Consider the following 60,049-nt stretch of genomic DNA (forward strand, 5'->3'; position numbering starts at 1 on the left):
CTTGTGTCCGTGAGCGGTCCTTGCAGGGTCCGCGGCCCGGCCAATGCTTTCGGTGGCCCTTTCTGGAGAGACTGTCAGTCAGATCATCAGACCCTCTCTCCCTCACCCTACCTGATCCGATGACGATGCGATGGCTGGGCTGGCTCGTGGCTCCTTCTTTGTAGATACGGCGGCGCTGTCCACTCCACTGGAATCTGGAGTCACTAGTCCTGATGGACTTGTGGCGGGTACTCTGGTGGCGGGTACTCCTGATGAACTGGTGGCTGGTACTCTGGTGGCGGGTACTCTGGTGAAGGGTACTCCTGATAGACTGGTGGTGGGTACTCCTGATGGACAGGTACTCTGGTGGGGTGGCGGGTACTCTGGTGAGGTGGCGGGTACTATGGTGGAAGGTACTCTGGTGAGGTGGCGGGTACTCTGGTGAGGTGGCGGGTACTCTGGTGACAGGTACTCCTGATGGACTGGTGGCGGGTACTCCTGATGGACAGGTACTCTGGTGAGGTGGCGTGTACTCTGGTCAGGTGGCGTGTACTCTGGTGGCAGGTACTCCTGATGGACAGGTACTCCTGATGGACTGGTGGCGGGTGCTCCTGAAGGACTGGTGGCGGGTACTCTGGTGAGGTGTCGGGTACTCTGGTGAGGTGGCGGGTACTCTGGTGGCAGGTACTCCTGATGGACTGGTGGATGGTACTCCTGATGGACAGGTACTCTGGTGAGGTGGCGTGTACTCTGGTGAGGTGCCGTGGGGTACTCTGGTGAGGTGTCGGGTACTCTGGTGAGGTGGCGGGTACTCTGGTGAGGTGGCGGGTACTCTGGTGGCGTGGCGGGTACTCTGGTGGCGTGGCGGGAACTCCTGATGACAGGTACTCTTTATTTAGAGGGGGCAATCTGGGCACAGTGGTACTTATGTAGTGTTTTACAGATGTGTAACTCACTGTTGCTGATCTCCTCCTCACACTGGATCTGTGTGTGAAGAGGAGAACAGCAATAGTAAGTTTAAATATTGTACCTGCTGGGTGTCTATAGTATGCCTGTGAAAACGTCTTTGAGAACCCGGGTCTTGCCCGAGGGAACATGAGCATTTCAGGAGTCCTGAAAAAAAACGACAGTTTTTAAAACTTTTTTTCCATTGATACATGTTCCCTGGGGCAAGACCCGGGTTCTCAAAGACGTTTTACGGCAATAACTTGCATATTAGGCTTTAAAATGAGCACTTTTGAATTCGAACGTTTGAGTCCCATAGACGTCAATGGGGTTCTAAATGTTCACGCGAACATTCGGTCCGTTTGGGGGGTGTTTCGGCTCATCCCTACTTACAAGTTTGACTATATAATAAAAGTGTGGCACTGTAGATCGGGGACCCCCAAAAGGGGCATCTCCAATGGGAGCTGAGGTGGTGTAAGTGCAACTAGTCAACCCTGGGGGGCTGCGCTGATAAACAATCAGCACAAACCCCCCTGTCAGGAGAGCACCTGATCAGCTCCGATCAACGGCTCTTCCTGTTTACATCGTGATCAGCCGTGATTGGACATGGCTGATCACATGGTAAAGAGTCCTGTCAGAGACTCTTTACCGAGATTGGTGTAGCGGTGTGTCAGACTGAAACACCGCACCACCAATCGTCATGATGAGTACCCCCACGGGCGCGCAGCGGCTGTTATACTGCTGGACGTCATATGACGCCAAAACAGGATAACTGAACCACCGCCCGGCCGTCATTCTGCTATAGGCAGGAAGTGGTTAAAGTCCCCTTTGTACTTAGTATTGGGGGGCACTTTTCCTTCTCTATGGTTACTTATTTTGGGATGGTGGTGACAATTTGGTCCTTTTGGGTGAATCTAGTGTAAATTTTCAGAAGAAAGACATGCTTCTCATTGGTTAGCCCAGTCTTTTGATCTTGCTGACCAATAATGGATACTCACTCCAGGGTGGAATATTTTTGTGTACAGACCACTAGACATGTGAAGTACTCAAAAATGTGTTTATTTTCATTTGTTTTTTTGGGGGGGGGGTTTATCGGATCATTCGTTATGATCGGCATTCGTTACTTCGGATAATTCGTAACTTCAGATAAATTCGTATTCGTTATGTTCACTAACAGTTACTTTAGATAAATTTGAAACAGAATTTCAATAACCTATAAATTAATAATTTATAATAATAAATAATCAATAGAAACAATAAAACCTATAATAATAGTTAATAATTTAATTACAGTATAATAGAAAATACGAAAAATGAAATAATCCGAATGTAATCAATTCGTTAAACTAGGTTGAATCGTTTTTTGTTCTTTCAGATTTTCGTTCTTTTGGAATTTCGTTATTTCGGATTTTTGTTCTTTTGTGTTTTCGTTATTTCTGAAAATATGTTTTCGTATGCATTCATTAAAAAAGTCTTTCTTTCATTCGGATGCTTCCGAATGAATGAATATGCAGAATTTCGTCCAAAAACAAATTTGTAAAAAAAAAAAAAATTGCACATGTCTACAGACCACTACAATGGCAGTGCAGGGCATTACGACCTCTATCCACAGTGAGGTCTGGAGGGGTGGGCAGGATATTTGGAGTCAGTTCTCCATTTCATTTTTCATGAAAAAAAGTAAACTTACCCTTTAAGGCCCCTTTCACACTTGTACGACTTCAAAGTGGTGCCGCGATTTCGTGGCCATGATTTTCCCGCGATTTCGGACCAGTACTACTTTGCCACAACTTTATCATTAACCAATGAAAACATACATGGTGTGAGGTAATTCCTTTTCCTGCCATAGTTGTTTCCAGTTCCTGTTTGCTTCCTGGTTGTTGTGGTGTGTTGTGACAGAAAATGTTGCTACTCAATATATTGTCACAGCAGTAGCAGTGCATGAGGAAGAAGAGGAGGAGAAGGACAAGGACATCTCTTTTTTTGGGGCTGTTTGGAGCACATTGTTCCTGAGGGAATAACCAGGAAGTGAATGTGTGCTAGAAAAATGTGCTTGGGAGGGGCTACTATGTTAAAAGGATTGGGTGGGACAAGGGTCAAAAAGCTGCTTGTGCTTACAGCTTGTGCTTACAAAGTCATACTGAAATCATACTGAAATTGTGTCTATATTATTAAGGTACGATAGGTTATGATACTTGAGGGTTTAACATTGAGGTCTATGGACATCAACTCGCATGGAAGTAGGACCAAAGTAGTGCAGGGACTACATTGAAGTCGGCACGACTTAAAGTCGTGCCAATATGAATGAAAGTCATTGAAAATCATGGAGAATGGCTTGTCATGCGATTTTGCAGTCCAAAAGTGTTACTCTATAGAAGCCACGGTTTCCACTGATGATAATTTTTCTGTGCTGAGGGGGGAGGGGGCGAGCAGGCAAGTCAGGACACTCTCTACTTTGCAGATAGAGAAAGGAGCTGGGTTAGTGGGCGTCCTGACACTCCTGCTCGCCCCCTCAAGAGGCTTTCTCCACACCAGGAATAAAGCCTTGCATTACTGTGTGGAGTTACAGACAGAAGAACAGGAAGTGAGGATTTCTCAGAAGAAATAAGGACATTTAAAAGCAAAATGGAAGGATGAGGTAAGTGAAGGAGGACTGCACTAAGGCCTCGTACACACGACCGAGGAACTCGGCCGGCGAAACACAACGTTTTCCTCGTCGAGTTCTTGTTAGGCTTGTCGAGGAACTCGACGAACCAATTTTCTCCATTCCCGTCGAGGAAAAAGAGAACATGCTCTCTTTTTGGCTCGTCGAGTTCCTCGACAGTTTCCTCGCTGAAAAATGTACACACGACCGGTTTCTTTGGCAAAAAAAATCTCCCACCAAGTTTCTTGATGGATTCTACCGAGGAAACCGGTCGTGTGTACGAGGCCTCAGGTAAAGGAAGCTATTTAGGGAATTTTTTTTTTACCTTTACAACCCCTTTAAGTCTATTTAGGCAAATTGTATTGCAGAGATTATATTGCACTAAATTATTTCTTGACCAGATATACACTTTACCAATCATATATATCTGTGGGAATAACATGATTTGGACCAGATAAAGTCCTCAACACAAGATCTGCTTTTTAAGCACCCCCTTCCTTGTTAAAAGACAGCACAGGCATTAAAAACAAACTCCAGTGGGGGGGGGGGGGGGGAATATTGTCATCTTTCTATGGCTTCCATGGTGCAGGGGGCTATGTTTCCTTCTACCAGTATATTTTGTTTGTGAGCTATAGATATATATGGATTTTATATTTCAGAAATCTTTTCCTCTCTCTATGGTTGCACACTTGGTCCCCCCTTATAATCCAGACTCCATCTAGAAACTAGAAATCTATTGCTTGCGTGATTAAAGACGTATTGTAGGCATGCATTTTCAGTGCGTTATTATATATTCTTCTGTAATTAAATGTTTAATATTTTTTTTTATTTATTCATGTATATTTATTCAATTATTTTTTTACAATTTTTTTCTTAAATATTGTGAAGTGTCATTTTCTTATGCTTGTTGTTTCTTTTGTAGTTTTTTAGCTTTATGAAAGCTCCCGAGGAAGCTCTTCTGAGTGAAACATGTAGAGTGAGAAGTGGTTGCACATGTTATTCAGATGATATGTCTTTATGAACATATATTGTATTTTAACCACTTAACCCCTGGACCATTTTGCTGGTCAATGACCAGGCCACATTTTGTGATTCGGCACTGCGTCTCTTTAATTGAATATAGCGCGGTCGTGCGACGTGGCTCCAAAAAACAAAATTGCCGTCCTTTTTTCTCCACAAATAGAGCTTTCTTTTGATGGCATTTGATCACCTCTGCGGTTTTTATTTATTGCGCTATAATCAAAAATAGAGTGACAATTTTGAAAAAAAAAAGAATATTTTTTACTTTTTGCTATAATAAATATCCCCAAAAATATATATAAAAAAACTATTTTTTTCCTCAGTTTAGGCCGATACGTATTCTTCTACATATTTTTGCGTTTATTGATTGGTTTGTGCAAAAGTTAAAGTATCTACAAAATACAAAATAGGGGATAGTTTTATGGCATTTTTATTAATATTTTTTTTTACTAGTAATGACGGCGATCTGCGATTTTTTTCGGTACTGCGCCATTATGGCGGACACTTCGGACACTTTTGACATATTTTTGGGATCATTGGCATTTTTATAGCGATCAATGCTATACAAATGCATTGGATTACTATAAAAATGCCACTGGCAGTGAAGGGGTTAACACTAGGGGGCGGGGAAGGGGTTAATTATGTTCCCTGGGTGTGTTCTAACTGAAGGGGGGGTGGGACTGACTAGGGGAAATGACAGATTGCTGGTCATACATTGTATGAGCATACGATCATTTTTTTTTCTCCCTCCCGTTTCTCGCTCTGTAACGAGCGATCGCAAGTGCCCGGCGGTGACCGCGCCCGCTGGGCACGCGCATCTGCACCAGGGCACGCGCGCGCCCCTAGTGGCTGAAATGCAAAATCACGTTATATTACGTGATTTCGCGCAGCCGAACCGACCTGCCGCCGTAAAACTGCAACTGGTTAAAAGAAACATATCTTAAATAAAATGTATATTTTTCTAATAACTTTGATATTCTACTATTGTTGGCACCTTTAAAGCTCTGCTTGTTCATTCCAAATTTCTTTAACCACATAGCGACCGCCACGCGCACTTTTACGTCGACACAATGGCACAGGCAGGCAAATGGGCGTACCGGTACGTCCCCTTAAATTTGACGCCCAGCTTGCCTCATGAGTGCGTTTGCGGGTCCCGGGAACTCGGTGTTCCCGGTCGACCCGCAATTGCGGTCGGCAAAGGCAGAAAAGGGGGAAACAAGGCATTCTCCCTGTTCTGTCTAGTGACAGTGATTTGACACTGGTAGCTCCTCCACCTAACAGTTAGAATCACTCCCTATGACACACGTAACCCCTTCAGTGCCACCTAGTGGTTAACCCCTTTACTGCCAGTGTAATTTTCACAGTAATCAGTGCATTTTTAGAGCACTGATCGCTGTAAAAATTGTCCCAAAAATGTGTCAAACGTGTCCGATGTGTCCGCCATAATGTCGCAGTCACGATAAAAATTGCAGATCGCTGCCATAACTAGTAAAAAAAAATAATAATAAAAATGCCATAAAACTATCTCCTATTTTGTAGACACTATGGAGTAGAATCATGTAGAATGGCGTATGTTTGTGCGGGCGTAACGTATCCTATTTACGTTACGCCTCCGCAACTTTTACAGGCAAGTGCCGTATTCTCAAAAAAAAAGTTGCGGCGGCGTAGCGTAAATAGGCCGGCGTAAGCCCGCCTAATTCAAATTGTGAAGAGGTGGTTGTGTGTTATGTAAATTAACCCTGACCCGACGTGATTAACGTTTTTCACGAACGGCGCATGCGCCGTCCATGGAATTTCCCAGTGTGCATTGCTCCAAAGTACGCCGCGAGGACGTCATTGGTTTCGACGTGAACGTAAATGACGCCCACTTACGCAAACGACGTAAATTTTTCAAATTTCGTCGTGGGAACGACGGCCACACTTAACATTGGTACGCCGCATATACGCCTCATATAGCAAGGGTAACTTTACGCTGGGAAAAGCCTAACGTAAACGGCGTAACTGTACTGCATCGGCCGGGCGTACGTTCGTAAATTCGCGTATCTAGCTGGTTTACATATTATAGGCATAAATCAGCGTACACGCCCCTAGCGGCCAGTGTAAATATTCAGTTAAGATCCGACGGCGTAAGAGACTTACGCCGGTCTGATCTAATAGAAATCTATGCGTAACTGATTCTATAAATCAGGCGCATAGATACGACCGGCCAGACTCAGAGATACGACGGCGTATCTGGAGATACGCCGTCATATCTCCTTTGTAAATCTACCCCTATAACTTTTGCGCAAACCAATCAATATACGCTTATTGCAATTTTTTTTTATCAAAAATATGTAGAAGAATACGTATTGGTCTAAACTGAGGGAACATTTTTGAAAAATTGGGGAACTTTTATTATAGCAAAAAGTACAAAATATTGTTTGTTTTTTTTTCAAAATTGTCGCTCTATTTTTGTTTATAGCGCAAAAAATAAAAACCGCAGAGGTGATCAAATACCACCAAAATAAATCTTTATTTGTGTGGAAAAAAAGACGTCAATTTTTGTTTGGGAGCCACGTCGCACGACCGCGCAATTGTCAGTGCCGAAACGCATAAAGTGACCTGGTCTTTGGCCAGCCAAATGGTCCGGGGCGTAAGTGGTTAATAACTTACCTTTTTTTTTTTTGATCTCTCATTACCCTACCCCAGTCTAAATATGAATGAGACATATTATAGTGTCGTTTTCTGTAGAGGAATGAGACTCCGGAGACAATTTGGTTGCAGAGTAAAGTATTGTTTTATTGAAGCTCATAGCTCAGGACAGAGTCCAGGTATAATATCTTGGCGGTTACAAGAAGGTGCATTTCTCTAGCGGTTGCAAACATATAGCAAAAATTTTCCTGCATAAAAGATCAATTCATCAACTTAAAGTGTACCAGCAGCCAAATAAAATTTCGGAACCTACCATTAGGATAATAGGAACCTTTCGATGTTTGTGGATTAGTGTGCTCTGAGATTCTCAGTGCCGAATTACATGGAGGTCCCTAGGCAGTCGAAACCTTAGGGCCCTCCTCACAGGTTTCTGGTGTTTTCTCCTGTGCGCCCTCTAGTGGGATAACATTGAATTAAGTAGTGCGCACGTCAGCCTCTAGGTTTGCCCTTTTCCACCTTTTCAACATGGAGGAACCCTTGAAATAACTTTCCAGTCTCAGGGAACCCCTGGTAAAAGTTACTATAGCTACTAATGATACATAATGTGATGGTCAGTGGGAATTGGGAAGAATTTGGAAGAATTACCCCCCCCCCCCGTATAGATAGCTAAAATAACAATGGTGTCAGTGGGAACTAATCTGGGAGGTAGAAATTGCTCTGGAGGAACCCCTAGCAACCTCTGGAGGAACCCCTAGCAACCTCTGGAGGAACCCTGGCTGAAAGGTAGGTTGCGCCACAAATTTTGTAGAAAGAAAATGAGCTTTTAAGAGACAAACTGCAATGTGAACCTGATGTCTATGGTGTATGTACTTTAAGTTGTTATTCAAGTTGATTTGTTTGTTTCTATCTGTGATAAACAATTTAAGAAAGCTTCATTGTAATTTTCTTTCAAGATCAAATCAATAATACTTTGATCTGTTGTCGAGAGGCCCTTAAACGGCGTGGGGCCCATAGGCTGGAGCCTACTTGGCCTATTTGGTAATCCGGCTCTGCTCCTGGAGAGACTAGGTGAAAATTGGCACTACATGTAGACACACTATTGGAGCCTAATATCACTTTCAAATGTTGACAAAGTTTTACAAACTGTAGGTTTGCTTTAAAGTGGTTGTAACCCCTTCCATATACCCAGTGAAGTGACTGGCCTCAGGTGACACACAGAGAGATAAACAAATCCTCCTACATAAGTTGTATCTGTCTATCTGCAGTGTTCTCTTCTCTACACCTATACAAAGTGCTGAATTTAGAAAGCTTGTCTCAGAGTTCAGAAAAAAGGGGGCGGGGAGCTGAAATTACAATCTACAGAGCTCAGTAGGGAGAGCTATGAGAGCTGATTGGATGGAAGAGACACACCCCCCCCCCCCTTCCACACAGCACACAGGGACGGAGATGAGGTTGTCAAATAGCTGGGGCTCCCTCCCCTGTCACCTTTGTTCTCTTGGTGTCAGGAAAACTTGTCAAAAGGGATTCATGCTGATAGCAGAGGAAGGAAGCGGCAGACAAAAGTGACACTAAAGCCCTGTACACACGATCGGTTTGTCCGATGAAAACAGACCGATGGACTGTTTTCATCATACAAGCCAATCGTGTGTGGGGCCTATCGTTTTTTTTTCCATCGGTGCAAAAAAATAGAACATGTTTTACATTTTTCCTATGGATAAAAAAAACGATAGAAAAATCCGATCGTCTGTGTGGAACTCCATCGGAGAAAAATCCACGCATGCTCAGAATCAAGTCGACACATTCTCTGAAGCACTGAACTTCATTTTTTCTTAGCACGTCGTACGTGTTTTACGTCACCGCGTTGGACACGGTTGGATTTTTGACTGATGGTGTGTAGGCAAGACTGATGAAAGTCAGCTTCATCGGATATCCGACGAAAAAAATCCATCGGATTAGATTCCATCAGATATCCGGTCATGTGTACAGGGCTTTAGTGCTCTTAATTGAGACAAGTACACACTATAGAGGGAAATACTTTGTTCATTTTGTATGTCTGAGGTTTACAAGCACTTTAAGGCAGATTAGTAAAGCGTAATAAATGTCCAGCTTGCTGGTTCTGCCGCCCCGCTTGCATTGGTTACTCATTGCTCAACCTGTTGTCTTCTAAGGAATTGCCCAGTGTACCTGGGACTAGAAACCCATGAGCGGGCTACCTACCCTCACAAACATTAGGCCACATAGAGGACTGGGACTTCAAAGACATGGTATCACATGGCCTCAGCACTACTACATTGGTGGTGGGATGTTGCTCCGCAATGCAACCTGCAGCAGACAGAAAACAAGAAGGCGAGAGGAGGCGGTGATCTCCAGCATGCTGGGCAGGATCAATGTAAAGCATATAACTAAATAACTAGACAGCTTTGTTAACTCTGCAATCCATCAAACGTTCTCCTTTTGGGTGCAGGTAAGCTTGGCATCGTCACCAACCTCACATCCGGGCAAATCTTTAAGGTTAATCTTGCATATATTTTCATCGGCACAACCTTGAAATGCATATAATTTATTTGCGTCATCTGCAACAAAGGGAAAAAAAAAGCTAAAAATAAGAAATGTTGTGAAAGGTTTTCACTTTTTACACATATTCCATTAAAAAAATTGTCAGTACTGTATTTTCCGGCGTATAAGACGACCTTTTGGGCTTAAAAACTTGCCTCAAAACCCAGGGGTCGTCTTATACGCCGGTACCAGACCTCGGGCATCCAATTTTCAAAAGCCGGGCCTCCCCCTTGTGGTGTTCCGTGATAGGTGGAACACTTGGTTTCCCAGCAGAGCCTCTGTTCGGTGTTCCGCCTATCACGGATGTCTTCTCATCCTCGGCTTCCGACGAGAGGACCTTCTGTGATAGGCGGAACACAGGCGCCTATCACGAAACAGCATGAGGAGGAGGCGCGGCTTTTGAATAATGGACGCCCGCAGTACAGGACTAAAGGTATGGCACAATGAGGCATTTTGACGGCACAGTGAGGCATGGGGTGGCACAGTGAGGCATGGGATGGCACAGTGAGTCATGGGATGGCACAGTGAGGCATGTGGTGGCACAGTGAGGCATGTGGTGGCACAGTGAGGCATGTGGTGGCACAGTGAGGCATGGGGTGGCAAAGTGAGGCATGGGATGTCACAATGAGGCATGTTGATGGCACAGTGAGGCATGTTGATGGCACAGTGAGGTGTGTAATGGGCACAGTGAGGCATATTGATGTCACAGTGAGGCATGTTGATGGCACAGTGAGGCATGTGATGGGCACAGTGAGGCATGTCATGGGCACAGTGAGGCATGTAATGGGCACAGTGAGATTTGAAAAAGCTGAATAAAGCATGTTCCTGTCAGCGTTTTTTTCCTGTCAGCGGTTGTTCTGCCTACCCCTCAGCTTCCAGACAGACTAGTAGGAAGGGGTCGTCTTATACGGCGAGTATAACACAAAACCAACATTTTTGCTGGAAAGATAGGGGTTCGTCTTATACGCCCAGTCGCCTTATACGCCGGCAAATACAGTAATTTTCCTAGGGCTGTTGTGTACTGGATACAACCTTGTGTTCCAACCATTAGTATTTTTAAACAATTATACTGTATAGCACTACTGTGTTTAGTCACGTTGTACAGAGATCACTACGTTCGTGTTTGTTGGACGACAATTGTGTGGCTTTTGTATGCAAGACAAGTTCCTGGCCAACGCCCTTCGGACAAAAGTCAGATGCTTTGTCTGCGGAAAATCCGATTGTGTGTACCAGCCTTAGTCCGTAGGGTTCAATATTGAGTTGGCCCACCTTTTGCAGCTATAACAGCTTCAACTCTTCTGGGAAGGCCGTCCACAAGGTTTAGGAGTGTGTCTATGGGAATGTTTGGCCATTCTTCCAGAAGCACCTTTGTGAGGTCAGGCACTGATGTTGGACGGGAAGGCCTGGCTCGCAATCTCCACTCTAATTCATCCCAAAGGTGTTCTATCAGGCTGAGGTCAGGCCAGTCAAGTTCTTCCACCTCAAACTCACTCAATTATGTCTATTTAGGCCTTGCTTTGTGTACTGGTGCGCAGTCATGTTAAAACAGGAAGCGACCGTCCCCAAACTGTTCCCAAGTAGTTGGGAGCATCAAAGTGTCCAGAATGTCTTGGTATGTAGACGCCTTAAGAGTTCCCTTCACTAGAACTAAGGGGCCAAGCCCAAGCCCTGAAAAACAACCTCACACCATAATGATTTGGACCAGTGCACAAAGCAAGGACCATAAAGACATGGATGAGCGAGTTTGGGGTAGAGGAACTTGACTGGCCTGACCTCAACACTTTTGGGATGAATTTGGCTTAATTTCCATGGACGTTTTTACAGCCACTTTTTTTTTTGCTTTTTTTACAGCTTAAAAACGCCTGTCCATGTTTTTGTTTTTTTTTGGAGCTGGAGCTCAAAAACGCTGTTGCAACGTTTTTGGGTGTTTTTGAACGTTTTTGAGCCTTTTTAACGTCTGACGTTTTTACAGCTCTAAGGCTGGAGATTCAGAACGCACTGGTCCTGGTTTTTTTTTGCAGCTTAAAAATGGCTCAGCCATCTACAGCTCAAAAACTTCATGGTGGGCATGAGGCCAAAGACTAACATGGAGAGCTGTTTTTAAGCTGCAAAAAAAGCTCAGAAAAGTGGCTGTAAAAACGTCCAAAAACGTCCATGGAAATGAAGCCTTAGGCTTCATTTCCATGGACATTTTTTACAGCCACTTTTTTAGCCTTTTTTACAGCTTAAAAACTCCTTTTTTGAGCGCGTTTTTTGAGCGTTTTTGTTTTTGTCCCAATTCGCACAAAATTAATGTACAGTACCTGTTGCCGAGAATATGTTTCCAGCACGACAGTATCGCGCTGATTCTCGGCGACAGGGTGCCGACATCTCGCACTCGCTGGAATAGACAAAGCACATTCCAGCGAGCGCGTCATAGAAGCGATGGGAGATCCGACTTGGATTCCCGCCAATTCTAGCTGCGGCGTTTGATATGAATCCTGAGAGGGAGAACTCCCACGCCAAATTTTAACTAAAAAACCAACATGGGTTCCCCCCCCCCAGGAGCATACCAGGCCCTTAGGTCTGGTATGGGTTGTAAGGAGACCCCCCTACGCCAAAAAAAAACGACGTGGGGGTCCCCCCACAATCCATACCAGACCCGTATCCAAAGCACGCTACCCGGCCGGCCAGGAAAGGAGTGGGGACGAGCGAGCGCCCCCCCCCCCTCCTGAGACGTACCAGACCACATGCCCTCAACATGGGGGGGTTGGGTGCTCTGGGGCAGGGGGGCGCACTTTGGGGCCCCCCCACCCCAGAGCACCCTGTGCCCATGTTGATAAGGACAGTGGAGATAATAAGAACCGGGGCCGAGATGACAGCGGAGAAGATGGGAGAAGACCCCCGGTGAGCGGAAGAAGACCCCCGGAGAGCGGAGAAGACCCCCGGAGAGCGGAGAAGACCCCCGGAGAGCGGAAGAAGAAGGCCCCCCCTGCTAAAAGAGCTAAAGAAGACAGGAGGCCCCCCCGGAGCTGACTAATAAATTACTTTAAAAACCCTTTGTTGTGTGTTTTTTTTTTCTTTTACACTTTGCCTCCAGGTGAATGGGTAGGGGTACGGTGTACCCCAAATTCATTCACCTAGGGTGGGGGGCCGGTATCTGGGGGCCCCCTTATTAAAGCGGTCTCCCAGATTCTGATAGGCCCCCGCCCGCAGACCCCGACAACCAACGACTAGGGTTGTCGGGAAGAGGCCCTGTCCTTATCAACATGGGGACAGGGTGCTCTTGGGTGGGGGGGCCCCGCAGTGCGTCCCCCTGCCCCAGAGCACCCAACCCCCCATATTGAGGGCATGCGGCCTGGTACGGCGTAGGGGGGTCTCCTTACAACCCATACCAGACCTAAGGGCCTGGTATGCTCCTGGGGGGGGAACCCATGTCGGTTTTTTGTTTAAAATTTGGCGTGGGAGTTCTCCCTCTCAGGATTCATACCAAACGCTGCAGCTAGAATTGGCGGGAATCCAAGTCGGATCACCCGTGGCTTCTATGACGGCATTGTCTCCATCGCGGCAAGCCAGCTCGGCACTGGCTCCCACGATGGGGCTCGTAGGTGGTCAATTTCGGCGAGAAAGGGAGCGAGATTGACACAATATCGAGGTCACCTACTGTACAGTGCATGCAGTTTTGTAGCATGAGTAGCTCTGTAAATATATATATATTTTTTAACCACTTCTACACCGAGGAAGTCATATGACGTCCTCGATTTTGTGCAGTGATATATGAATGATGGGTGCAGATACAGGCATCATTCAGATATCCTTGGGAGATTCTGTGCACGATAAGAACAATCATAGCGGCAGTTCCGCCGCTTGATCGTTCTTATAAGCGGCAGGAGGGGACAACCCTCCCACCGCCATTCGGTGCTTCTCTGGGCTCTCCCGTGCCCTCAGGGGCGCGGAGAATAAATCGACTGGCACCGGCTCATGATGATAGAGATCTCTATGACTGTCGGAGGCTGGGCGCGATGTTATGACGTCACGCCCGGGTAACCGGATGTAAATAGCATGAGATTGGTGCATTTGTTTTCCCAATCTCATGCTTTCCAGCCTGGAGGAGAGATGTGGGGTCTTATTGACCATAAAGAGAACCTGTCACAATATATTCCTATTACAAGGGATGTTTACATTCCTTGTAATAAGAATAAAAGTGATCAAAAAACTTGAAATAAAAAAAAAGTGTAAAATATATTTTTTTATTAAAAAAACAAAATTTCAAATGCCCCTGTCCACAGTAGCTCACGCTCAGAAGCGAACACGCATATAAGTCCCGCCCACATATGTAAAAAAAAAAAAATTGTCGCCTATGGAGATTTTTAAGTACCAAAGTTTGGCGCCATTCCATGAGTGTGCGCAATTTTAAAGCGTGACATGTTAGGTATCTATTTACTCAGCGTAACTTCATCTTTCATATTTTACAAAAAAATTGGGCTAACTTTACTTTTTTTATTTTTTTTAATTCATGAAACCGTTTTTTTCTCCAAAAAAGGCATTTAAAAATTATTGTGCAAATACCGTGCGAGATAAAAAGTCGCAATGACCGACTCTTAATTCCCTAGGGTGTCTGCTAAAAATAAAAATATATAATGTTTGGTGGTTATGACTAATTTTCTAGCAAAAAAAAAATATGATTTTTACATGAAGGAGCGAAGTGCCAGAATTGGCGCGGTATGGAACTGGTTAAATATGCCCCTATAGTGTGTGTGTTTTTTTTTTTGTAGTGTCTATATCTCAGACCAGTAAAAGGGACATTTGAGGAGTAAACGGGGACACAGGGATCTAAAATAGGGACAGTCCCTCCAAATCAGGGGCAGTTGGGAGATATCTACTGTATTACCTGGGCGTTGTACATGGCCTGTGAAGTCCAAGCATATGTTTGCATTGCCGGTACATTTTTTCGGTTCGGCTTTTGGGCACGCTTCCTTCTCCTCCACAAAGCAGGTTGGGCATTCAAGACCATTCTTGGTTGTGTTGTCTGCCGGGACTTCATGTTGCAAAAAAAGTAATTTTAAGAAGGAAGAAAAACATAGTCAACGACCATCAAAAGTAATAAACTGCTCTACTATCTCCATTACACAAACCTATCAGAATCTGTAGTTGCTTTTCAAAGACCATTCATTTCTCAATTACCCCTAAAGACACATTACATCCAAAAGTAATACTTCAGTCCTAAGTAGACCCTCCTGGGTTGTGTCATTTTCCGGCACCTTATTGCTTAAAGGGGTTGTAAAGGTTTGTTTTTTATTTTATAAATAGGTTCCTTTAAGCTAGTGCATTGTTGGTTCACTTACCTTTTCCTCCGATTTCTAAATGTTTTTTTTCTTTGTCTGAATTTCTCACTTCCTGTTCCTCCTCCCCAGCTTGCCCCCATCATCCAAGCCTTTCTGGCTGGGGGGTAGTCAGCCAGAACAGCTTACTGAGGAGGAACAAGAAGTGAGAAATTCAGACAAAGAAAAAAAAACATTTAGGGCCAGATTCTCGTAGATCGGCGTATCTTTGTGCGGGCGTAACGTATCCGATTTACGTTACGCCTCCGCAACTTAGACTGGCAAGTGCTGTATTCTCAAAGCACTTGCTCCGTTAGTTGCGGCGGCGTAGCGTAAATCGGCCGGCGTAAGCCCGCCTAATTCAAATTTGGAACAGGGGGGCGTGTTTTATGTAAAATATCCATGACCCGACGTGATTGACGTTTTTCACGAACGGCGCATGCGCCGTCCGTGTACATATCCCAGTGTGCATTGCTCCAAATACGCCGCAAGGACGTGTGGTTTTGACGTGAACGTAAATGACGTCCAGCCCCATTCACGGACGAGTTACGCAAACGACGTAAAATATGCAAAATTTGACGCGGGAACGACGTCCATACTTAACATTGGTACGCCGCATGTACGCCACCATATAGCAGGAGTAACTTTACGCCAGGAAAAGCCTAACGTAAATGGCATATCTGTACTGCGTCGGCCGGGCGTACGTTCGTGAATTTGCGTATCTAGCTGATTTACATATTTCTAGGCGTAAATCAGTGTACACACCCCTTGCGGCCAGCGTAAATATGCAGTTACGATCCGACGGCGTGAGAGACTTACGCCGGTCGGATCTAATAGGAATCTATGCGTAACTGATTCTATAAATCAGGCGCATAGATACAACGGCACAACTCAGAGATACGACGGCGTATCTGAAGATACGCCGTCGTATCTCCTTTGTGAATCTGGGCCATAGAAGGGAAATCAAAGGAAAAGGTAAGTGAACCAACAATGCAGTAGCTTAACCACTTAAGGACCGCCTCCTGCACATATATGTCGGCAGAATGGCATGGCTGGGCACAAGCACGTACCTGTACGTCCTTATTAAGTGCCCAGCCGTGGGTCGCGACCCGGTCCAAAGCGCCGTGACCGTGGGACCCGCGGACCCGATCGCCACTGGAGTCCCGCGATCGGTCCCCGGAGCTGAAGGACGGGGAGAGCTGTGTGTAAACATAGCTTCCCCGTTCTTCACTGTGGCGCTGTCATTGATCGTGTGTTCCCTGATATAGGAAAGCATGATCAATGACGTCACACCTCCAGCCACACCCCCCTATAGTTAGAAACACATATGAGGTCACACTTAACCCCTCCAGCGCCCCCTAGTGGTTAACTCCCAAACTGCAATTGTCATTTCCACAGTAATCAGTGCATTTTTACAGCATTTTTTGCTGTGAAAATGACAATGGTCCCAAAAATGTGTCAAAATTGTGTCCGCCATAATGTCGCAGTCACGAAAAAAATTGCTGATTCCTGCCATTAGTAGTAAAAAAAAAAATATTAATAAAAATGCAATAAAACTATCCCCTATTTTGTAAACACTATACATTTTGTGCAAACCAATCGATAAACGCTTATTGCATTTTTTTTTTTGCCAAAAATAGGTAGAAGAATACGTATCGGCCTAAACTGAGGGGAATTTTTTTTTTTATATATATTTCTGGGGGATATTTATTATAACAAAAAGGAAAATATATAGATTTTTTTCAAAATTGTTGCTCTATTTTTGTTTATAGCGCAAAAAATAAAAACCGCAGAGGTGATCAAATACCACCAAAAGAAAGCTCTATTTGTGGGGAAAAAAGGATGCCAATTTTGTTTGGGAGCCACATCGCACGATCGTGCATTTGTCAGTTAAAGCGACGCAGTCCCCGCAAAACCTGGCCTGGTCCTTTCGCTGCATTTTGGTCCGGGTCTTAAGTGGTTAAAAGACTCTCAACATCATTTAATCCAAAAAACAGATGACGTCTAGTGGCTGAAAGGAGTCACTGCATTTGGCAGCGTTGGATAGTTGGTGAGTACTGCAGCCAGAGCTGTTTTTTTTTTTACCTATACCTAGGGGGGGGGCATTATTTAAAAAAAAAAGTAATAATCAAACGATTAGTCAATCAAACTTTACTGCTGGCAAGTTACCAAATGGAGCTTGCTGATTGGAGAAAAAAAAAACATCAAAGTATTCCCATCAGCAAGCTGCTGCTACTTCATTCTCCAATCACAGTGTTGACCAATCTTTATTGTTTTGGCTGCAGCAGGAAAATGTAAATGGTCCGAACCTGGCTACATTGTCTGGCAAAGGTGCCGGTGTTAGAAAACGAAATAGAATTATGACTATTTTAGCAGGTAGGGATATATTCACACTTAGAAAAGTCACACTTACTTTGGAGCCCTTTCAAATTACATTCATCTTCAAAGCAGCATTCAGAGTACAGGGAAAACGTCATCTCATTGCAATCTAGTGCTATTGGTTGTTGTTGGCAAACATTCTTGTTAGCGATAGGCATGCATCCTTTTTTGATTGTAACTTTGTTATCAATGCCTGAAGGAGTAACTAAACACAACAAGTTATTTGGAATGTATTAATGCTATATACAGTATTATGGTCATTATTATGGACGAAAAAAAGCAAAAATGATAGACTGTAAATGTGAAATATTGCAAATTAATAGTTTTCATTCCTCTTTTAAGCCAGCAGGTGGAGCTTTAGACAGTTTTTCACATTGTCCAGGCTCCCCCTTTGCGTCTTTCTGTATTTTATAATGTTTAACAACTTTTTATTTAGAATTTTCACAATAAAGTACAGTGTACAAATGTAGTTCTCAGAGTGAACATAAGCTTACTGGCCCGGATTCAGTAACAATTGCGCTTTTTTTACGGAGGCGCAGGGCAACGTTTTTGCCCTGCGCCCCCGCAATTTTTTTTGCGCTGCCCTCGATTCACGGAGAAGAAGCTCCGTAAATTGCGCGGGTGCGCCGGCAAAATGCCCGACGTAAGCACGCGCAATTTAAATGATCCGGTAGGGGGCGGGAATCATTTAAATTAGGCGCGTTCCCGCGCCGATCGTAGAGCGCATGCTCCGTCGGGAAACTTTCCCGACGTGCATTGCGGCAAATGACGTCGCAAGGACGTCATTTGCTTCAAAGTGAACGTGAATGGCATCCAGCGCCATTCACGAATCACTTACGCAAAGTACGTAAATTTCAACTTTTGCGACGCGGGAACGACGGGTATACGTAACATTGGCTGCGCCTGCTAATAGCAGGGGCAGCCTTACGCGAAAACCGCCGTACGGAAACTACGTAAAATGTGTACGCAGGGCTCGCGCAACGTTGTGAATCGGCGTTAGTATGTAATTTGCATACTATACGCTGAGCACAACGGGAACGCCACCTAGCGGCCATCGCAAGAATGCAGCCTAAGATATGTGGGCATAAGAGCCTTATGCCGCGCATATCTTAGGCTGCAGTCGGCGTAACGAGGTTCCTGAATCAGGAGCATTCGTTACGCCGGGGCAAGTAAGCAATTGCGCTGTGTAACTTATGGTTACACAGGCGCAATTGCTTCTTGAATCCAGGCCACTGAGTACATCAGACAATACACAATGGGGTGGATTTACTAAAGGAACAAAGATTGTTCACTCTGCAAGTGCAGTTGCTCCAGAGCTTAGTAAATGAGATGAAGCTTCACTGCAAAGAATATCCAATCATGTGCAAGGAAAATGAGAAAAAAAAACACAGCATTTTTTGCTTGCACGTGATTGGATGATGGATATCAGCAGAGCTCCCCTCATTTGCAAAGTCTATTTGCCTTTAGAAAATCAACCCCGTAGGGTTCAACTAATTTAACTCCAGAGTTGGTCTTTAACCGCTTAAGGACCCCTTCACGCCGATATACATCGGCAGAAGGGCACGGCTGGGAACAAGCAAGTACCTGTACATCGCCTTTCAGAGCCCAGCCGTGGGTCGCGAGCGCGCCGGCGCACTTGCGACCTGGTCCTGTGCTCCGTGACCGTGCCCATGGGACCCGCGGACATGATTACCGCCGTGTCCCACGATCGGGTCACGGAGCTGAAGAACAGGGAGAGGTGAGTGTAAACAAACCGTTCCCCGTTCTTCCAAGTGTTACTGCCACTGATCGTCTATTCCCTGTCATAGGAAACGACGATTAGTGACGTCACACGCCAAGCCCCCCCCCCCCCCCACACACAGTATTAATCACTCGCTAGGAAACACTTAACCCCTTCAGTGCCCCCTACAGGTTAACCCCTGCAAGACAAAGGCATAATGTGCACAGGGCCAATCAGCACTGTCTAGATAGAGGGTCAGGGGTCATGCAGTCTCATAGATCAGTCAGGAGAATAAAAACTCCTCCTACAAGCTTTAACCAGTGCCCCATCATTGGTGTCAGTGGGCCCAATTGTTCGTGTCATTGAGAGGAATTGTGTCCCATCATTGGTGTCATTGGGCCCAATTGTTCGTGACATTGAGAGGAATTGTGTCCCATCATTGGTGTCATTGGGCCCAATCGTTGCTGTCATTGGGAGGAATTGGGACCCCTCATTGATGTCATTGGGCCCCATTGTACGTGTCATTGGGAGGAATTGTTCCCCATCATTGGTGTCATTGGGCCAAATTGTTGGTGTCATTGAGAGGAATTGTGCCCCACCATTGGTGTAATTTGGGCCCCATTGTTGGTGTCATTGGGAGGACTTGGGCCCCAACATTGGTGTCATTAGGCCCCATTGTTGGTGTCACTGGAAGGAATTGTGCCCCATCATTGATGTCTTTAGGCCCCATTGTTGGTGTCATTGGGAGGAACCATGCCCCATCATTGGTGTAACTGTGTCCCATTGTTGGTGTCATTGGGAGGACTTGGGCCCCAACATCGGTGTCATTAGACTCCATTGGTAGTGTCATTGGGAGGAACTGTGCCCCATCATTGGTGTAACTGTGCCCCATTGTTGGTGTCATTGGGAAGAACTGTGCTCGGTCATTGGTGTAACTGGGCCCCATTGTTGGTGTCATTGGGAGGACTTGGGCCCCAACATTGGTGTCATTAGGCACCATTGTTGGTGTCATTGGGAGGAATTGTGCCCCATCATTAGTGTCTTTAGGCCTCATTGTGTATGTCATTGGGAAGAACGGTGCCCCATCATTGGTGTAACTGTGCCCCATTTTTGGTGTCATTGGGAGGACTTTGGCCCCAACTTTGGTGTCTTTGGGAGAAATTGGACCCCAAGGGCTGGATTAAAAGCACGAAGGGTTCATATCTTGCACCAGGGCCGCAGTTTGAAGACCACTGAATAAAATGGAAAGAAATATAAATAAATAAAACAAAAAAAAGGTATTCTGTGTGAATGGGAACGCAAACAAACATATAGCGGGTTTTCTCAAATTAGGCTGCAAAAGTGAAAATACCCTTTAAGGGGCAAAAGTAGAAAAATGTATTTGATACTCCCTTACTGCAACTAGCTTGTCTTACATTTCGGTCAAGGGAACAGGAATGTTCTTGACTCGTACCTGTTTTCGTAATGTACAATTTCCACTATTTTTAGACGTGTCTTTAAAGCTTACCTATCCTGCTGGATTCTCTTTGATTTACACAAAAATCATCTTCATTTGGACACTCCTGCAGATCACCCGGACAGTCATTGTTTCCTTCACCGAGGACTTTGCATGTGTAGCAGCTCTTGGCGCTGCCTAGAAAAGAAAGTCGCTGCGTTTTAGATGATACAAGACATGCCTAGAAATTCACAAAGTAAATATTCAGACTTCAGATCTGCTTGTCAATCCCTATATCCATCTATTATCATCAAGTATATCTATTTCTTGTAATCAAATAATTGTATTTATTCTTTTTTTTAAACAATAGATTTTTATTGAGACTGAGTAAATACTTAAAGCGGAGTTCCAACCACATTTAGCATTTTTTAAATGTATGTCCTTTCATCATGCGTTTTTATAATATAAATCCGGTCACTTACTATTTTACAATCCACCGCCGCTCCGCATAGATATTCAAAAAAGATAGTTTATAAAACTATGTCCACAACGTTGTCATTTTGCTTGTGGGCTGTGTGAAGCCCACAAGCACTTAGGGCCAGATTCACAACCAGCGGGCGCAACGTAACTTTTCCGATTTAAGTTACACCGTCGCAAATTGCCCAAGTTAGTGCCCGATCCACAAAGCACTTACCTGGAAATTTGCGGCGGTGTATCCTAAATCAGTCCGGCGGAAGGCGGGCCAATTCAAATGGGGCGAGTCCCATTTAAATTAGGCGCGCTCCCGCGCCGGACGTACTGCGCATGCTCCCGACACTATTTTCCCGACGTGCTTTGCGCAAAGTTACGCTGCGCCGAGGTTTTGTGAATCGCGACGGGTAAAAAAGAGTTGCGACGGGAAAAATAAAAAAATAAAAAAAAATTTACAGCGACGCGGGAAAGACGGGTATACTTTTACATGGTGTACTAACTTTACACTTTGTAAAAGGTACCCTATCTTTGCGATGGCAAACTAACACTTACGGCGACTTCACGAAGGGAAAAACCTTTGTGGATCTCCGTAAGTGCTAATTTGCATACCCGACGCTGGTTTACGACGAGAAATGCCCCCAGCGGCGGCCGCGGTACTGCATCCTAAGATCCGACAGTGTAAAACTATTACACCTGCCGGATCTTAGGGATATCTATGCGTAACTGATTCTATGAATCAGCCGCATAGATAGAAACAGAGATACGACGGCGTATCAGCAGATACGCCGTCGTAACCCTTTTGTGAATCTGGCCCATACTTCCTGGAAGTCTTGGATGGGGAGTGATAATTGGGTAGCGCACTGCATCCTGGGAAATGATGACACACATTTCCCAGGAGCATTAGAGGAAGATGATGTCAGAATCCTAGGTGATTCCAAAGGCAGATTTCGTGGGACCGCATAGCAACAGGCATTTTCAGATGAGTATAAAATGTTTTTTTTTTTTCTTTTTTAGGTCTAATGAGCACAATAATGAAAAAAAAAATTGGGGGTGAAAACTCCACTTTAACAATACAGATCAACATTGTCATGTTAGTCATTTGTCACTAACTTTGTTACCTTGATTCATAAGATTAATTTTATAAAAATACAGTATTTGATAGCCTGGAAAAAGCCTACCCCAATTGGGTTCAAACTGTAGGCATGGGTAGGCCACCAATTGAGTTATTTAGTTGAATATAGAAAATTATAAAGAAAACTGAAAAAATTATATATATATATATAAAAGAGAGAAAAATATATATATAATTAAATTAACTGAACAAAACTTGCGAAACATATTAATAAAGTCGGTCCAGGACGATATATTATATCTGGGGCAAACAAACATATATATCACTTCAATATACCGTATATACTCGAGTATAAGCCAAGTTTTTCAGTCCATTTTTTTAGGGCTGAAAATACCCCCTCGGCTTATACTCGAGTCAGTGTACCTGAATTCTTGCCAGGCGTCCATTTTCTTAAAACTCGCGGCTTTGTCCTGGTGTTCTGTTCCGTGATGGGCATTTGATACTGTGTTCCGCCAATCACGGAGGTCCCCTCATCTTTGGACAGTTTCGCAGCAGACACTGTGTTCAGTGTTCCGCCAATCGCGGACGTCCTCTTGTTCGAGGAGGAAAGAATGTTCATAATTGGCGGAACACTGAACACAGTGTCTGCTGGGAAACTGAGTCCGAGGATGAGCGGACCTATCACGCAACGGAACGCCAGGAGGAAGCCGCGACTTTTAAAAAATGAACGCCTGTCAAGATTGCAGGTACAGAGAGTGAGGTATGGCACAATGAGACTGCAATGGGCACAGTGAGGTATGGCACAGTGAGACCTCAATGGGCACAGTGAGGTATGGCACAGTGAGACTGCAATGGGCACAGTGAGGTATGGCACAGTAAGACCTCAATAGGCACAGTGAGGTATGGCACAGTAAGACTGCAATGGGCACAGTGAGGTATGGCACAGTGAGGTTGCAATGGACACAGTAAGGTATGGCACAGTGAGACTGCAATGGGCACAGTGAGGTATGGCACAGTGAGGTTGCAATTGGCACAGTGAGGTGTGCAATTGGGCATTGTTGACCCCATTGTGTGCATAGTCTGTTGCATTAAGGTGTGCACCTGAAAGCTCAAAAAGACGGTACTGAGCTCTCATTCAAAAAGGAAAGGGGCCGATAAATGACATTACACTTCCCCCCACTCATCCTGAAATATCATCTATGTGTTCCCACTGCAGTAGCCAGTGGAAGAGGAGGGAAGCCAGCCATGCTGTGGGAGGGGACACCGGGCAGCAGGGAGAATCTGCTCTGTAGGGAGTGATTAGGGTGTGCCTAGGCACACCTGGCACACCTTGCGCACGCCTATGGTTGACCCTCTTTTGCGTTTACAGTAGCTGCTGCATTTCTCACCCTCGGCTTATACTCGAGTCAATACGTTTTCCCATTTTTTGTGGTAAAATTAGGTCCTCGTCTTATATTCGGGTCGGCTTATACTCGAGTATATACGGTACTTCTAACTTGTCAATAGATTATATAAGTATTTGGATGCTCTGGGATGGGAGATCCAAGCAATCCATTTCTTTCTTAATGTAATGGTGGAATCATTTTTGTAAGCCAGCATTAATTCGTATTGAGCCTGTGTATTGATCCTGGCTATAACTGTCGATAAGTTGGGTGCGTCCCTGGATTTCCATAGGCTGGTTATAGTGAGTCTTGCTGCTATTAGTGTGTGGAATACAATTATTCTAACTTCTTTAGGATATATACCCAAATTAATACCTAATAAAGCTGTGGCAGGGTTTGATCATTTATATGGGGTCAAGTGCCACCTATTCAGTATTTTTTGTGCATTGTCCCTGTGCTCAATACATGCTGATGACATACTAGATATATGAATGGCTTTTTTCCATATAAATGGCTTTTTGATCCCAGGTAAATTCTTGTTCTAGATCTTTCTCCCATTAAATCATGTGTGTGTGTGTGTGTTTTTATTGTCAAATGGGTGAGTAGATAGTAAATCATAAAAGAGAGAAATTCCTTTTATTGATTGTTGATTTTGGCGAGTGAAAAATTGCCATATAATTAAGGGGAACTCTTTTAAGCCCTGTACACACGATCGGATATCTGATGGAATCTAATCCAATGGATTGTTTTTGTCGTATATCTAATGAAGCTGACTTTCATCAGTCTTGCCTACACACCATCATTCAAAAATCCGACCGTGTCCAACGCAGTGACGTAAAACACAACAACATGCTGAGAAAAATGAAGTTCAATGCTTCCGAGTATGCGTCGACTTGATTCTGAGCATGCATGGATTTTTGACCGATGAACTTCTACATAGACGATCGTTTTTTTCTATCGTTTTTTTTTATCCATAGGAACATTTTAAAACATGTTCTATTTTTTTTCACCGATGGAAAACAAACCGATGGGGCCCACACACGATTGGTTTCTCCAATGAAAACGGTCCATCTGTTTTCATCAGACCAACCGATCGTGTGTACAGGGCTTTAGTCTGGTATATTTCTTCAGTTTGTTTAGAGTGATTTCTTTATATTGCAAGAGTACATTTACATAAAGATGATAGCCTTCCTTGACCCAATCATCAACAGTTCATTCCTCCTAAAGATTTTCTGGTAGTTAAAATGGAAAATGCCACTCTGGGTTTTAATTGTATTTATTCTAATAAAAATCTATCTATCTATCTATCTATCTATATATCTATCTATCTATCTATCTATCTATCTATCTATCTATCTATCTATCTATCTATCTATCTATCTATCTATCTATCTATCTATCTATCCCCAGGGTACTGCACAGTATCTAGGAGATCCTTTTATTATCAAAGGGGGCTTTCCATTCCAATAAGCCTCCCACCCAGTGCCGGGACAATGTCATCTAGTGCTCATGGCGAAGATGACAAAGTGCGCCCCCTCCCCCTCCCAAGTAAAGTATGCACATCATGTCTCAGCAAACCTCCTCCTATCCACAAAATAATCCAGCACTAATTTACACACACCCCCCCCCCCCCCAAAGCAAAAACTAAATATCTCTCTGCAAGCCCCCAATATCTCCCCAAATAAAAATGCAAACATTCCCTTCACTCCCAATTCAAATCCCCCCAATTCTACCCTCCTAGAACAATCCCCCCCCCCAAAAAAAAACTCCTACGAAAATGCCCTCCCATCCAAATTTCCCCATCTAGCACAAATTCCACCGCCCCCTTTCTAACACAAATTCTATCCCCTCCCCAAATTACCCCCCTACTACAACAAAGTGCCTTGTCACCACAAAACCAGCCCCTCACCATTGTGCCCCCGGTAAAAAAGGTGTTTTGCCGGAGTTGGGGGGTCCCTGAAATGGAAAAGTGCTCTATGAATTAAGGAGGCAGATCTTTCATTTACCCACCCCTCCTCCATTCATAGAATAATAGCATGCTGTCCCCTGTACTAATTACTGAATTACATATTTTTTTACCTAAATGTATGCTGTAAATTATATATATATATATATATATATATATATATATATATATATTGTGTGTGTGTATATATATATATATATATATATATATATATATATATATATATATATATATATATATATAATCTATCTATCTATTTAAATCTCTATCCCCAGTATCCTATCCTCTATATATATACACACAGTATATATATATATATATATATATATATATATATATATATATATATACTGTATATATTATACTGTGTGTATATATAGAGGGTAGGCTACTTAGAGATAAATACTTAGATAGATGATATATTTGTATTGGAGTGGAGTAACTTTGCAGCAATTTTACAAGGTGGCATGAATGAATTCCAGACATATCATATTATACAGCAATAGTATAAATATATATATATATATATATATATATGTGTATATATATATATATATATATATATATATATATATATATATATATATATATATATATATATATATATATATTATAATGTGTATATATATATTGATATAAATATAGATCTATAGAGATATAGATATATCTATATCTCTATAGGTATATATCTATATCAATATATATATATATATGTTTATACTATTGCTGTATAATATGACATGTCTGGAATTAATTCATGCCACCTTGTAAAGTTACTGCAAAGTTACTCCACTCCAATACAAATAAAAATAAGGGGGCGTGGTCTAGCCGGGACTGAAGATGGTTGCCTAGTCTGAGAGCTCCCGCTGCTGCGGACCTAAATTGGCTGATCAGGACGCCGGTAAGCCGTTGTTACTATCCAACGACCCACACCGGAGATCAGTATACACCCGGGTATATTTAGTGCAAGTTGCGACTAAGACTAAAGGACATTGACAAAGATACAGCCCCTTGTAATTTTGCACCGGAGAGACATAGGCGGTCATGATGGAAAACCTGCCGAGCTCGCAGCATCCGCAAATTACACCCGACGGTGCTTTGCCCTTTAACTATGACCACAATGTCGGGACATCCAATGATTTGGCACAACGACCCAGTTTGGGGGACCTCCACTTGGTTGCGACAGACATAAAAACTACATTGGCAGCCGCCATAGCTGAGCTAACTATAGAGGTACGCGCAGTTACAGCGCGAGTGGTAGAAGTGGAAAAAACAACTGCGCAACACAGCGCTGTGATACGTCATGTGAATCGTAAGGTGGACTCCCATACACTCCACCTAAGAGATTTGCATCGCCAAGTGGAAGATTTGGAGAACCGAAGCCGTCGCCATAATTTACGGATTCGGGGTCTTCCAGAAAATGATAATCTTACATCAGTCATCACTGGACTATTCAATAATCTTTTGGGTCGTCCCGCGGCATCAGCAATTAAAATGGAGCGCTTACACAGAGCCCTTAAACCAAAAGGCAGAGCCACTGACCCGCCAAGGGATGTTATCTGTTGCCTGTGCGATTTTCAACTTAAAGAGGAAATTTTGAGAAACGCCAAGCTGCGATCAAAGTGCGTGTATGAGGGGATGCTAATCCAAATTTACCAGGATTTATCATACATTACACTCCAACATAGGAGAGACCTGAGACCTCTACTGGAAGCACTACGCAGCAAAAATATAATCTATCGGTGGAAGTTCCCATTCGGACTGTTAGCCACCTATCAGGGTCAATCGGCTCTCTTGAGGGTACCTGAGGATTTGCACCCCTTCTGCTGCGCAATGGATATCCCTTATATGGATGTTCCGGATTGGTACGCAGATTTCAGATTTCGTTCTAGCAGGAAGGAAAATGCGCATGATGATATGATGGATGTAGCACCGTCCAGGTCCAGACGACGTCGCTCATTGTCAACGGAGAAATTACCCTTATCTTCTAGAGATCAACACGCCGACCTCCAATCTCCCAGCTCGGCACGCAATAGAAAATCTAGGAGAGAATACTGAAGATCTTCCTCTTGCAAGCTGCCTTTTGTGATTTGACTATCTATCCTTTTTTTTTTTTTTTATCATTAGTACATACTGCTATATTTAATGTTTGTATGTTCGGTATTAGTCTGAGTAGATGTCCAAACACTGGCGCAATCTTAGTTCATGTTATATTGTTATTCTATTTTTGCACTTTGGCTGATAGATGCTCCTGTCGGTGAATCAATATCCAGCAGGAAAAAAATTCCCATTTGAATGCTTCATGCAGGGGATCTTGCACTGAATGTATTTAATGTGGTTTGAAGGGTACTGTTTTGTTGGCTATATCACAAAAGTTACATAGCCTATTATTTCCCTTCATATTTGTATTATTTTTTCTTTTTATTTGAGTGTATAAGATTGCAATACAATTCACTTTGTAGATGCTGTTGCCACTTGACTAATTTTCACGTGTTTCTTTTTTTTTGTTGACAGAAAAGTATCCACTCTATTTAAAAGAAAAAATAACATGTATTGGTTACTCTTCTAATATGTTGTTGTATTGCAGATTTTTGCTACTTTGTTACACACCGAAACACTGTTATGCCCTCTGGTTAAATATTTAGGTTAATGGATATTTATCTATTCCCGTCTCGATCTCCTTCTACTAACACATACATTGCTATGCAGGTCTGTAGTGGTGGGCAGTCTGACGATCCTATGCTCTATCTTGGTTCAGTTTCATTCCAACCCCCACAGAGTAGAGCTCTCTATCCTAACCCTATCTGGGTCAGTGACAAGAAGAGTCTGCTTTATTCCTTACCGATTTTACCGCTCTAAAGGGTGGTCTTTTTTCAATTGTCTATAGTTTTGACGCATTTATATCCCCATAATACTTGTGTTTTAACTATCAATTGACTTGATTTGATATACGTCTTCAAACTCTTTTTTTTCTCTTTTTTTTATTTTATTTATTATCTTCTTTATATTTCTTTTCTATTCAATAAATTGTCTTGATCTCACCCCCGCTGTTATTCTTATCCCTCACATACCCTTCCCATTTGATGCGATGACTCATTCAGTTGCAAGCTCGTCAAATCAACTAAGCAAGGTTAAATTCTATTCCTTAAATGTAAAAGGCCTCAATGTGCCTGAAAAGAGGTCTAAATTATCTTTAATACTTACTAGATCTAAGGCTGACATCATATTACTTCAGGAGACCCATTTTAAGACGGATAACGTTCCGATATTTAAAGACAAAAGATTCCCTCATATTTATAATGCTACCAACCCTGGCTCTAAAACAGGAGGAGTCTCTATTTTGGTTTCTAAATATTGTCCTTTTAAGTTGATAGACTCCAAAATTGATAGCGAAGGGAGATATTTGTTTCTCAAGGGCTCTCTTTTTAATGTACCTGTCACAATTGCTAATTTGTATGCACCTAACAAATCGCATGCTCCATTCTTTGTACATACGTTGGAAACTCTTGAATCTTTTGCGACTGGCATGCTCATTGTTGGGGGGGATTTTAATCTAGCCCTCAACCCTCTACTGGACACATCGTCTGGATCTTCCAAAATTTCGTACAAAGCTCTCAGAACAATTAAAAATTCCCTTCACAAATTGTCACTACATGATGCGTGGCGAACTTTACACCCTAATAGTAAAGATTTTACATTTTATTCAACTCCCCACGATACATATTCACGGTTGGATTATCTATTGATATCTCAAAATGGCTTAGATACTCTCATAGATGCCACTGTAGAACCTATGGTTATTTCAGATCACAATCCAATAGCTATGTCTTTATCATTCAAGGAAAAACCTTTATTACCTCCTATATGGAAACTTGATAATTCCCTGCTCAACGACACCAGTAATGTCGAATCACTGAAAACTAAACTTACACATTATTTTGAAGATAATAATTCAACAGACGTTCATCCTTTAAACATTTGGTTAGCACACAAATGCGTACTCAGGGGGGAATTAATTTCCTTAGCTTCTAGAAGAAATAAGTTGAGACAGATGTGCATTAAAGATCTCACAGACCGAATTAATTGTTTGGAAAAAAAACATAAACAATCATTAGCAAAGGAGACTCTTTCAGAACTTATTAAGGCCAGGGAAGAACTTCTTTTGCTGCTAGAAAAAAAAATCAAACGCAACTTAACCACTTGCTTACTGGGCACATAAACCCCCTTCGTTCCCAGGCGAAATCTCAGCGTCCGGCACTGCGTCGCTTTAACTGACAATTGCGCGGTCGTGCGACGTGGCTCCCAAACAAAATTGGCGTCCTTTTTTCCCCACAAATAGAGCTTTCTTTTGGTGGTATTTGATCACCTCTGCGGTTTTTATTTTTTGCGCTATAAACAAAAAAAGAGCAACAATTTAAAAAAAATATATATTTTTTTTACTTGTTGCTATAATAAATATCCCAATTTTTTTTTAAAAAACAATTTTTTTTCTCAGTTAAGGCCGATACGTATTTTTCTACGTATTTTTGTAAAAAAAAAAAAAAATCACAATAAGCGACTGGTTTGCGCAAAAGTTATAGCGCCTACAAAATGGGGAACAGAATTATGATTTTTTTTATTATTTTTTTTTTTACTAGTAATGGCGGCGATCTGCGATTTTTATTGGGACTGGGATATTGCGGCGGACGTATCGGACACTTTTGACACAAATTTGGCGCCATTCACATTTATACGGCGATCAGTGATATAAAAATGCACTAATTACTGTATAAATGTGACTGGCAGTGAAGGGGTTAACACTAGGGGGTGAGGAAGGGGTTAACTGTGTAGCCTGGGTGTGTTATAACTGTGTGGGGGGAGGGGGGTGACTGGGGGAGGGGACCGATGCTGTGTCCCTATGTACAAGAGACACAGATCGGTCTCCTCTCCTCTCACAGCACGTGGAGCTCTGTGTTTACACACAGAGCTCCACGTTCCTGCTGTCACCTACCGTGTCACCGACGATCGCGTGTACCCGGCGGACATCGCGGCCGCCAGGTACACGCATCGGGTCCTCGGCGATGCGTCGGGACAGTTTTTACCCGCCGCGCGCCACCCAGTGGCGCGCGCGGGTAATGCACATAAAGGCCGTTTTTAAACGGCCACTTGGCACTTGAGAGCCGCGCTGCGGACGTATTTCGTCTATAGCGCGGATCTCAAGTGGTTAAATCTATCAAGAAAAGTCTTTTATGAATTTGGCAACAAAATCAGTAGACTTTTAGCTAACACTATTAATTCAGAAAAATCGAAGACAAATAATAACATATACTCCATATCTGATTCTGCTGGGAGATCATACAGCAATTCCAATGATATTGCGAACCAATTCCAGAATTTTTACTCCCATTTATATAACTTACCCACTATAATTCCTCCTAGGGATTCGCTTGATAGAAAAAATCTCATCTCTGATTTTCTGAAAACATATAGTCCTAAACCTATAGATTTGACAGTAGCTAAAAATCTGGAGAAACCTATAGATTTAACCGAGGCCTTACTAGCTCTTAAACAACTGAATACAGGCAAATGCCCAGGACCTGATGGGTTTACGGTGAACTATTATAAAACTTTCCCGGAAATTATTATCCCAAATTTTTTACAGGCTTTCAACTCTATTCCTGCTCCCCCAGATATTGCCAAAAATTTATTAGAAGCACATATAGCGGTAATTCCTAAACCTGATAAAGATATAACGATGGTATCCAACTACAGACCTATCTCGCTCCTAAATGTAGATATTAAATTGTACGCTAAAATTATTGCTAATCGCTTACTGCCCTTACTGCCCAATCTTGTTGCCCTAGATCAGGTTGGGTTTATTCCAGGTAGAGAGGCGAGAGACAATACCACAAAAGCGATCCTTATTCAAAATTGGCTCCAGAACAATAATTCACCGGGATTTTTATTATCCCTCGACGCAGAGAAAGCCTTTCGACAGGGTAGCCTGGGATTATATGCATGAAGCATTAAAAGCTATAGGACTACAAGACAGACTACTTCAATTCATTCAATTATTATATTCATCTCCCACGGCTAAGGTCAAAGTTAACGGCGGACTGTCGGAGGCTTTCTCTGTGTCGAATGGAACGAGACAGGGATGCCCACTTTCCCCAATAATTTTTGTGCTCATATTGGAACCTTTTTTGTGTAAACTCAGAATGAACAGGGATGTCATGGGTATCACTATAAATGATAAAACGTATAAATTAGCTGCATTTGCTGATGACATCCTATTATTCCTATCTAGTCCCATCACTACTATTCCCAATTTATTAAAAGACCTTTCCCTGTTCTATAACATCTCTAATATGAAAATTAATTTCGCCAAATCTAAGGCTCTGAATATTTCTCTACCCGGATCTGTAGTATCACTTTGCCAACAAAACTTTCCTTTTAGTTGGGAAAAGGAATGCCTGACTTACCTAGGGGTTAATTTGACACCTAACGTGAAAGACTTGTTTGACAAGAATTTTATACCACTACTTGCCACAGTCAAAGCTGATTTACTCAAGTGGGGCTCGAATTTCTTCTCATGGTTTGGGAGGGCGGATATTATTAAAATGAACGTTCTCCCGAGATTTTTATACCTGCTACAAACTATACCAACCAGAGTTCCATGCACATTTTTTAGGAACTTCAAGCGAATGTGCCTGAAATTCATTTGGAACATGAGACAACCTAGAATTAAAGGGGATAAACTCATCGTCCCCAAACTTTTGGGGGGAATAGGCTTGCCGGATTTACAAAAATACTATTGGGCATGTCATCTGACCCGTATTGCAGACTGGCATCTGCATGCTCATGTTAAAGATTGGGTTAACCTGGAGGAATCCTCTTACACGCAACTTATCCCCCTAACACACATGCCTTGGATTCATCCCAGTAAAATCCCTAAAAAAGTTAACTCCCATTTAATCACTGGAAACACATTACGCATTTTTAAATCTCTTTGTAAAAAATATGAAGTTTCATCAGTATATGGTCCCATGACTCCTTTGCTTCACAACCCAGAAATACATTTGGGAGGGTATTATATAAAGCCTACTGGCCCGTGTTTGACTGACACATTGAGAATCAACACGCTTTTTATACAAGGTGCCACTGTATCATATGAGTCCTTCCATGCAGATCACCCGGACGATAATATCTCCCAACATGATTTTGAGATTATTTGTCAATTTGCGAATAAGCTACACCCTTGCTACAACTGGCACAGACTGAAAACCCCATTCGAAATTCTATGTCTGAAAAAATCTCCCCAAAAACATTTGATCTCTACACTACATTCTTTATTCTACTCAGGATTTGATTTGAAAACTGATCTATCTAATCTAAAATGGGAGGAAGAATTAAATATATCTCTTTCTTCGGAACAGTGGGAAACAGTGTTCCGCAGAATACACAAGGGCTCTTTGAACGTACTTACCCAAGAAAACGGATACAAGTTGTATTCGCGATGGTACAGGACTCCCCATATCATTAATAAATTTAGTCCAAATGTATCCCCCTTGTGTTGGAGATGTAATTCAGAGGTAGGTACACTACTCCATATATGGTGGGATTGTAAAAACATCAAACCATTTTGGGAACAAGTCCATGATATGATATATAAAATCACTACATATGCTCCAGATTTTAACGCTCAACAGTACTTGCTGCATCATTCTACCTTGCCCAATTCAGTTTACAAAGACTCAATAATCTTACACCTAATAAATGCAGCTAAACTCTGCATTCCCGCTAAATGGCTTCAACCTTCTCCCCCATCTATTTCTGACTGGTTGAGGAAAACCCAACACAGCAAATATGGAAGATTTGATCAGTCAATCTTCGGATTCCTCCGGAAAGTTTTACAAGAAATGGGCATGCTGGTTGCAATTTATAGACTCTGGTGAATTTAAAAATTTATTAGACAATTGATATTGTTGTTCTGTTACATGAATCTCTTTATATTAGTTAAATTTCTTATAGGAATATGACAATCGAATATATTGATCTGTACACACTAAGTTTTTTCTTCTGTACTCTTTGGTCATCGCCCCTCTTGACATGGATGAACATTGCATTTTCTCCCCTTTCTCCCAATCCCCCGCTTTACCCTCATTGTTTAGAGTGTGAGATTACACTGTTGTTATGCCTCCCCCGTATAGTATATACAACGTTCTTCCTCATTGTTTGTACAATGTGTCTTTTCTTTGTTGAGAATACGATGCTATAATATGTTACGTTAATCTGTACTTTAAAAATAAAAAATAAAAAATAAACTTTACTCAGTCATTTCTTACCCGTAGCAATCACGCCACTGAAGATTAAGAAGGCAAGGATGCAATTCATGATTATGGAAACTGGAATTCAGTTTTGTAGGTTGTTGAGTTGGTAGACAAGTCTGCTCGCTCCTGTGTAATGGGTATCCATGGGATTGATATTTATATTATTCGGAGTGCCCTGTTATGCCAAAATTTTAACAATTTTTGGCAAAAGCCATAGTCTCTTATTTAACAATTGCAAGAACGTTTTATTTAATTAGCCAGGGACGTGCAAAGTTTGAACACCTGTGAGGAAGTTGAAAGCATTGTAAACTTCTGAAGGAGACAGATAGTCTCCCCGAGTTATGTTTGTACTTTGCCCGAGGCAACTGGATCATCAAGTGTTCTGGAGATGTCATACTGGAGAAGGTCTTCAGAACTGGATAATATTAATAATCTATGCGATAATATAGGTGGGGTCTCTGTGTCACCAATGGTGGACATGGGCTTCCTTAAAGTAGAATCAACCCCAATCACTATAATCCCATGAAAACACAATTACAAAAGTTGTTTTCAATCTTTTTAAATCTGAAGTTTTTATAAAAAAATAACTGGTGATCCAACTATGAAGGTTTTTGATCAGGTACTTCCTGTTATGGGGGGTCAGCTGTATCCCACTTGGGCTCCTACATTGTCACCTTGTCAGGTGTGCTCCTGCCTATATACGGTAGAGTAGCACATTGGGGGTCGATTTGCTAAGGGCAAAAATAACTGTCCCCTTTTACTTTGCAAGATAATTTTCCCCAGAGATTAATTAATGAGGTAAGGCTCCACTAACTATTATAGAAAAAACACATATAGGAGAGAAGCTGCACACCCCGAAGCATAACAATGTGATATGGGAAAGTTACCCAAGGTTTTTTTAGCAACATATTAACAGCTGAAAAATGGAAATGGAAGGAATGAAACCAAGAATTTGGCGCACTTAATACACCTTCACTTTATATGGGCAATACACACCAGATAACACTCATAGATGCACATATTTCCATGCAAGACCTTCTTCCAAGAATATAAAGATACATACAATTTTTAATTAAATGCATGCATGCTGCATTTTTTAACGTCGTTTTAAACAATGTCGTTTTTCGGGTTGTAAAAAGTGATCGTGTGTGGGCTAAAACGACGTAAAAAACTTGCGCATGCTCAGAAGCAATTTATGAGACGGGAGCGCTTGTTTTAGTAAAACTAGCGTTTATAATGGAGTAAGCTCATTCATCACGCTGTAAAAGACAGAAAAGCGCGAATCGTCTTTTACTAACACGGAATCAGCTAAAGCAGCACCAAGGCGAATGGAACTTCCCCTTTAAAGTGCCGTCGTACGTGTTGTACGTCACCGCGCTTTGCTAGGCAACATCAATTTAATGATGAAGTTGGGGATACTTCGTTTTTTTCGACATGCTGAAAAACTAAGTTTTTTTCATGCTGAAAAATGATCGTGTGTATGCGGCATTACAGTCTGACTGGCATTGTGTTAATCTGTCAATGGTGTGATATCTGATTGTAACTTGACATATTGGGGTTGATTTATTAAAACTGGTGAGTGCAAAATCTGGTGCAGTTGTGCATGATAACCAATCAGCTTCCAACTTCATCTTGTTCAATTAAGCTTTGGCAAAAAAAATCGGGAAGCTGATTGGTTTGTAGGCAGAGCTGCATCAGATTTTTCTCTCTCCAGTTTTAGAAAATCAACCTTATTGCCTCTACCTGGGATTATGCTGGAGGTGCCGTCTCTCTTCTGCCTCAGGGGGTATCCAAAAAGTGTGGCTCTTTGCAAGCCCCTTTGGGCTGAACTCCTTCCTTTGGAGGGGCGGGGATGGGCCGTGGGGCTTTCGGGACAACTCAACAGTTTTTTATATGTCTGGTTGCGGGATCATTCTTTCTATTTCCATTTTTTAGCAGTAAATATGTTACTTACAGGTTATTCCGCCTATTGCAGTTCTCGGGTTCCTCCGCATGAGTTTCCAGAGTCTTGATCTTCATCTGTAGTGTGCGGAGGGAGGCAGTATGGTCTTGCAGAGTGTCCTCTGCATCCCCCACGTGGCGCTCTGCCTCTGTGAGACGGGAACGGAAACAGTCCATTTTCGATGAATCAGACTAAGGCGGAAAAATCTCTGCATCGTGGGGCTGCCAGACCGGGCCGGGACAGACCCGACAGCGTTCACTGAACACCTGCTGCGCACCCTCCTCCCGTGAGCCACATTCTCCAACTTCTTTGTGGTGGAGAGGGCACATAGAATGCCTGCTACCCTGGGAGCTCCTTCACGCACCTTCACCCTCAAGCTACTGAATTTCAGGGACAGGGACCTGGTCCTCCATGAAGCAAGGAAGATATAATTACTGTGCCATGAGGAGGGAGCGAGACTTATGATCTTCCCCGATTATTGGGTGGGCACGCTGAAGCTTCGTCTCTCCTCGACCATGTGAAACTGAATCTGCGCAACAAGAAAATCAAATATAGTATGTTGTTCCCCGCCCAGTTGAAAGGACAAGATGGAAAAAACGCTTTTTTACCTCCCCTGAGGATGCGTCACAAAATGGCTGGAGACCCTACCCAGGGGCTGACACTAACTGTAAGCTGCATTGCATAGTTGTTTTTCTGCCTCCCTGTTTCCCTCTGTTTGCATGGCTACTCCATGCTCCTGCTACTCCCCCCCCCCCCATTTGCCACGTGTTGGAGGATAGACTGCCTGAGCCTGCAGGGTGCATATAACTTTGCATGTACCCTGGGTGTTTGAATAGCTGGGCACACATATGCTGCAGAGCACTACCCTCGCTCTCACACATCCTCTGGTGACAGGGGGAAGCCGCACAAGTTCACAAACAGTTTGTAACCGGTTTAAGTACTGTACCTCCAGAATCTTGACTGACTACTCAATCTGCAGGGGCCGTTAATCCTTCAATTTATAAGGGGACTCTCTGTATGTACTGTGACACCTGGGGGTGCTGCCAGGTGCGGGGGTTGGGGGCATTGTTGGAGTGACTGTTCCTGCTCCATTAAGGTTTTACTTTTTTTTTTCAATTTTTTTTTAAGCAAAATGTGTAGCTCTGATCTCCTTCCACTAGATGGCATAGAAGATGTTTTTAATCATACTCTCATACTAGTGTTTATTACAATGCTCTATAAGTGTACTGTCTATATGTTATTATTACTGATCCGATACTCCCAACTTTCTGAAAGAAGACTTTGATGGTCCCCCTTACCATTTTATCTTGGAACGTTTGAGGTCTGAACTCCAGGTTCAAACAGTGTTTGGTATATAACTTCCTAAAAAAGTATATTCCTCAGGTGTGTACTGTATACTACAGGAAACTGGGGGACAGGACACTGACCATCAGGAAGCCCTGGGTGGGATCGTACTACCATTCAACCTTTTCCTCATACTCTAGGGGTGTCAGTGTCCTGATCCACAAGTCCCTCCAATTTATCCCTAGATCTTCAGCTGGATCCAGAGGGGAGATATGTGGCCCTTCATTCAATGTGTGATAGACTGGAACTTTTGATTGTGGAGCTCTACATCCCCCCCAAGCAATCCTAGACATTCTTCGTAAACTTACCCTGTTGATAGCCAACTACCCCTCAGCTGGGGTAGTACTGGCTGGGGATTTGATACCCTGCAGAATAGCTTTCAGCCACCTTTTGAGGATGTTTTTCTTCTATATACAAGTACGACATGCAGTGCAGGCCCAATTCCCTGAGTGGGTGATGGTAAAATCCCATGTGGTGGGGTGTTTCCTAATTTCCAAGAGTGCATCCTTTCCTCCCTGTATCTCAGGATATCATGTGAGGGATCTGATGGGGCAACCAAACTGTTTCGTAAATGGAAGGAGGATTTGCCTGCCCTTGCTGATGATGATTGGGAAGAGGGAATTCAACAGTACATCCCGCTCATGATATCAGCAAGGGATAGGTACATCCAACTCAAATTCAACCATAGAGCATATTACACGCCGCAAAGACTCTCTAGAATATACCCGACTCAAACTGACAGATGTCCTAAAGTCACTACTAAATTGGGTACATTCTTACATCTTGTCTGGTCCTGCCCTCTCATTCAACAATTTTGGGCAGAAGTGGTTGCTGTAATCAATTCAGTAGGCCACTTGCACATAGGTATTAATCCTCTTGTCACACCCAACACTCATAGGAGACTGTATTCTATACCTCGCTTTATGCCAGAAAGACCATCTTAACCATTGGAGAGCCCTAATTGACTCAATTTTACCACTTTATAAACTCACATACATGAATCGCAAATGCCCCAAGAAATTTGAAAAGATATGAGGTGCCTGGGCCAAACACTAATTACCCTTCTCTCTAGTAAAATTCTCTGATCCTCTTGCCACACCCTCTACCCACCTCTCCTCCCCTCTGCCGCTCTCCCTTCCCATGTACTCCCCCCCCCCTTTTTCCCCAGGTTAGAGTCATGGTTAAGCGGACAACGTCCTTCCACAGCTAATGATCAAAACACGCTATTGGGTAAACACTAACATCCTAGACGGGATCACCCAATGATGTTTTAATGTCAATAAATGTTAACATATGTCTAAAGCAGGCCCGGACTGGGACAAAAAATAGGCCCGGGCATTTTAGACTGAGCAGCCCGGGGGGAGGGGGGGCGCAGCGGCGGCGCTTTGCGGCGATGTGGAGTTCCAGCACTTTGTACCTCTGGACCCCTTTACATTACACAGCACCTTGCACCTCTGGACCCCTTTACATTACACAGCACCTTGCACCTCTGGACCCCTTTACATTACATAGCACCGCACCTCTGGACCCTTTTACATTAAACAGCACCCTGCACCTCTGGACCCCTTTACATTACACAGCACTCTGCACCTCTGGACCCCTTTACATTACACAGCACCCTGCACCTCTGGACCCCTTAACATTACACAGCACCCTTTACCTCTGGACCCCTTTACATTACACAGCACCCTGCACCTCTGGGCCCCTTTACATTACACAGCACCCTGCACCTCTGGACCCCTTTACATTACACAGCACCCTGCACATCTGGACCCCTTTACATTACATAGCACGCACCACACCTCTGGACCCCTTTATATTTCACAGCCCCCCACAGTTTGTTACACAGACACCCCCTAACAGTTCTGGACCCCCTGCATGTTACACAGACCTCCCTACAGTACAGACCCCCTCCCTACAGTACAGACCCCTCCCTACAGTACAGATCCCCCTACATTACAGACCCCCTCTACAATACAGACCCCCCTACATTACAGACCCCCTCTACAATACAGACCCCCCTACATTACAGCCCGCCTCTACAATACAGCCCATACAGACCCCCCCTACATTTCAGAGACGTGACCTGTGGTCCACCAGGCATATGCCCGGTATGCCCTATGGCCAGTCCGGGCCTGGTCTGAAGTGAGATTCATATCTTGCCTTGTGTTACCTTATATGTTCTCTTTCACATGAAACTCTTCACTAATTCCTATTTTTGTATTGAAGAGCTACAATGTAATTTATATGTAATTATTTTCTCCTTTTGGAAACAAATAAAAACTCTTCTGTTAAAAAAAAAACATTTACTCACTGGTGGTAGAAACGAGAAAAAGTTCATCCACTCTGTGTTGGTCGACCTTGATCTAATGACTTGCAGTCACTGTTACCCTACTGTGCTAGCAGTTCTTATCTATGTGTTTGGAAAAAAAGTGGTTGAACTATTCCATCAATACAAATGTAGTAGGAATGAGCTCCTGGTTTTGTCCAAGCACAGGCTAGGACCAAACTCAGCCTTTCGGGTCTGGTATTAATTTTAAAGACGACCCTAAGCAAAAATAAATTCTATAATAGACCCTTTTTAGTTTGGTATGGATTTTAAGTAGAAACCCCATGCAAAAATCAAGAAAATCAAGTGTGTCACGCCCCCCCCCCCCCCAAAAAAACCCCACAACAGACCCTTGAGCGAGCATGCATGCTAGGGTTGTCACCTTTGCTTCAAGCCAAAACCGAACACTTAAGCGGCACACAGCAAAAACTTTTTTTAGTATTATACATAACAAATTAAAAATGAAATGCATTACAAGTAGATGTAAAACCTTTAAAATGATGCTGCACCATAACGCATGATACTTTTTTACCATAGGTTTTGCTGCAGGTGAATGAGCGCAAAAGCAAAGTGGGTGGTTATGTCATTAAGACTTGGCACCGCTGTTCACCCAAAAATAACTGTGTGTTTTTGTGCATTTCAGAAATGCATACAACTTTGTGTACATTCCTGCAGCACACAGATGTCTATCTAGGGCAGGGGTAATAAATTCAAATTTATGAAATTCCAGTCATTAAACATGTCTTCCAAATTACTCTCTATTAAAACATAAGTAGGCTATTAACATCCATATTTTAAAATAAAATCACATTACATAAGGTGTCCCCATCAGAGTGCCTCCTTACACCAGGTGTCCCCATCAGAGTGCCTCCTTACACCAGGTGTCCCTATCAGAGTGCCTCCTTACACCAGGCGTCCCCATCAGAGTGCCTCCTTACACCAGGTGTCCCCATCAGAGTGCCTCCTTACACCAGGTGTCCCCATCAGAGTGCCTCCTTACACCAGGTGTCCCCATCAGAGTTCCTCCTTACATCAGGTGTCCCCATCAGAGTGCATCCTTACATCAGGTGTCCCCATCAGAGTGCATCCTTACATCAGGTGTCCCCATCAGAGTGCATCCTTACATCAGGTGTCCCCATCAGAGTGCCTCCTTACACCAGGTGTCCCCATCAGAGTGCCTCCTTACACCAGGTGTCCCCATCAGAGTGCCTCCTTACATCAGGTGTCCCCATCAGAGTGCATCCTTACATCAGGTGTCCCCATCAGAGTGCCTCCTTATACCAGGTGTCCCCATCAGAGTGCCTCCTTACATCAGGTGTCCCCATCAGAGTGCATCCTTACATCAGGTGTCCCCATCAGAGTGCCTCCTTATACCAGGTGTCCCTGTCAGAGTGCCTCCTTACATTAAGTGTCCCCAGTAGAATGTCTCCTTACATCTGGTGTCCCAATCAGAGTTCCCCTTAACATTTGGTGTCCCTCCACACATCAGAATTCTGCAAACTCTGCAAACTAGCTACGAGTAAGCATCACATGATGTGAAACACGTCAGCCACCTTTTTCCTGTTGTTCACTTCATTTTGACTGCATCGCTTTGGTTGTTTTTTGGATTTTATTTGTACAATAAAGACATTGTTTTAAAGAGTGCGGCAGTCCAGGATTTTCTTCTATCCAACAGCTGGATGGCAGCGGAGGTACATTAGAAGAGGTCGCACAGCCTACACACCACGGTGGCCTCCTTTGGGCTGTTTAAGCTTAGCTGCCATCGGAGGGCCGCCATGCTATGCTTGCAGAGAGGGAACCGGAGTTAGGGGGCGAAGCTGGTAGATGGACTGGATCTAGGGCTAGGGAAACTCCACATGTGAGCATCTGCATAAGCACCATTGGCTGCTAGGACACCGGCGGCCCCAGCAGCCAATGACTTCAAAGCAGATCATGCGGGCAGATCATGTGGGGGGGGGGGGTGAGTACCAGGCGAGAAGGCAGAGGGACACAGAGGCGCAGCTGACAGGAATCCGCAGGGGTCTAAGATTTACCTGACTGGAGAAATGTTGTGACTGGGTTTCAGGTGGACAGAAACACAGGCACAAGTTGCAAAACCCGTACTGTTCTGGTCAATCACGTACAGGTGGCAACCCTAATGCAGTCTGACTTGCCAGGAAAAGAGATGGGAAAGTGTGTGCTCCCCACTGCTGAACCATACTAGGCCACATGCACTCAACATGTGGGGGTACCTTGCCAAAGGTAGACATATACCATACCATATACATAGTGGACTTTAATACATCTTGTTGAGCAGGACTCTGGCAAACTACCAACTTTCACCTACATATTTTTTTATTAAACACATCTTTGCAAAGGACATTTTAATTATTATTTACACAGGTAAACAGAGATCTGCCAGGTTTAATCATCTGTTAATTCTAGGAACGCAAGAAGCTTGGCAATGCATTTGAAAACTATGTGTTGACTTTGAAATCTTTATTCAGCGCATCCTGCTTTGTATAATTTTATCCTAGTTGTTCTATAGGTCTGATCCTGAAGAACAGCTTATATAGTTTGATGGCTTTTCTCAATAATTCTTATAGCCCTCCATTAAAAAGTTTCTTGCTCCTAGTCTTTAACCACTTAAGCCCCGGACCTTTAGGCAGCTAAATGCCCAAGCCAGGTTTTGCGATTCGGCACTGCGTCGCTTTAACAGACAATTGCGCGGTCGTGCGACGTGGCTCCCAAACAAAATTGGCGTCCTTTTTTCCCCACAAATAGAGCTTTCTTTTGGTGGTATTTGATCACCTCTGCGGTTTTTATTTTTTGCGCTATAAACAAAAATAGAGCGACAATTTTGAAAAAAATGCAATATTTTTTACTTTTTGCTATAATAAATATCCCCCAAAAACATATATAACAATTTTTTTCCCTCAGTTTAGGCCGATACGTATTCTTCTACCTATTTTTGGTAAAAAAAAATCGCAATAAGCGTTTATCGATTGGTTTGCGCAAAATGTATAGCGTTTACAAAATAGGGGATATTTTTATTGCTTTTTAATGAATTTTTTTTTTTTTTACTACTAATGGCGGCGATCAGCGTTTTTTTTCGTGACTGCGACATTATGGCGGACACTTCGGACAATTTTGACACATTTTTGGGACCATTGTCATTTTCACAGCAAAAAATGCATTTAAATTGCATTCTTTATTGTGAAAATGACAGTTGCAGTTTGGGAGTTAACCACAGGGGGCGCTGAACGTGTTAGGCTTCACCTAGTGTGTGTTTACAACAGTAGGGGGGTGTGGCTGTAGGTCTGATGTCATCGATTGTGTCTCCCCTATAAAGGGGATGACACGATCGATGCGCCGCCACAGTGAAGCACGGGGAAGCCGTGTTTACATACGGCTCTCCCCGTTCTTCAGCTCCGGGGAGCGATCGCGACGGAGCGGCTATAAACGAATAGCCGTGCCGTCGTCCTGGATCGCTCCCCGAGGTAAGCCGCACGCAGCGGGGGGGGGGGGGGGTCCCGATCGGACCCGCGGAAAGGCAAGGACGTATATATACGTCCTTCTGCCTGTCCGTGCATTTTGCAGACGTAAATAGTCGCGTGGCGGGCGTTAAGTGGTTAAAGAATCAAAAACACTGAGGCTGCGTACACACGGTCGGTCAAAACCGATGAAAACGGACTGGAGGACCTTTTCATCGGTCCAAACCGATCGTGTGTGGGCCCCATCGGTAAATTATCCTTCAGGTCCAAAAATTTAGAACTTGCTTTAAAATTGAAACGATGAACGCCTAACCGATCGGTCAAAACCAATGGTTAGTATGTAAAAGCATCGGTTAAAGGTCCGCGCGTGCTCAGAGTCGAGTCGACGCATGCTTGGAAGCATTGAACTTCGTTTTTTTCTGCACGTCGTTGTGTTTTACGTCACCGCGTTCTGACACAATCAGTTTTTAACCTATGGTGTGTAGGCACATCAGACCATCAGTCAGCTTCATCGGTTAACCGATGAGAACGGTCCTTCGAATGGACCGATCGTGTGTACGCGGCCTAAGATGTTTTCTTTTTTTTTTTAAAGTGTATTATGCCATTTACAGAAATATATGTGGATGTGGTCACTGGTCAGCAAGTTGGGACGCACACGGACACTTGTGAGCGGTCCTTGCAAGGTCCGCAGCCCGGCCGCCACTTTCGGTGGCTCTTTCTGGAGAAAAGACTGTCAGTCAGATCATCAGACCCTCCCTCCATTATCTGACCTGATCCGATGGCGATGTGATGGCTGGGCTGGCTTGTGGCTCCTCCTCTATAGATACGATTGGTGCTGTCCACTCCACTGAAGTATGGACTGGAGTCACTGCGCCGGAGTGATATGTTTGTTAGAGACTTGGAGGGACTGGTAGTGCTGTGTAGCCCTGCATTGTAAAATAATACAGCAGAGAGAGGCGCTTTTCAAATACAGAGGGGGGGGAAGCGCTTTTCAGGCAGCAGGGGCGGGAGAATTGACCGAGTAAGGTCAAGGTCAGGATTCAGGAACCAGGTGTTGGCTAAATATATTATATTCTTTGCAGGGAGAGCCCTGCCCTAGGAAGACTAGGATCTATGGGACCTGGCCTGGCCTGCTCTAATAAGGGATCTATGGGGACCCTGGCCTGGTCTAAAGGGGGATCTATGGGACCCTGCTGAAGGGGAGATTTATGAGTTGGGGACCCTGGCCTGCTCTAAAGAGGGATCTACGGGGACCCTGCTCTAAAGGGAGATGTATGGGGACCCCCTGGCCTGCTATAAAGAAGATTCTATGGGGACCCTGGCCTACTCTAAAAGGGGTCATGTTGGCTAAATATATATATTCTTTTCAGGGAGAGCCTGGATTAGCAGCAGCTATCGAGCCCCTGATGCTGATGTCACTGACGGCCACAATTTCACTTTTTAAATATAAATACCCCTGTAATACACAAGCTTAATGTATTCTAGTAAAGTTAGTCTGTAAACTAAGGTCCGTTTTGTTAGGTTGTTACAGCATTTAGTCACTTTATAAAATAGAAATTGACTGGGGCCATCTTAAGTGTGGGCATCATGAAGCCAGACTGTATGACTTCCTGGATTTCAGCCTTGCAGACCTCGCACATGCTCAGTGCTGCACAAGCAGTGTCAGATCAGGTTTCAGCACCTGTGCTGTCCAAGTCACATGATTCTTTGAGACAGGGGAGTGCACAGACTCCTGGAAAGTTACACCCACTACACTCCCAGGAGTCTGTGCGGTGTAGGTTAGGAAGCATTAAGCACCTAGGTGCAGGAAGTGGGAAAATTAACTATTCTGCCTAGCAACAACACTTTGAAGGCATCTAAAAAAAAAAAAATTCCGTAAAGGACTAATGAAATTTTTTTAAAACTACTGATGTAATGTTATATTTATGGGTGGAACTCCACTTTAAGTGCTTTTTGGAAAATAAGTCTCTGAAACACTGTAATTCTCAGTGACCCCCAGAAGTCTGCTTCTCGTGCCTCCTCATGCTGCCTAGCTTTGTGGGTGTTGATTTCATCTGGAAATGTAGGTTTCATGGGCGCAATTAACACCCAAGGACCAATTTTTCCACACCCGTTGGACAGGTGCATATCATTTTAATTTTTGACAGCAAGGCCAATTCTTGCTTTCATCATATAGAGTACCTCTATAGGGTTATGGTGTGAAGGCACCACTGACACCCAAAGACCAAATTGTCTGCACCAGTTTGACAGGTGCACAATCATTATTACTGCAGAAGGCTCTATACATGGTACAGATGTGCCACATTGCAGTCACACTAAGGGGACCCCCCAGTCACTATTTTTAAAGGAATTTTTCATTTGTATTGTTATTTCTCATTTTGATGCTTTCACTTTAACCACTTAAGCCCTGGACCATTTGGCTGGCCAAAGACCAGAGCACTTTTTGAGATTCGGCACTGCGTCGATTTAACTGACCACTGCGCGGTCATGCGACGTTGCTCCCAAACAAAATTGATGTCTTTTTTTCTCCACAAATAGAGCTGTCTTTTGGTGGTATTTTATTTTATTAGTTTTTATTTTTTGCGCTATAAACAAATATAGAGCGACAATTTTGAAAAAAGAAAGCATTATATTTTACTTTTTGCTATAATAAACATCCCCCAAAAATATATAAGAAAAAACATTTTTTTTCCTCAGTTGAGGCCGATACGTATTCTTCTACACATTTTGAAAAAAAAACAACTCATTAAGCGTTTATTAATTGGTTTGCACAAAAGTTATAAAGTCTACAAAATAGGATATAGTTTTATGGCATTTGTATTATACATTTTTTTTTACTTGTAATGGCGGCGATCAGTGATTTTTATTGTGACTGTGACATAATGACCATTGTCATTGATACAGCGATCAGTGCTATAAAAATGCACTGATTACTGGAAAAATGACACTGGCAGTGAAGGGGTTAACCAGTAGGGGGCGCTGAAGGGGTTAAGTGTGCCCTAGGGAGTGCTTCTAACTGTAGGGGGGTGGGCTGTATGTGACACGACAGTGATTACCACTCCCGATTACAGGGAGCTGTGATCAGTGTCCTGTCACTAGGAAGAATGGGAAAATGCTTGTTTATCTTAGCATTTCCCTGTTCTCCCTCTCCGTGAGACGATCACGGATATCCCCGTAGACATCGAGTCCACGGGACCCGTGGTCAGACTCACGGGGCTTGGGGTGCGCCCGCGTGCCTACAATGCCACATCTTAAAGGCAGGGCTGATCCTAGGGTCACAGGCGCCTGGGTGCAGAAAAATTTCTGGCGCCCCACATGGGCGTCGTCATTTTACTAACCCCTCCCCTTTACACATTTGTCTATGGCAATGACTCAACCACAGAGAGGCTCCCCCCACAAAGTCTTCATTAACCTGGGATCCTTACATGATCTCTTAACAATAAACAAAATACAGGAAGAGAATCAGAGTACTTTATTGGGACCTGGAGGGGGGCCTCTCTGATGGACACAGATAGGGCTTCTGTTAGAGAGTCTGATGTTCGGCGCCCCCACCTCTGCAGGCGCCTGGGTGCAATGCACCCTGTTTACCCTGCCTAGGATCGGCCCTGCGCCATTGTGTCACAGTATATCGTCGTGCATTGGTCCTTAAGTGGTCAAGCATCAGTAAATCACTGCTCATGTAAAAATGATGTTTTTTTACAAACTTCTTTTCATTGATACATGTCCCCCAGGGCAGTACTTGGACCTCCATAACCAACGTATGCCCAATTACTTGCATATAAGCCTTCAAAATGTGCAATTTAGATTTTTCCAGTTTGGGGCCCATACACTTTAATGTGGTCCGTTATTCTTTTTTTTTTTTCACTTCAGACTCAACCTCATAGAGTGTGCTTTATATGCTCATGTTCTGCGTACCAGCCCATTGCATCTCTATATTGGTTTTGCATCATAAGTGTCGTTTCTTTGTGTGTGGAAGTTACTTTTTGTTCCTTTTTTCTTTTTTTTTTTTTTTTTCTCCTCCTTTTAAATATGAATACATATTATAGTTATTTATTTAGTATCACTCCACGTGCTTAAAGGTACAAAAAGAAAACAAAAATTTTTCTAATTTCAATTATCCCCCCCTAGCCCTTCCCCCCCATCCCCCCTATCTCACCTTAAACAATCTCTTATATCTCTAGTTCTCTCTAGTTTTCTTCTAATATATCTTTTAAGTCTCTGCCCTTAATTTTTCTGCGTAACTCCACGATTTCTTGAAAGTCCTCCATTTATCCCATTTCGTGATTTGTAAGATGTTGTTGCCCTCTATAGCCTCTTTTAGTTCTTCCATTTTGTATGTTTCTTCAACCGCATCTATCCACTCCCAAATTAAGGGGCACTCCACCTCTTGCCACTTCCTTGGGATAAGTCTCTTAGCGGCATTGAGTAAGTGCGGTACTAGCGTTTTCCTGTAACTTTTTATACCTTCCTCCCCCCCATGGAATAGGATGACCCATGGGTCCATCTTGATCTTTTTCCCCGTGATCTCTTCCACACAGGCCAAAATTTTTTCCCAATACCTCTTAACCTTGGGGCATCCCCACCAAAGGTGTGCCATATTTCCTGGTGATCTACATCCCCTCCAACACTCTCCTGTCTGTTCTTCTTTGAATTTTTTTAGCCTATCCGGAGTCATGTACCATCCGGATATGCATTTAAAACACATCTCCGCAGTACGGCTATCTACCGCAGAAGAGTGTGTCTGATCCAACATTTTATCTATTGTGCCCCCATCCCGCTGTGTTCCCAGTTCCCTTTCCCATTTTCTAATGAATGGAGGTATATCCTGCTCATCTATCTTCAATAGAATCCTATATAACTTTGAGGTAGTTCCTTTAGATCTTTCCGTGGAACATATTTTTTTCTAATTCTGTTAACTGGTCTCCAGCTCTCAGTGGGCCTGGGAGATCCTGGATAAAATGTTTAAGCTGCTGATACCTCCATTAATTTCCATTAGATTATTTTTAAATTTTAACTCCTGTAGTGTTATTATGTGGCCATCCTTCATTATATCCCTTAGTTGTACAGTGTCCTGCTTAATCCAATTACCCCCAACTTGTGTTTTACCTGGTGCAAAATAATCGTTATTTTTTAGTGCTATAAAAGGTGAATTATATTCCTTCTGGGTTTTTTTATAGACATTATCCCATATTTTAAGTGCATTTTTTGTTATTTCGTGTACATTTTTATCTAGTGTCCTAAATTGGGGAGGGTTCCAAATTATCTTGTCCAACCTCGCCTGTGCTAACTCATTTTCTAGACTTACCCACCTTTCTTTGTTGGCTCTGGCCCACTCCACCACCCTTGTTATTACCACTGCATCATAGTATCCTTTAACATCCGGTACCGCTAAACCCCCCTTTTTTTTTGGTTGTTTTAGGGTCTGGAGTGATATCCTATGTTTCTTATTTCTCCATATATAGTTCATAATTAATTTTTTTAGTGCGGAGAATAGTGTTCTCGGGAGGGCTATAGGAATCATCTGAAATTTATATAAGATTTTAGGTAAAATGACCATTTTGCAATAATTGATTCGTCCTATCCATGATATTGCTCTATTTTCCACTCTTTTTGTTTCTATCTTAATTTCATTTAATAGGGGGATGAAGTTTATTTTATACATTTTTTTAATAGAGTTTGCTAACAATATCCCTAGATATTTAAGTTCTTTGACCCAGGCGAAATGGTACTTCACTTTCAAGGATTGCTCTTCCAATTTACTTATATTCATACTCATAATCTCCGTTTTGGTGAGGTTTATTTTGAAATTCGCAATTTCCCCGTACTCTCTGCATAGGTTTAATAGGTTTGGAATTGATAGTTGGGGTTTATCCAAATAGAAGAGGACGTCGTCTGCAAAGGCAGAGAGTTTGTATTCCTCCTCTCCTATATTGACCCCTTTAATTTCTTGGCAGTTACGGATCCTGGCCAAAAAAGGCTCCAATGAGAGCACAAAAAGGAGTGGCGACAGAGGGCACCCCTGCCTTGTACCGTTTTTCATTGAGAAAGTTTGGGATAAACTGCCGTTTATCTTTATTTTGGCCGTGGGAGACAAATAAAGGGCTGCGATCCAATCTATCATTCTCTGTCCAAACCCCATGTCCTTCAGAGTATGCAACATAAATCCCCAGTCTACTCTGTCGAACGCTTTTTCTGCATCGATCGACAGGAGTAGACCTGGGGACCCTACCGCCTTCATTCTCCGGAGTATCAAGAGTGTTTTTACTCCATTGTCTCTTCCCTCTCTACCTTGAACAAAGCCTGTTTGGTCCGGGTGTACCAATTTTGTCATTTCCTGTCTAACTCTTCCGGCCAGAACCTTTGCGTACAATTTTATATCAGTGTTCAGAAGAGATATCGGCCGGTACCCTGAGCAGTTTCCCGTGTCTTTACCTTCCTTTGGAATAACAGTGATGGTTGCCTCTGATGCTTCTTTACTTAATTTATACTCTCTTCCAAGGCCATTAAAATACTGGCATAATTTTGGGAGGAGGATCTCCTTGTATTTTTCTGCCTCCATTTGACCAATTTTCGATATTCCTGCTTCCTTTAAAAATATTGTGATCTTATTTTCTTTTTCCCCTTTTTGCCAGTTCTTTTGTTCTACCGAGTATAATTTTTCATAATATAATCTGAATGTTTCTGCAATATCTTTTGTTGTATGTAAGACCTCGCCTTTTTCGTTTTTAATTCTGTCTATATAATTCCTTGATTTCTTTTTTTGTACCATCCGAGCTAGATGTTTGCTTGTTTTATTCCCCCACCTGTATCTTTCCCTTGCTATTAAGTTAAATTCCCTTTTTGTGTCCTGATCTAAGAGTTCTTTAAGTTAATTTCGCTTATTTACTAGGTTTAAATATAGGTCTTGTTGTTTTCCCATTTTCTTGTGTTTTTGTTCAAGCTTAAAAATCTCCCCTATAAGTTTTTCTCTTTTACTACTCTCCTCTTTCTTCCTCCTTGCTCCTTCAGAGATCAAGATCCCTCTTATCACCGCCTTGTGGGCGTCCCATAGTGTTGCTTTAGAAATTCCATCTATCTCATTTGTTTTAAAGTACTCTTCTAATTCTTTTTTAACCTTCAGAAAACTTTTCTCTTTGATTATTAGATCCTCATTGAGTCTCCAATTTTGATAGGGCTTTTGATTCCCTGAGATCTTTATGGATATGCTAATGGGAGCGTGATCCGAAATCGTCATGGTTTCTATTCTTGTCTCAACCACCATTTCCAGCATTCTATGGTCTACCAGTATGTGGTCGATCCGGGAGTAGCTCCCGTGAACCGGGGAATAAAACGTATAATCTCGTTGGCTTGGGTTAAAGATCCTCCATGTATCCACTAATTGATTTCTATATAAGCTTTCCTTAACCTTTCTTAGTTGTTTGTCTTGGGTTTCTGATGTCTGGTGGGTCTTATCTACTTTCGGGTCCATGCAAAAGTTTAAGTCCCCTCCCAATATTAACTTTCCCCTCCTAAAATCTTTTAATTTCCTTAGTATTTCCAACAGGTATTTCATCGGTGAGGTATTTGGGGCATATATATTTACAAGGGTGTATTCCTCCTCTTCCAGATTTCCCCTTAAGAAGAGGAATCTCCCTTCCGGGTCTGTCATTCTATCCGTTAGGACAAACCTAGTCCCCTTCGCTATTCCGATTGCTATCCCTCTAGCTCTTTTGGAAATAGTATCTCCATAGTACCATCTGGGAAAGTCGGAGGAGTATATCTTTGTGTTTGACCCCAATGTAAGATGGGTTTCTTGTAAGAAGGCAATGTCTGTCCTATACCTTTTCAGCTCCTTTAATATCTTATGTCTCTTAGTTGGGCTGTTAAGGCCTTTTACATTATAGGACAGACATTTAATCACTGGCATCCTTGTTTACCTTTCTTCGGGTTACAATCTCTTCTGATTGTTTTGGTGAGATAGGGTTTCTTCCCTCCCTGCATCCCGTCCCTCCCCCCCTCCCTCCAACTAACCCGTCCCCCCCTCCCTCCCATCCCCTCCCCCTTCCCTCCCATCCCCCTTCCCTCCCACCTACCCCCCCTATCTGGCCTATTAAAGACCTCTGAACCATCTTCCATGTCATGGTTCAGGTCATTCTGGGTGGGGTCTGAGACCACCTCCCCCTTCCGGTTTTCTACCCGGGAGGGGGGGGAAGAGGACACGGCCCCGGTCCGTGGTCGAAGGAAATACCAGACCCAAAAAAAAAGAAAGGGGAAAAGATTAGCCGGGGGCATCAATTGTAACCCAAAAAAGGGAAAAATGCGACTGGGGATAGAGCTAAGGAAAAAGGGGGAGCGGGGGGAGTTTCTATTCTCCTCCCCTCTCCCTCCCACCTCCGCCTCCCCCCCTACCCCCAGCCTGGTAAGTCAGGGACCTGAATATCCAATTTCCTACAGAATTCGTTTAAGTCCTCGGGAAATCTTAGTGTCGCAGATCTCCCCTCTTTTGTTCCGTGGTCCGTTATTCTGTTCTGAACTTTTGCGATGTTCGAAAGTTCTAACCGCAAACCGAATAAGGGGTCGTTTGGCCCTTCTCTACTCGTAACTTCTCTGCAAAGTATGGTAGAACAATGAAAATGGTACCACATTGAAGTGTATACATTTATCTTCACTTTGAGACTAAAGATTATTACCGTATTTTTCGGGGTATAGCGCGCTCCCAATAGTTGCCCCAAATTCCTGTGGAAAAAAGTTTTTTTGTACTTACAGTTTTGGTGTCTTGCGCGGTGTCCATCGGCGGCCTTGTCGGGTCCGGCGTCCGTCTGCGGCTTCGGGTGTCCTCTTCGTTGGGTCCGGCGTCCTTCTGCGGCGTCCTTGACGTCCTCCCCGCTCATTTCCCATGCAAAATAGGGGATCAGGACAAGAGTTGGGCCCCTCATTATTGTTGCATTACATGTGCAACTTATCTGCGTCATTGGCTAAACAAGAAGAAAAAGTACATGCCTTTTGCAGTCCCAATGGTGTGGAGGGAGCATGAAAATGTTACATGAAAAAACAATAAATTTATGGAAAATTATGTTATTGGTATCAATAAAAAGTAAAATGTATAATGATTGGTGTGGCACCATTCTCATTGCTATATCACATTTTGTAGAAAGGTTATGAAGCATAATTGCACATTGTAATTTTGAATTATTTTGATATAATTTTGACCTGAAGCTGTATCTTGGAAACTGGAGCCAATTAATAATCAGGGCATCATTTTCCTTTATTAGTGACCCAATTCTGGTAAAAATTTAGCTACTTTCATTTTTGAGGCTTTCTCCTTGAGGACCTCAGTTATGAGACACAATTACAAGTAGGGATGAGCCGAACACCCCCGGTTCAGTTCACAGCAGAATTTGCGAACAGGCAAACAATTTGTTCGAACACGCGAACACCGTTAAAGTCGATGGGACAAGAACATGAAAAATCTAAAGTGCTAATTTTAAAGTGTAATATGCCAGTTAATGTCATAAAAAGTGTTTGGGGACCTGGGTCCTGCCCCAGGGGACATGTATCAATGCAAAAAAAAAAGTTTTAAAAACTGCAGTTTTTTGGGAGCAGTGATTTGAATAATGCTTAATGTGAAACAATAAAAGTGAAATATTCCTTTAAATTTCGTACCTGGGGGGTGTTTATAGTATGCCTGTGAAGTGGCGCATTTTTTCCGTGTTTATAACATTCCCTGCGCAAAATGAAATTTCTAAAGGAAAAAAACTACTCGCAGCTATAATGAATTGTCGGGTCCTGGCAATACAGATAAAAGTCATTGAAAAAAACGGCATTGGTCCCCACCCTCAGTCCATTACCAGGCCCTTTGGTTCTGGTATGAATATTGAGGGGAACCCGAACCAAAATGTAAAAAAAATTGTGTGGGGGTCCCCCCAAATTCCATAACAGGCCCTTCAGGGATTTAATAGGAGATATGATAGCGTATGATAACATAAGGAGAAAACTATTCAGTCTCAGGGACCTTAACAAAACACACGGCCACTCAATGACGTTGGAGCAGAACCGGTTTAATCCTAAACTGCATAAGAGGTACTATCAGAGTAGCGTTAAAATCGCTGTAAATTCGCGGTAAAACACAGCTATTTTACCGCAAATTTACCGCAATTTTAACGCTCCGCTATAGGCGTATACAGTGTGAAAGGGGTCTAATGAAGAAACATCAGTGGCTGTCCTAGCTTCATTCAGCAATAGCCCACAGCGTAGCACTCGCCGCATGTCACTGGAGAGCACATTGAACACATTTTATAAGTGGTCAGAAACTTGTAAATAACTCATGAAAGAATAAAGTAACGTAAAAACCAAGCACACCATTGTTTTTCTTGTGAAATTCCCAATAGGTTTGATGTGTCACATGACCCTCTTCCTATTGAAAAAAACAAAAGTTGGATTCAAAATGGCCAACTTCAAAATGGCCGCCATGGTCACCACCCATCTTGAAAAGTTTCCCCCCTCACATATACTAATGTGCCACAAACAGGAAGTTAATATCACCAACCATTCCCATTTTATTAAGGTGTATCCATATAAATGACCCACCCTGTATATAGAATGCTGTTCAGAATATATAGTGCAGTCAATATAGTATATACACTGCAGTTCAGAGTATAAAGTGCAGTCAGTGTAGTATATATAATACAGTGCAGGGTATATAGTGCAGTGCAGGGTATATAGTGCAGTGCAGAGTATATAATACAGTGTATTGAAGTGGTTAAGGGGAACCCTATGACTATGAATAAAAAAAAACAGCGTGGGGTCCCCCCAAAATCCATACCAGGCTATTAGGGTCTGGCATAGATTTTAAGGGGAACTCCACGCCAAAATGTAAAAACAAATTGGCGTGGGCTTCCCTCCCAAATCCATACCAAACCCTAATATGATCAAGCAGCCTGGCACGCCAGGAAAGGGGGGGGGTGTCCTCATGTTGATGGAGACAAGTGTTACTTTGCCTTTATAACAGCTGTGGAATAAATTAGCCTCTAGGGTGTACAAGTGTGTACTAATAAATAAAAGTACCATCATCCAGAGATCAAATTGAATAGAAGATGTATTTTGGTCCCCAAACCAAAAAACAAGAGGTTTGTGGGCAAGTTGGACTATCGCGGTACGGTAGACAATTATAAAAATGTACGAATAAGAGTAATTATACATTTTATTGACACAGAAGAAAACAATAAATATAAACAAAAACAACAATACAGTTAATGCAATTTGCATTAACAGCCCTGCTGAACCAGCCCACATATTGGCCTATGTTGGAGATGCACAGATCGGGTCATGTTTATAGCACCCCCTACACATATTTCATGGTCACTGGTCTGTTGGTCCCCTGTATGATTGAAATTATTGTTGTAATTCTATAACGTACAAAGACATTTTAGGCCATTGTGTACTTCCAGCCTTGGTGTGAAGTAGCCAGCACAGAGTCCTGACCTCAACCCTACTAAACACCTTTGAGATAAATTGAAATGCCAAGTGAAATGCCAAGTGAGATAAATATCTGACACCTTAAATACTCTTGGCTAAGTGGGCACGCATTGTCACAAATTGCCACAAACACACTCAAAAGTTTTGTGGAAAACCTTCACTGAAAAGTGTAGACCATTAAAGCCATACAGGTAGAGAAAACTCTATATTATTGAGCTTGGTTTTAGAATGGGATGTCCAACAATCTCACCCAGATGTGATGGTCTAGTGCCCACAAACTTTGGGCCATATAATATAATATTATACACTATAATATAATATAATTTACTCATATCCTGTTGACCAGGACTTGCATCTTCACTGACATCACATGTACTTTCCTCATGTGTCCATTGGTTTCTGAAACGTATCTTGGCATAAGTCATCTTGAGAATTATTTACACAGGTAAACAGTGATCTGCCAGGTCTTACCATCTGTTCAATCATTTTTAAGGCTGCAGGGAACTTGGCAATGCCTCTGAAAACACTTTGTTGGCTTTGTTACTGTTAAGTAGTCACACCACTCATATTGACCCAGACTTTTGATTGGTGTCCCTGTTCTGCAGAACGGTTCTAACAGAATAGTTTTCTTGCTTGTCAAAATAATTCTTACATCACTCCATTGCACTGTTTTTTGCTCTAATGCCGCGTACACGCGATCATTTTTCGGCATGAAAAAAACATAGTTTTTCAAAAATGTCATTTAAAATGATCGTGTGTAGGCTTCACATGATTTTTCAGGTTCTGAAAAACGACAAAAAAAAAAAAAATCGAACATGCTGCATTTTTTAACGTCGTTTTAAACTATGTCGTTTTTCGGGTTGTAAAAAATGATCGTGTGTGGGCTAAAACTACATAAAAAACCAGCGCATGCTCAGAAGCAAGTTATGAGATGGGAGCACTGTTCATAATGGAGTAAGCACATTCATCACGCTGTAACAGACAAAAAAGCGTGAATCGTCTTTTACTAACACGGAATCAGCTAAAGCAGCCCAAAGGCGAATGGAACTTCCCCTTTATAGTGCCATCGTACGTGTTGTACGTCACCGCGCTTTGCTAGATCATTTTTTTTAAACGATGGTGTGTGGGCAACGTCGTTTTAATGATGAAGTTGGAAAAACATAGGGCCAGATTCACATAGAAATACGTTACGCTGCGGCGGCGTAACATATCCCATTTACGTTACACCGCCGCAAGTTTACAGCGTAAGTGCTTGATTCACAAAGCACTTACCTGTAAACTTGCGGCGGCGTAGCGTAAATCCGCCCGGCGCAAGCCCACCTAATTCAAATGGGGCGGGGACCATTTAAATTAGGCGCGTTCCTGCGCTGAACGTACTGTGCATGCTCCGTCCCTAAAATTTCCCGACGTGCATTGCGCTAAATGACGTCGCAAGGACGTCATTGGTTTCGACGTTAACGTAAATGGCGTCCAGCGCCATTCACGGACGACTTACGCAAACGACGTGAAATTTAAAAATTCAAAGCGGGAACGACGGCTATACTTAACATTGGTTAGGCCACCTAGAGGGCATGCTTAGTTCTACGTGACGTATCTCTACGGAAACAACGTAAATTTAGAGCGACGGGCAAAGCGGACGTTCATGAATCGGCGTAACTAGTCATTTGCATATTCTACGCCGACCGCAATGGAATCGCCACCTAGCGGCCGGCCTAGAATTGCAGCCTAAGATCCGACAGTGAAAGTCACTTACACCTGTCGGATCTTAGGGCTATCTATGCGTAACCTGATTTTATGAATCAGGCGCATAGATACGACAATCGTATCTCAGAGATACGACGGCGTATCAGGAGATACGCCGTCGTATCTCTTTTGTGAATCTGGCCCATAGTTTTTTCAACATGCTGAAAAACAATGTATTTTTTAATGCTGAAAAATTATCGTGTACTCGGCATTAGTCTTTAAAATAACTAAAAGCACGAAGATGTAAATCTGTTTTCTAAAAGGGACATTTATACCATTTACAGCAATCTATGTGTATGTTACAGGGTCATGTTAAAATGAAAATGCATCTATAGTTTTAAGAAAAAATATATCTTGCAAAGAAATGCAGTAGAGAAAGACAAGATCAGCCCTGTGCTTGGTTTGCAGCCCATCTCCTGCCTTAACCTTTTCATCTTCTTAGTGCCTCTATCAGATTTGTATTGCACCATATCAATCTTACATAGAACCATATGCCCCTGTCTGCTAAATTTGGTTGCCAAAGGTGTAAAGTAGGGTTGTCCAGATACCGATACTAGTATCGGTATCGGGACCGATACCGAGTATTTGCGGGAGTACTCGTACTCGCGCAAATGCTCCCGATACCTAAATAGAATACTTTTTTTGTATTTATCAACATGTTCTATGAAAATTCTTTGAGTTTTTTACTACTGCGTGACAAGCAAATAAAACATTTTTATTCATTTTTACTCATTTTTATTCTTTTATAATGTCTTGAGTTAGAGTTCTTCATAATTCTAAAGAAAATATCCTTAGTCTGTATTGTGGTTTGAAAACTGTCACATGACATTTAAAAAAAGTATCGGTATTCGGTATCGGCGACTACATGAAAAAAAGTATCGGTACTTGTACTCAGTCCTAGAAAAGTGGTATCGGGACAACCCTAGTGTAAAGTAACTTAAATTTATGCACAGAGAAAATATTCCCTAAGGCCCCGTACACACATCCTCTGGCGGATTTGGATCTGATGGCTGTACACACCATCAGATCGAAATCCGCGCGGAATACATCCGCGGTAACGTGTCGCGCCGTCGCTGCGACGATGACGTGGCGACGTGCGCGACGCTGGAAGGTAAATACTTCCACGCATGCGTCGAATCATTACGACGCATGTGAGGGAGGGGAGCGGACTGACTGATCCAGTGAGTCTGTACAGACGACCGGATCAGTCCGCTGGACTGGATCCCAGCGGATAGATTTTGTAGCATGCTACAAAAATTGTATCCGCTGGGAATCCGTCGGCTGGATTTTTATCCGCCGGGAAATGTCCGCTCGGACGTACAGACGACCGGATCTATCTGCTGGAACTGATCCGCGGATCAATCCCAGCGGATAGATCCGGTCGTCTGTACGAGGCCTAAGAGATTTATATTTTCAAGGTTCCCCTCTTTGGCATAAATAGGGATGAGATTCAGGTTTGGGTCTCTTATGGTATTAAGGCAAACACAACCTGTCAACAACCTGGGACCCAGTGAACTAATGTGGGTGTCAGGACTTGTGTCATTACCTGGGTCACCTGCTAGTGGCACTGCTGTTCTCAGGGTCGGAGGGGTGCAGTTCTGGTGGCCACCAGCGGGTGTCTAACAGCAGCCAGGCTTTCCGATTGATTAGGCGCACCTGCCGTGGGCTCCTGGGAGGTATTTAATACCGCATATAACTGAGGTTCAGTGCTTCAGTATTCTTCCTGTAAGCTGTGTCCCTGCCTGATCCTGGTTAAAATATCTTCTCTTGTACCTGATCCTGAGGCCTGCTTCTGTGACCTTCTCCCCGTACCTTGCCTTTTGCTTCCAGTACCTCGTTCCCTGCTTCCATTGTTCCCTGTCTCAGACCTGACCTTGCCCTGCCTATGTGCAGGGCCGGATTAACAATGGGGCTGATGGAGCTGCAGCTCCAGGCCCCTTTCTCAAGATAGGCCCATTTGCCCAAAAAAAAAAAAAAAAAAAAATTTTTTTTTTTTTTTTTTTTTTTAGATTTTTTTTTTTTTTAAAGATCGATTTGGGGGGTTGTAGCTCGATGACCAGAGGTCACAGAAACCCCACATTTGAGGGGGGGTAGGCAGGTGAAGAGCTACCCCACAACTGGTTAAAATATGGGACGGCGATCATTTATGGTTCCGGAGATACGGTCTGCTTGCACAACCTGTCAGAAGCTACATTCAGAGCGGCCAATATAAATACAAGCTGACACACTGCAGCAGACTGATAGGATCACAGTGCTTATAATAATTATTTGTATATTACTTATGGTAATTAACCCCTTGCCACCCAGGCCAATTCTGACACTTCTCTACTACATGTAAAAATCATCATTTGTTTTTTGCTAGAAAATTACTCTATGGTGGTCTTTGCACTTTTTATGTTGCAGGGTACAGAGCTGCACGATTCTGGCTAAAATGAGAATTGCAATTTTTTTGCTTAGAAGATAGATCACGATTCTCTCACGATTGTTGCGGCGTAACATCATCATTTTTCACATTAACAACAACAAACAAAAAAAATGGTCTAAATTCACTGTTTTGTTTTTATGGTTTTTATTATTCATTGAAGTGGGCAAATGCAGTGTGACATAACATATTGCAGCAATTGCCATTGTATTCACTGGAGTCTCTGCTAAAATATATATAATGTTTGGCAGTTCCAAGTAATTTTCTAGCAAATAATATTGCTTTTTAACTTAAGAAACAAGTGTTGGACTTTAAGTGGTTAAATTTAGTTACAATGTTAGTTAGTTACAATGTTTCATTTTGTTTACAAACTTCGCAGACTGCCCAGATTTGTTCTTTACACACAGAAGTTTATCCCTTTTGATCTAAGAAGGAAGTGTCAGTTACAATGTTTCCTGTTAAAAACTTGGCAGACTGCCCAGATATTTTCTTTTGACAGCTGAAAGTCTCTCCACTTGTTATATAAAAGAATCAGCAAACTCTGCATTGAAGAGCGTCAGGGGGGTTGAATCGAGATCACGATTTTTTTAACGATTAATTGTGCAGCTCTAGCATGGTATTTGCGCAGCAATTTAAAAAAAATGTTTTTTTGGAAAAAAATGTTTCATTCATTAAAAAAAACAGTTAGTTAGTTAAGTTAGCAGAATTTTTTTTTGTATCCTAAGCGATGCTTTACAGTTTTTTAGGTTACATGTTTAGAGTTACAGAGGAGGTCTAGTACTAGAATTATTGTTCTCGCTCTAACGATCGTGGCGTATGTAACCTGTGTGTATCTGGCTCTGATACTACCAGTGCCTACCCAGCCACTGACTAGTATCTCTCCCCAGCCTGTCCCCACACACCCTCTCACCTGCTGACCTGTGGATGGGGGAATCACTCCTGCAGTGTTATTGTGTTCTGCCAGTGCGTACAATGATCAGTGTTGCTAACTTTAGCTGGCAGCACTGATTGTTTTAAGAAAAAAAAACAGGCTGGTTGTACTCAAGTTGATTAATAGATTGACTTGTGTAAAACCAGCTAGCCCGTACATAGATTGACTATGGCTGGTCTCTGCATAATTGGCGTAATTTCAATCCATGTATGACCCGCTTAACCACTACTCAGTCCCTAACTATCCTTCCACTCCTGTACATAGTGCCCACTGTCATACTCTCCGCACTTCTCTCCTATACATAGTACCCACTGTCATACCCTACACACTCCTCTCCTGTACATAGTGCCCACTGTCATACCCTCCACACTCCTCTCCTATACATAGCGCCCACTGTCATACCCTTCACACTCCTCTCCTGTACATAGTGCCTGCTGTCATACACTTCTCTCCTGTACTTAGTGCCCACTGTCGCACCCTCCACACTCCTCTCCTGTACATACTGCTCACTGTCATACCCTTCACACTCCTCTCCTATACATAGTGCCCACTGTCATACCCTCCACACTCCTCTCCTATACATAGTGTTCACTGTCATACCCTCC

At 43.0% G+C, this 60,049-nt stretch overlaps 1 protein-coding gene across 1 annotated transcript; it reads right to left on the reverse strand.

Annotated features, from left to right (window-relative positions):
* Positions 1 to 9,266: 9,266 nt before the first annotated feature.
* Positions 9,267 to 33,965, reverse strand: LOC120916431 (phospholipase A2 inhibitor and Ly6/PLAUR domain-containing protein-like). The gene is made up of 5 exons (XM_040327397.1): positions 33,822 to 33,965; positions 20,679 to 20,804; positions 17,486 to 17,656; positions 14,643 to 14,789; positions 9,267 to 9,789 (listed from the first exon to the last, which is right to left on the reverse strand). Exons 1-5 carry the CDS (start codon positions 33,868 to 33,870, stop codon positions 9,656 to 9,658), a joined length of 627 nt encoding a protein of 208 aa, XP_040183331.1. The 5' UTR covers positions 33,871 to 33,965; the 3' UTR covers positions 9,267 to 9,655.
* Positions 33,966 to 60,049: the final 26,084 nt, after the last annotated feature.

This window comes from Rana temporaria, chromosome 10 (assembly GCF_905171775.1).
Source record: "Rana temporaria chromosome 10, aRanTem1.1, whole genome shotgun sequence".
In the NCBI taxonomy this organism is placed as follows: domain Eukaryota; kingdom Metazoa; phylum Chordata; class Amphibia; order Anura; family Ranidae; genus Rana; species Rana temporaria.

What these genes read in the sequence shown, in the direction of transcription:
- LOC120916431 (XM_040327397.1), bottom strand. Translation starts at nt 33,870, where the DNA reads ATGAATTGCATCCTTGCCTTCTTAATCTTCAGTGGCGTGATTGCTACG. An exon ending in CAGTGGCGTGATTGCTACGG is followed by an intron (nt 20,805 to 33,821) that starts GTAAGAAATGAC and finishes TTTCTTTTCTAG; the next exon opens with GCAGCGCCAAGAGCTGCTAC. An exon ending in AAGAGAATCCAGCAGGATAG is followed by an intron (nt 17,657 to 20,678) that starts GTAAGCTTTAAA and finishes TGTTGTGTTTAG; the next exon opens with TTACTCCTTCAGGCATTGAT.